The sequence below is a fragment of the Trachinotus anak genome, unplaced genomic scaffold (assembly GCF_046630095.1).
Source record: "Trachinotus anak isolate AG129_WGS33_773 ecotype Australia unplaced genomic scaffold, CSIRO_AGI_Tana_v1 ptg000009l, whole genome shotgun sequence".
Taxonomy (NCBI): Eukaryota; Metazoa; Chordata; class Actinopteri; order Carangiformes; family Carangidae; genus Trachinotus; species Trachinotus anak.
The window spans coordinates 13,697,426-13,769,514 of record NW_027273860.1 but is presented as its reverse complement, the minus strand read 5'-3'; the positions used below and the strand labels follow the sequence as shown (position 1 = coordinate 13,769,514).

General features: G+C 40.7%; 1 protein-coding gene and 1 long non-coding RNA gene across 3 annotated transcripts; one reads left to right on the top strand and one right to left on the bottom strand.

The window, feature by feature from the left end:
- Positions 1–1,864: 1,864 nt before the first annotated feature.
- Positions 1,865–5,194, bottom strand: LOC139625463 (beta-1,4-galactosyltransferase 1-like). Of its 2 annotated transcripts, XM_071485465.1 has the most exons (3): positions 5,083–5,194; positions 3,899–5,004; positions 1,865–3,299 (listed from the first exon to the last, which is right to left on the bottom strand). In XM_071485465.1, exons 2-3 carry the CDS (start codon positions 4,292–4,294, stop codon positions 2,631–2,633), a joined length of 1,065 nt encoding a protein of 354 aa, XP_071341566.1. In that variant the 5' UTR covers positions 4,295–5,004; positions 5,083–5,194; the 3' UTR covers positions 1,865–2,630. The 2 variants fall into 2 exon arrangements, with proteins under 2 accessions (XP_071341566.1, XP_071341565.1); XM_071485464.1 differs by having other exon boundaries at positions 3,899–5,191.
- An 8,070-nt stretch (positions 5,195–13,264) lies between these two features.
- LOC139625719 (uncharacterized) lies at positions 13,265–63,953 on the top strand. Its single transcript, XR_011691990.1, has 3 exons — positions 13,265–13,665; positions 61,459–61,540; positions 63,329–63,953. It is a non-coding gene; the product is annotated as an uncharacterized lncRNA (long non-coding RNA).
- Positions 63,954–72,089: the final 8,136 nt, after the last annotated feature.

Here is a 72,089-nt window from a genome sequence, read left to right as displayed (position 1 = left end):
TCAAACTGGCACAGAGGTCTGCTTGGCTTGGGAGTTATAGGTTATCAATACATTTTATTGATTGCTGAGATGAAAGCCAGACGGATGTGTCATTGTTTGGTGTTGGTCTCTTGTGGGAAAATACGCTTAGAGAGGGGGACAGACAGCCAACATGATAACAAAGAGAGCCAGCTGAGGTACAGCTGATTCATGTGAATATGGAACCTTTGTGTGTGTGTGTGTGTGTGTGTGTGTGTGTGTGTGTTTGTGTGTGTTCAGAATATAGATCAAAGGGAGGGTCTCATTGTTTCGAGGAAGACACATGTTGCTGGAAAAAGATCATATGTTGTTGTGTTGTGGGTGCGCATGCATGTGTAGTGGGAGGAGGATTTGGTGCAGTGCGAATCCCCTTTGTAATGGTGCAGCTATAGCCCCCCCCCCCTTCTCTATTCAGCTCCCTCTCTCTGTTTCTGCAAGCTGAGGTCTGTGTAAAAGCCTTATGTAAGACCTTAACACTCACTTTTGCCAGCCTACCAGATGAAAGCTAGTGATGCTGGTGTGCGCATGTGTGTGCTGATCTCATCATTAATCTGCTGCTGCTGCTTCGATGCTGGATATGGACACTCATTCTCACTGTTAGCCATGTTCGCCACTGTGTGAGTGTGTGTATGTGTTTCTTTTGGTGCATAAAACTGGTATAAGTCCATGATGGGGAGCATTTAGTGTTTACTGAAACCACTGAACTACTGGAGAGGAGAAAAAAGGAGAAAATGAGGGCGAAATGCAAAGACAAAAGTGAACAAACAGGTTTAATCAGGTGTGACGACTTAAATGATGCTTTTAGCTGGAACTTTTGATGACCAGCATTATTGAGGAAATTGTATAATTAAACATAGAGTGACAGAAGCACAAGAAGAGAAGAGTCATTAAGTCAGCACATTGACTTGCTAACTTCAGTTAGACATTAACCACCATAAGATACTGGTCATACCAGACCAACTAAAGCACAGACATTTCTTTTGAATGTTACAAAGCCTTTCTTTAATATAACAGAGTAGGAGCATGTGTCTGAGTGGTATTATTATCATCATTATTATTATTAGTGATAGTGAATAGTGAAAATATTGTTATTTTAACAAAGCTAGATGTGTTTCTATTCAACTACAGCTCCTTGAAACCTGGACATTCCAATGACCTAAACTGTCCTCTTTCTGTTCTTGGTTCAAATGATAAAATGAGGTCTAAAGTACAATTAGATTATCTTATAGAAGATAATATAGAAATAAGCCACAGGAACACATTTTATGTTTTCAGAAACCTCAGTTAAAGAAACCATCTATAGAAGAACCCACGTACAAAAGTGTACAGACAGATCATACACATATTTCAAAAAAAAATGATAATCTTAACGGCAGGTAGGGTTTCCTTGCCTTGATAAATGTGCATGTGTGTGTATGATGGAGCCTTAAGCACCATTCACTGGCTGTACCCCATATTCTGCATGGCAGCCTCTCTACAGTCGTTCCCATAGTAACTCCACTAGGTCAACCAATGAAAAAAGGGGGCTGGGCAGGAAGGAGGATGGGAGTGTTGGGTCTCTATGCTGACAGAGACGTGACTGGAGCTGAACTGGTGCAGTAAAACATTTATACAAATAAACATGCACACACACACACACACACACACACACACACACACTAACCTACATGTTGATACACACATGCAAGTGTCATGTGACTACAGAAAAATATGACTGTACACACACAGTCAAAGCTTTGCCCTTTACCTCTCTGGCCAGAGTGTAAACATACCTTAATAAAGCATCAACAGAATCATTTAGAAAAGAAGGCATACCATAGTTGAGATTTCAGATAAAGTTCCACCAGCACCACTACCACTGTTTTTCCACTCTGTGTGTCCCCCTCTCTCCGTTACTGTTTTTGTATTGCCCTCTACCCTCCCTCTCTTCTCTCACTCTCCCTCATGTGATGCTACAGCTCCTCTCTTGGCTATGTTGTGTAATCCTTCCTCTTGTCAATAATTCATCAACAGACAAGCTTTTGACTCTGTGACGGGGTATACAGTGTAAAGACAAGAGCATGTGGTGGTGCGGTGGTGGGTGAGGGCTGAATCCTGCACACAGTTTCATCCTGTACACAGTCATACAGGTACATTTTTCAAGCAACAGGTTTTTTGCAAAATATGACAAGCATGTGTGATGTATCCTGACTTTGAGATTATGAAATGTAATTCTAATGAAATTCGATTAGGTTCTGAATGGGAGCTCGTGAGCAGCGAAATAGAAAATGAATTGAATTATGAATCACATGATGAATAATTTTACAATGTGAGGGCGAAGCAAATAAGTTAATGGTTATTTGATGTTATTTGATGTATTTGTACTCAATAGTGAATTAACATTTTAACTGAACTGATTTTGTGCTCAAACATTTGTGGGATACACAACTGGTCTTGATTTTCAAAATGAATTACCCCGTTGAACATTTTAATCTAATTGCCAGGTAAAAATCCATTATCATCATGAACTCAATATCAGCAGCTGAGTACAACCCACTCTTTGTTTGAATCCCATGAGATGCAGGTGAATCAGTAGTAAACATCAGTTCAAGATCTACAGGCTCCATCCTCATTCAGCTTGGCGGAGCCTGAATATCCACGGTGATAAAAGTATACAGTATATCCTTCCTAATTTCCTTGACTGTGTATTTGAGGGAATTAAAGCCATCTCTATCCATCGTTTGCTTGGTAAGGTGCAGTTTGTCAGGATTCGCTGGATTAACCTCATTGTGCATGTCTCTTTCATGTCTGATCATTCTGTACCTTCCCATCACAAGGTTGGGCCGAGAAACGGACATTCCACGGTGGATAATTCGCCTGTAGATATCATCATCCTCCCCACCCCAGCCCCAGTATGTGTTTGGGAAGCCATTAATCTTTAAGTAATTGTCTTTGGACAATGAGGCAACCCCACCAAAAAAGTTGTTATAGGGTAACTTGAAGCCAAATTTGTCCATAGCCACAGCCAGGTGTCGGGGTTTGTCAAAACACCTATAAATGTTACGGTCATCCATGGGAATCAAGTCTACATCAGAGAAGACAAAGCACTCATAATCATATTCCTTCAGTGCTTCAGCATAGCCTACATTCATCAGTTTAGCCCGGTTGAATGTTCCCTCTCCATACTGGTTGATAACATATACTCCATAGTCCAACTGTTGACGCCTCAGTATAGGATGGAGGTAATACAGCCAGTGGGTCAGGTGCTCATGCCGATTTCGGAACGGGATGATGACCGCCACCTGAACAGATGAAAATTTCATGTAAGCATTTGGGAAAACGCATTTCATTATCCATAAAGTATTTTTCAACTCTCTCTCAACCCCTCTCAGTTTGTGTCTAGGTCACAATTGCTCATAACATAAATGTAGAGACACCCTGGCTTTGCTGCTTTTTTAAGAAACTTGTGTAAAATAGAAAAAATGCTTGTGATATCTGTTATAACTAATTATGTTAGCAGTGATTTGTAGAATGTGGCAGGGGTTATATTGGTCAAGATATCAAGTCCAAAATGTAAAACTTTTTCAGAGTGAGTTCAGAGTTTCAAATACACTAAAAACACCCACTCAAATTAACATAACTTATTTCAACACTGGGACTGTCCAATCATGATAACCAATATGCTGTGTTTGTGTTATATTAAAGGCTTAAATGTAAGTTTTTGTTGATTTAGTTATCATAGTTTTTGGACATTAAACAAATAGCACATATACTAAAATGTGAAATATGTTCACCTGAGTTTTGACACCTCTTTCTAAAATGGATTCCAAGTATTTAAAAAAATCATAGTAAATTCTTTCATTCTTATTCATTTCATTTGCCTCTACATTCATTCACTTACCTTATGTTGGGAGATACACTCTGGTGGCTTGAATCGTCCTCCCATCCGAAGAAAAGTGAATTCCTGTCTCACCTTATCCAAAGTCCGTTTGTGATTAAACTCCACCAGGAGAGGACCAACAAGTTTTGGAGGGTTTTTAGGGCACGGGTCTAAATTTTTGTTTGTAGGAGCTGGCAGCTGTGGCTTCTCTTCGCTGGCTTCAGCGGTTTCATTCTTCATTTCCCACAACTCCTGAACACGTTCTTTTACCAACTGGGAAAGTATCTCATTTGTATTTTCCCCTTTGTTGTTAACATAACGAAAAGAAATATCTTCCCTGTACAGCAAAAGCACAGCTAAACATACTAGACTGAGGAGAGCAAAAAGTGCTACAATCTTAAAGAGGTTTTTCAGCATCTTTGCTGCAGCTGAAGATGAGTGTCCTGTAGACTAAACAGCTCTGGTGTGGCTCTGCTGCCTACATTTGTCTTTGCAAGTCAAACGTATTTCAAACGCAAGAGCAACCAGACAAGTTTTTTTGAGCAGCTTCCTTGTTCCACTCAGTTGGCCAGATTGGGCCTCATACCTGTTGTTAATGATTAATTACACATTTATGCCGATCTGCACTCTTAAATTATCCAATATAAAATAACTGACATCATTAAAAGTATACTGTTGTATGTCTGAGTTTGTCTACAATACTATTATAGTAGTTACTTTAATTTGTACATTATCTCCAAGTACTTTGAGGCTGTTAATTTGTGTAAAACAAAAACAAAATACTAAAATCCTGTATTAAGAGGAAAATTACTTAATTATCGGCTAAATGGTCTCTGGAAAAAACCATATGACAGCTATGAATAGTAAAGCAACAGTACTCCCCGTTTTTTTACGTTGTTATATATGTTGTCGAACTGTGCCCTCTGCTGGCGTGTGAATGACGGTGCTGATTTTCCAGAAGAGTCCTGTCAAACTTGGTAGACCAGCAGGTTATTCACAACCACATAAAAAAAAAAAGTCCTCAAAGATGAGCAGAAGCTGTCAACTCAGGAAGCCGTTCACAGCCACATCCTTAAGAGCAAATCCTAGATATATCCCAGGTAATGAAACGTGTCCATACACGGCTCCTGAAAGGTGGAGACATTCCTTTGATTGCAGTTGTTGCCACTGTTCTCATAGAAACAGTCTGTTCTAGGAGGACTAACCTTTAAAATGCTGCAGGGTTGTCCCTTGTTAAGTGGAACGAATTTGAGGATATTTCTGCCGCCAGTAAATTTTCTCCTCTGGAATGTTACTGATAAGTATCCTGCACTGCTGTTGACTTCCTATTTACACAGGGTCAGTAAGGGGAGTGCCTTCAAAAATGAGGAAATAGAGTGCGGATGTATGAAGGGGCTTTCAGTTACACAGATCGCGCCCGAGTTTATGTTGTTTAACCAGCTTGACCAGCTGTTCCAATTTAACAGTGTATCATATAACCGTTGGCCTATAATTTAGCAGTGTCCAGTATTGTGATTGTCTAGTTCATCAGAATATTACAAACTTATGTTGAGGAGAAAAAAAAAACAAAAAAAAACAGACATACAAAAGTTTGTGTGAAGTGTTGATCAGACTAAACAAAGCTACACGCATTTGCCTGTGCAGTATACATGTTTTAAGCTGACATGATGTAACCTTTATACAGATAAGTGTGATATCATCTGTCTTCACATGCAGATTTGGTTTCACACATTCCTGCACCAGGGGAGGTTGTGGTGTGACATGTAGAGAGTATTTCAGCATGAATAAAAGGACCACCTTCCCTGCAGACAACTGGGACAGATGAGCTTGCTTTTGCTCACAGTATGAACTGAAAAGTATGATGTTTAGTTATTGTATCACAATAATCCCCATTACATTCTCTCATTCTTTGGTTGGTTCCTTTTACACTGGGGTACATTTGGACCCCTCATGGATTTTGATTTGCTGAGAAAAAATAGAGAAAAATAAGCAACAATTATGCTTTGTTTTAAAATCAAATGGTGTCATTTTGGATCATGTAAATTCAGTTTTAAAAAGGTAATTCATTACAGTGTCATTTTGCTAATTTTATCTCAATCCTGATTGCTGAAGTTAAGATTAAGTACAATTTCAAGTGATGAAAGATGTTTTACACAGTGCTAACTCGGTTTCTCACTATTGTGACTACCAACCAGTAACTACTGTAATAACTAAATAAGTCAAAATTAATAGTAATCTAGAAATCTGTAACTTTTCACTCTGTGCTGCATTTCACCACAGTGAGAGCCAGCAGACAGTTCAGAGTGTGCTTAGTTGACATTTTTAGTCAGGACAGAAGAAAGGAGCTTTAAACTGTTTACTTTACAAAGCTGTTTTCGAAGTGCATTTTATTGTCATAACAAGCACTGCTAATCTGGATACAACCTGCTACCTGAAGACCCACCCAGGAGCACTTGAGGCCACAAGGATCATACTGCTACACCCACACAACACCATACTCTTGGCCTCATTTCAAAACAAATGTGCAGCAGGTTGTCATTACACCTCACAAACAGTGACCTCTGGTGGTACAAGACGTGCCAACTGGGTTTACGTTCACAGTCTAAGTCACGTCCTCTGAGAACAGTGTAATCAGGTTTATGAGGACATCAAATTTAAACACACAGTGTGCCTTAAACAATAAACCACATCACTTCTAGTAACATAACAGAGCAAAGGCCTTTAAGTGTTGGAAATCTAGTGACCCATGGAGGGCCATGCTGCCTCATGGATTCCAAGAAACCGAGGTGGTTTGGGGTGCGGATGGGATTTTTCATCATCTTCTCATTCAATGCAAGTGTTGTCCCAGATGACATGAAAAATACTGGTGTTTAAACTGAAATTGCGGACTTGGTTGAGATTTGCTCAAAGAAGTTAAAAAGAGTAAAAAAGAGTTCTACATTCAATTCATTGAAGGTTGCTTGTGTGTTGGAGCGACAGCTCAAAGTATGGCAGTCTGGGGTCATCAATTCAAACTTACTTCCACTGTACCTATGGACTTTTTGAGACTGTATATCTGTCTGTTTTAGTAACTACAATGAAATTAAAAACAATTACAGCTTGTGTGCCATTCATTGAGACTGTACACCACCACCTATAATACATAGAGTAAACTAGTTCACCCTCATGCATTATTCCTTACTGGTCTTATTAGTTTTCACTGCGTCCTCTCCAAATGAGGGTTCGCTGAGGCCTACAGTGTGTTCTGATGCTATATATGGAATCTGTATTTACACAGGAATAGCATTAAGTATAGTGTTACTGACACTGTTGTGGGAGACAGGTTTAAAAACTAAGAAAATGTTCCCACATTTTCCCTGGACTTTGATGAAGATCATTAGGGCATTAGTCCCCTACTTGCTTGTTTAATGTTCACCAGGGGGATTGTTTTGTTCACTACTGCTACAGTTATGTGATATACATGGTTGCTATGTTAACATTAGCACTCAACTGAACTTGTGTTCTGAGGGATGAAATAGTCTAAAGTGCCAACCAAAATGTTACATGTTTGCTTCAATCAAAATTCTGTCTTAAAATGCTCTTATAGCAACCATAAAAGCTGACCTTTCTAACCCTTCAATAACAAGAATAAAACTAGAATGATAAATGGGTATTTTCCAGCCTCAGGAATTGTATTTGCCACTTGTGGTAGATGTTTGAGAGACATGCTAGTTCAGAGAAAGTATTTAATCATTATTCATCAGTTGTAGACATGAAGTGTAAAAACAGTTAATTACTTCATCTGTTTCAGTTCTGTGAAAACTTTGGTGCAAGCAGAGATGTATTTAGAATCAGAATGACCAAACCACTACACACCAGGGCCACACCTCGGGTCATTACTTGGGAGGACCCCTAACACAGCAGGCCCAAGTGAAACTGCTGCCAGACTTTCAATGGACAGCGTGTGCACCTACTCCAAAGTGCAGTCTTATAGATATGATAAGAGCAGTCTCATATATTACCACTAGAGGGTACTCATGTATCACCAATATACAATGGGTATAATATGAGCCACACTACACTGAAAGGGAAGTCTCTTTGATATTACTGAGACTTGACATGCCTATGTGTAGGTTCCTGAACAACACCCAACGTGCGCGCGCACACACACACACACACACACACACACACACATATTACACGCACACTCATATGCATTCATGTGAGTTTTTTTGCATGTTACTGTCTGTGTCTCTTTTTTAAGAGAATTTTGCTTTCTGTTTTTAACCACACACTTTGGGATAAATGGGCTGCCGTTTGCAGAGAAACCTGATCCCAAGGCCTCTATAGATGGAATCCAGCTTTGGTTTGAACCTTTTCATAGAATTTCTTTTTTTTTTTTATTTCTTTTTTTTTTTTTTTTTTACACCTCTTCCCAGTTTCTCTTCTGCTTATTTTTGTTGCTTCAACTGACTTGAGTTTGAAAACAAGAGCAATGCCTAGCGAGACACATTTGTATCCAGAGATGGAGGCTTGTTGGATGGACATCCAACACAAACTGAGCAAGAAAGAGGACCGGTATACCCCTGCTGATCTGGCCACACAAGACTTTTCTGGAACTGTGGCATCCCTTTGGAGGTTGGCGGGTCTGCTTTTTTTGGACACACATCTTAGCTACTTGGTATGAATGCTTGTGGTGTCAGAGCGACATTTATGCCTGTATAATTTCTTAATTAAGTAGATGAATATAATTTTGAAAACAAGCATATCCCCTTGCTCTTTTCTGAAAGTTTAAACAACTGATCTAAGAGTTGAATTCTGTGGTGGTCATAAAGAGTCATTAACAGTAGTTTAAGAGAGAGATTTAATGAATCCGTACAGGATAATGTGCACCACATACATGCAGATACTGTTCATTTCTGAAAATACCAGGACACTAAAACAATTGTATATATACATACATGTGGCATATCTTTGTAGATTTTTGTAACATTTGTGCCCTAGTGTAGACACTCAGAGAACAACACATGTAGGCAGAACAACACATGTATTCTCCCACTGTTGAAAATGTGAATACATTGCGTACATACAGTGCATTCTCTACAGTCATATGAACAGATGTGGACACACACACACGGAGACGCACCAACATGCACATTTATACTCAACCACAGCTCTTAAAACAGCCCTAGTTACAGCCTAGAGAGCTCAGCAGTTTAGTGAAACATGATGCCCAGACCATAAAAGTGAGTATGTATGTGTGTGTATATGTGTGTGTGTGTGTGTGTGTGTGTGTGTGTGTTTGTGTGTGTGTGTTTGTGTGTGCGTGTGCATGCTTGGTTTTGAGTGGTCTCAGCTGTGTGGGACACATTGCAATGACAGCCAATCAGAGCTAATTCAGAATCAGAGTGGTTTTGATGGCTCCATGGTCTATCCAGGGGAACAAAGCAGTTTGTGCACGTGTATGTATGTGGGTGTATGTGAGTGTGTATGTGTGCACACCTCTCAACCTTACTCTGCACTCCACCTGCTTCTCATTGCCCAAATGGTCTGACAAAATCAGCTTTTTGATATATTCAGCATTTGTATTCCACAGCTTTTATTTCGTAGGTACAAAATGACAGAAATAAAGTTATTTTAGTTTCAGTAGAAAATGATCCAATAAATGAATTAAAAAGTTCTCTATGTCTAATTTTGAGAGGACTGAACGCTTATTAATTCTCTTTCTCACGTTTACAACACATAGCATAGTTCACAGCTATCGGTTTAAGTTATATTGATAGTGATCAACTGATTTTAATGCTGTTTAAATCAACCCTGACTCCCAGCCACGTGCAAGCTAACATTTAACAAATTGAAAATAATGACACCCTTTTTTAATCTTCCATTTAGCCTTTTCTTTCCCTCCCTTTGTGTCACACTCCTTTGGTCAAAACCTAACAATAAAATTATATGTACATCATGCACTAAATATCATTCAATTCTGGTTCATATCAGACCAATGCAATACTAGGTTAACTGTGCCCATTAGTAGAAAACCACCCAAAACACAAGTTGTTTTTATTTGACTATTTGGTTATTTACATGCGCAAACACATTTGTGAACTATTACAATTTACTTTACTCTTTTTAAACATATATTTGTTACTGACTGTTAAATAACATGTATATTCTTTGCAGTTTAGAAAGTCATATGTTCATTGTTTTGTAGAACTTGCCACAGTTTGAAGGTAAAACTTGAGCATTTTGTGTGAGTGGGTGAAACTTTGAATAAAAATAATAATATTAAGTCTATGTAATGATCCAACAGTAATATGAAAAAAATAACAGTGGGTCAAAACAGCGTCTTGGTACTGGGTAAGCTCCTGGGTCTTTAGGTTCTGGAGGTTCTGTCTGAAGAACAAATAAACCAAGAGTTAGATGAACATCAAGTTATATCAGCTGAGAGGACTCTTTTGAAGACATGCCACCATGCATTGTTAGTGCTGCATGGACGGAAGTGGGAAAAACCAAAATAGAGTCTATTTTAGTGGAGTAAATGAGTCATGCTGTACTACTGGGCACCAAGACAGTATTCATCTTCAGTGGTGTTCTGACCAGTGAAAGACCTAACAAAGAAATATTTGTACATGAACATCAGCCCTCATTACTCATAATAACAAAAATGTCTGCTTGGGACAGAACAAGAAGATACAGCATATACCACAGCTGGGAAAATAGTAGCTGTTATTAGAATTCATTGAATTCACACAGGTCACACTCAAAATAATGAGTGTACTTCTTGGTTGGATTTAGGTAACAGTTTTTTTTTTAATTTTATTTACTCCTTAATGCACTCATTTAACTTCTGGTTTATGTTTGTCTTTTACAATCTCAGGTGAAGTACCTTGCTCAAGAGTAGTATCCCTCCACTGTCATTTCCCAGTGTGTCCAGGTATTTGTCTGCCACTCTAGCGCTTCAAGCTACGACCGTTTGCAAGTGCTGAGCTGGAAACTTAATTTTTTCAAGAGTTTGAGAAACATCAGCCCTGAGTTTGAAAACCCACGGCTGGAAAAATGACAAACACCGTCCTCTTCTCTCCTTACCATCCATTACTCTTGTTTTCTACGTGACGTGAAGCCGGTGTTCTCCCAATAGGCCCTGCGGCAACAATGTGTCAGCAGGATGTGGAGACTGAAGGAAAAACGCTCAATTAGGGCCCATTGACGTATGGCCCTTATGCCTAACTATCGTCTCCCATCCCTGATAGGTAGCTCTGTAGAAGCTTACACTCTCACTTGTTCACTCAGTTAAACACACTTGCTACCTCGAACACCCACACGCTAGCTGTCCTGGTCACTGATACACTCATTCACTCATTTCCCTCTTCATTTACGCAGGTCCTTTCTATCTCAGGTATACACACTTTCATCCTCATTTATTTGCCTGTCACCATTTCAAAATATGGTCCTGCCCATTCTTCACTGCGGAATGAGAACATCTGTTCAGCAACACTGTCATTCATCGTAAATTTGATGTGGCTGCTGTTGACATTATGACAATGTGTACAAATAACACTGCTGAGACGTTTCTTATCACAGGCAGATGAAAAGATTCATGGAAAGACAGAACTTGGAGGCAGTAATAGAATTGCTAAAATTGCATCTGAATGAAAATATAAAATCTGCTCAGGTGAGTTTTTTTTTCAAAAATCTCATTTCAGGTGTTGCTACAATGAAACTGTAAAAAAAAAAACACACTGCACTGGAAATCACAACGGCTCTCCCCATGAAAAGACTTGTACAGTATTTTAGACAGCAGACATACTCCAGAAATGCTGCAGATTTTAAGACCCTAGCCTTAGAACTCAGAGTTCCCCAGGAACTCCAGTGGTTGCCCATTGCTACTAAATAGTTAAAGGAGAAGCTTGAATATCCTTATTTGCTTTCTTGCTGAGAGTTATATGAATGCCACTCATGTCTGCACACTAGGCCTATGAACCATCAGCAGCCAGCTAACTTAGATTAGCATAATTGCTTGCCTGGGACCAGTAAAGTTTCTGCTGGTTATCTGGCAGCTGGTACATTATTCCCCATAAAGCAACAAATTGTCGACTTTCCACTTTGGATATTCCACCTGGTCGATTTTGTTACCTTTGTGTAACTGGTGTACAACATTTGGACCTCACAGTCAGTAAATGGAACGGGGGAACTGGATGCCCACCAGTAATGGCCTGTTGAGTCAAAGGACTCAAGCCCAGGTTGGTTGTATAGATCTGGGCCAGAACTTATAGAGGCTCTGTGCCAGATATGATCCATATGATTTTCACTATCATTATATGTATTTCACAAAATATAGAATTATTCCTTTAAATAGTTAAATTAGGGTGAATTTCCCTTTTGGCATCAACAGAAGTATAACTTGAATTATACTTACTATAATTGCTCATGTTTTAATCAACTAGCCCAAAGCTAGTTAATCAAAATGTATGAATAAAAATTCATAAATTCAACACAAATTACAAAATGCTCTAGGTCCTATTAGTTGCTCTGTTGAAATTAGCTTCAGCTTGTCTAGTTTTGGGCTACATCTGCCATGAGTGCTTTGTTTCACAGACCATTTTCAATGTATACATTTTCTGTGAAAAAGCACAGACATAAGTAATCTGTTAATTAATCTTCGGGAGCATGATTTACTGAGACATTTAATGCCACAGAGCCATTACACCTGCTCTTTCTCTGCTCCAGCAGTTCAAAACAACAAAGAAAGAAAAACAGGAAATGTTTAAAAGAGGCCTACTGATATTGTTTTGCAGAGAGGTTAGAGGTTATGCAGGGGTCAGTGTTAGGCCAGCCTTCAATGTTGCTAGCTACTGTCATCTTGGACCATTACAGCAGAGGTATTGGAGTAGAGAAAAAGAAAACATCAGAACAAAAAGGAGAAAAATACAGGGGACAAATTAGAAAATATGTAAAAACCGTAAAAAAAAAATAAAAAATAAAAGTAAAAATCATAATTTTTGCCTGCTTTATGATTTTTGACCTGAAAAGAATACCCAAAGAATAAAACTTCAAAAAGGTAAGGTAAAGGTAAACTCCTTGCACAAATCATTTTACAATAGAAACATTTTACATTTACTAGAAACATTGGACTAAGCAAGCTATGTCTTTAATACATAGACTGTATATAAAGATTAGATCAAAGCCTAATCCAAGGCTAATTAATTTGCTGGCTAGTTGATGGGCTTGGCCAAACATATCAGCATTTTGAATATTACATTCAATCACTCTCATTTAATAAATATTCTCAGGACTTCATAACCGGAACGGTGTTTTCTTAGAGTGGCAGGTGAATTAACCAATCACATTTTGGTTTATAGTGGGTGGGACCCAAACAATTACGGCCCTCTCGGCCTTTCCGAGCAGGAGCAAAGTCAGAGTCCCGGGGGAATGGTCATTGACTTTTTTGAACAGGTGTGCTGGCTGTTTCTACAAAGAATCCTGGGAATGGCATTTTTAATCATATTTTTATTTACCTAAATTGCACTGGACTCATAACAAGAATACAGTGACTCTATAATTCAGCAGTAGCTGGCGATAATGGTCCTTTTGGTTGCAACTGCCCATTAGAAATTATAAGAAGAAGAGGAAGTGAAGAAGAAGTTGCAGGACTGTCAGCAATGGACTTAAGATGACAATATTCACAATCTGGAATACTTTCTGAAAAAACCTTTTGATTTTTTTTTTTTTTTTTGATCGGTGGATCCCCCCCGGACTAAATGAAAATAAATGGGACAGACGGACAATCTGACCTCAGGACTGCTTCAAAGGTAGGCAGTGGCCTTTCGCCATCTTGCTGGTTTAGATGTCGATTAATCTGAATTGATATACTTTTGCACTCATGGCTCCTGTAAAATGACATTAGCAGTTGAATTGTGGAGAATCTGTCCGAGCTAACGCTGTGTGTCCTGCCAATACTGACAAATATTAAAGCATTACTATCTTTATGCTGGTTGTGTAGTGGTGGTTGCCAGTGACAACGTGGGTTTTGAGAGGAATCTGCCCCCTCCTCTGTGTCATTTTGCCCCCTCTGTTTAAGCTTCATGTCGAAAAATAGCAAAAACAACAGAAGTATTGAATTGGAAATGTGCCCGTTTGTTTTGTCTGTGTTTTGTTGACCCTGCTTACTGTTTCTCTGTCACCTAATTACATGAGGCTTTTTTTTTTTTTTTTTTTTTTTTTGAATGACATTTTTTAATCCAGTTTGTTGCTAGAATAATGAGACCACCCCCCCCCCCCCCCCTCCTAATTCGGAGTCATTAATACTAAGTATATATATGATTGTGTGACATGATTTTATTTTCCCACATGATACATCTGTGGGCCCTACTTTAAGTAAACCTATATTAAGATAAGAAAAAGCAGTAACTGTGGTTAAAGTTTGGCCTGCAACATAATGTTTCCTGCACTTTTGCATTTTGTTCTGTGTGGCTTTGTGTAACATCCATAAAGACATGGGCATAAGTGGGATCTGCTTCAGAAAGGTATAGACGGGATGTGGATGGCTTTTATTCATGATCAGTGTGAACACAGTGTAGAATTTTAAACACACTTTTTAAACAAGTCAGGCCCTCTGGGACGCCTGGTTCACCTGCAAAATGTAGCAGAGACGCTGCCAGTTGACATGGGCAACAATGGGATGCAGCTGCCACTACACAGCCAGTATGCATCTGTTCAGCATCTTACTCTCGGGCATAGTATAATACAACTGCTTGTCTCTGTGATGGCTTTCGTTGCAGTAGGGCTGCTTCTCCTGAGAAACATTCAGAGATAGTTTCATCAGACTGAATGAAGACCCGAAATGGTGCAAACTGCATCTGCTGCTGGGCCATTGTTGCATGTGTACTTAATTCTTACTGAATGTAAGCATTATTGTAAGATAAGATAAGAGCAACTTCATTGTCTGTCGCAAAGTATAGTAACAAAAAATACACATAAGCATTTTAAAGCACACAAATACAGACACACGGAATAGGACTAAAAATTGCACATACATACAGACATGTGCAATAGGACTTAAGACTGTCATAGTAACGTATTTTGAAATGCAAATGGGAGGTGTGTGCAAAATGAATGCCATACTTTGCTTAGGCCACAGTCATCAATGAATACAAAACCTGTCACAGATAACATTAGATGAATAGTAAATGAAAAAAAAAACAAAGGTTTATTCATTTACATGTGTCCTCTAAGTCATAATGTTGATGTCAGGGGCCTGGCTCATTCTTTGCTGCCTGTGATGTGTTTCAGTTACTCCACAGACTCTACAGGCACACTTATAATGCATTTCTGAGGACCTGCGTTGCTGTCTTCCTTTTGTATTTTACTGTGCTGAATTAATTTCTAATAATTAATAGGAACTGTTCTGCACAGTTAGAATCGCTGACAATCTTTGAATCATCTCAGAGCAGCAGAAGAAATACCTTTATTACTGCTCCTCTTCTTCCCCTGCTTGTTCTTCTTCTCCCTTTTTTCCCTTCTTCCTCTTGACATGTGTCACATTTTGGGCTTCTGCTCTCGAGGGATAAATGCCAGATTACATGGTGTTGTATTTTTATCCGTAGTACATTAACCGGCGGAGCTTACAGCATCAAAGCTTGGAGGAGATCAGCACACACACACACACACACACACATGCACACGTGCAGATACACACTCATATCTGAGCGGAAACAGAGTGTAAAGTGCCTCCTTTGATCTCTCCCTCCCTCCTATTCCTAATTTTCCTAATTACCCCAGTGACACACATACTACACACGCACACACACTCACAATGCACAGATGCCCAAGCAAAACATGATATCTAAAATCATAGGGGAAAAAAAAATGTGAATTAGATGTCAAATGTTCATCTGCAAAATCCTTGTAGGATGCGTGATTACACATTACTCATTTCTTAAATTATAGCAATAACACAATCACCCTCACTGTAAATTATGAGCTGATAGAGCTTAGAGATATCTATAACCTCCAGCCTCTTGAATCAGCATCTTTACATTTTTCTCATAAACCCAGTAAAGCCATGTATCCCTCTTTTGGCATCAGCTAGAAATGACATAGTTCTTTCCTTGGTAGATACTTGGTGTAACATTTCATGTCAGCAGCAGACGGCATTTAGGAAATGGCCTGAGGTTCCACTGACACAAACACCAAGAGTGATTCAAATACTATGTGGTGAATTAAAATGATCCACCATGTAATATAATCCATGATTAATGCTTGTAGGCTACACAATGATCGCCATCAGATATGTCTTCCCCTAGGTTGTATCAAATTTACATTCATTATAGTTTTATGTGTAAAACATAATTGATATGTGATAGAACACGCTGCTTTTTGTATTACTATAATGTGCAGCCTGAAAAGAAAACATATCTCCAAGCCAAATTATAAAATAGCAAAGCAGTGACTGTTTGCATGCAATCCAGCCAATCCGCCCTCACTCTGCCAATACCCAAACACATCATTAATGTGATATTCTAGAAAATTTCTAGCATCATTTGTACCCAAAACATGAGCCAAATGGTATTACTCACTTTGTGAACTCCTCTGCACTAATATTACTGTGTTTATGTGTCTTTGGTTTTGACTTTATATTGTAAGAAGATTGTAAACCTAAATCATAATTTGAGGTTAATACTCTGTGTTCTGTGTATATATATATATATATATAATCAATAATTGAATGAAACCAGTCCAAACACATTTAAAATGCATCAAATAAAAAATAAAAAATAAAAAAAAGTGGAGAAAACTGGAGTGTCTCACTAGCTCATCGGTTGCCAACAGGACTGTATATCATCCAGCCATTCAGCCTGCTGAGAGCGTGGCCTTGTTGACCTTTGGGTGCTGTCAACTGATCAATGAGGGGATATTTTGCTTTGTTTCCACTGCTGTTGCTAGACATGTGAAGAGCCTCACGCTACTTCATGAGGGCGTTTAGAGCTTGGAGTGGTGGGGAGAGGTTTTTGCGCGGGCCGTGTGCACATTGGTGCACTGAAGATTGAAACTGTGTGTGTGTGTGTGTGTGTTCATGGTAGGGGTTAGTTGCTTGTAGGGGAGATGCAGCATCAGTGAGTTGTTGAGAGGCTGGATTGGCCCTACAGTACATGCTGTTTAGGTGAAATCAATAAGGATCTATTCATTGAGTGCCTCACTCCAGGCTCGTGTGTCTCATCCAGTACCGGGTTGAAAAAGGTGTTATTGTGTATGAGTGTGTAGGTGTGTGTCACTCTTTACAAGTGCTGAAGTGTGTGCCTGATCAGCTTTTAACCCCTGGAAGGGAACTTTGATCTGCTAGTTTGACTTTCCACCAGTTGAGGTTAACTCTGGTGTTGCTCCAGGCCTCAGCTGCAGGATCCAATAAAACATCAGACCTTGTTTCTAAATGCTGAAGAGATGAATTATTATAAAGTTTATGCTGTTCGATGGAACAAAAGATTATCTGTTGTGCACCACAGTCAAGTAGTGCTAAAGTGGTAAATTGATAAATCAGTCAATCAACAGAAAAGTTTGATAAGTGATTATTTTTTCATTTATCAAGAATAACTGCCCAGTTTTCTCTGGTCACAGTGCAGATTTGCTATTTTATTTCCTGTTTTATATTATTTAAAATGAAATATCTTTGGGTTTGTACTGACAATAAGAAACCTGAGGATATCACTTTGGGCTCTGGGAACCTTCTGACAAAATTAAACAGTTACCATGATGAACAAAGTAATTGATAATGAAAATAATTGTTGCTGTACAGTTAAGTTGAATCTATTTTGCATCAGATATTTTGATCGGATCCACTTGCTATTGTAAGGTGTTATTTCCTCTATATGTCTTTGCTCTTTGGGTAAATGAGAGTCATTTGAGGTTGTGTGGAGTGTTAATGTCTGTCTCTGTTTCTCTGTGTGGGGTACATACTCCCACCAGGGGTGGCTGACAAGAGATGACTGTGGCTTACCACACACTGCGAGTGCTGCTCTTCTTTAATCTCCCTCCCTCTCTTTCTCTCTGTGTTTTTCTCCCCCCCCCCCATCTTCATTTCTCTCAACTCTGACACGTAAAAGCGTTCCCTCCCATCTTAACCACTGTGCTAATCCTTCAGCAGGTTCTTGGGGGTATCGTGCTGTTTTGGGGCTCTTCTTCTGACACAACGGTTTAGTATCATAATGGCTTGCAAACACCTGTCCAATTAGGCTGATTGTGATGCACCTCAAACTACTAGACAGGTCCCGTGGTGTGGGACAGAGATTTAGCAAAATGCACTAAGTACTTCTGCTCTGGAGGGATGTTTTTGCAGTTTTGTGACAAATGTCTTTCTGTAAATCCAGGTTTAGTGAAGGGTAATTGAGGGGACTTCAGGAGTCAGTTGTCAGAAAAGCACAAAAGTCTTTCCACTAAATTTAAGTCCCAACGTCAGTTTGCTCTCTGTCACTAAAGTGGAGAAAATTATTGGTTGTCCAAGGTTTATGGGAGTGTATTTTTTTTAAAGACCTTTTTTATAGAGTGGAATTCAAACATGTCTAAAGTTAAAAGTAGTGCACTGGCTTAACGGGTTTTGTGTTTTACTAAAAAGCAGCTGAAGAACAGGAGGCAAGATAAGAAGAGACATTTTAGACAGTGTATTTGGTGCCATATCATCACTCAATTAAAAAAAAAAAATCATAGATACATTATGTTTTTGGTAATTCACTGGCATCATTTTACATCCATACTGACATATTATAACATTGCTCTTTTAAACTACACATTAGAATTATAAAAACCATGCCATCTGTCACTATTTCAGTTCAATTCAGTTTTATTTATTTATTTTTTTGTATATCACCAAATCATACTAAACATTATCTCAAGGAACTTAGCAGGGAAAGGTCAAAACCTTATTTAATTAAAGAAGGGAAACAGTTCCCACATAGAGCAAGCACTTTGCGACAGGGGAGACGAAAATCAGGAAGAAACCTCCAGCAGAACCGGGCTCAGGGGCGGGCAGCCGTCTGCCTCGACCAGTAGGGTTTAGGAGGAGAAAGATGGGGTGGGGGGAGGAGAGAGAGGAAAAAGAGAGAGAGAGAGACCAGGAACAGCTGTATATACTATAGGTAATGGTGATATCAATAATAATAATGAATAACAGTGACAATAATAATAGTAACGAGTGTTGTAGTAGTTGATCTGGATCCTGCTGCTACAGAGAGAGAGAGATACCTGCTGACTATCACCTAATTCATATTTTCTTAACTCCTTCTCTACAGGAAGACTAACAAAGGGATTGTTATTGATCAACACCAAGTTCACAGGAATGGGGTGTTTGGGGGAAAGACATTGGGTTGGGTAGTATTTCATTTAAGTATAGAATATATGTTTGTTTTTTGTGTGTGTGTGCATTCACAAGCTCTGAAGGTTTTAATTGTCCCAGTGAGTGCACGTGTTTTAATAAGTGACGTAACTGTGTGATGTGTGTGCTTCAGTAAGTGTGAAGGTGGTGGTGGCGGCGGTCCGCAGGCTCTGGTACTGGTTTAGGAAGACATCACTCTCCAGGCCAGGCAGATAATGAAGCACAGTGTAGAGAGACAGATAAGATGACAGATTTATGAACATCCTCTCTCTCTCTCTCTCTCTCTCTCATTTACTCTCTTGGTCACTCTTCTCATCATGTATACACACACACACACACACACACACACACACACACATACACATAGAGGAAATACAGTCTGTTTCTTCCTTCCAGGCAAACACACTCTTGTTTTCTTCCTGAGAATGATTAGAAGGAAATAGTTGGCAGAGAGAGAGAGAGAGAGAGAGAGAGAGAGAGAGAGAGAGAGAGAGAGAGAGAGAGAGAGAGAGAGAGAGATGAATGGAGACATGAAGGGACATGTCATACCATTCACAGGGCACTAGGTCTGACAGGAACCCTCAGGACATGGCACTCGTTTCAAGTGGGGTCCAAATGGAGGTGGCACCAGGCTGTCATTGCTCTCTAGTTAATTAGAAGACATTGTCATTCTGGCTCAGAGAGGGCAGTTGGAAATCACAGTCAATTACATCCAGGTTATAACATGAGTTTGGCACCGTGAGTCAGCTTGTCGCAGCTTGTCACAGCTTATCTGATGCTGACCATAATGGCTTCATACTATACATGGACAGTCAGTGATAGCATGTCTGCACATATTGTACTGCACAGTGATGCAAAATAAAGTTTTTGGGTTGTCTTTTAGTCATTTAAACCATAATAAACTTGCTTGAGTCTTATAAGACCTGCATGATTTTTACATTTTTGGAAAAACCCACATCTGTTTTTTTTTTTTTTTTTCTGTCCTTCCAGTCCCATCTTACACACCTTTTATATGTAGCCTGCTGTTCAATATAAGGAAGAATATACTCCACAAACAAACAAAAACAAATATTGCACAAAAGCGAATATGAGAAGTATATCAGTTGCTTCTATTACCTTTGTTTGTACAGATGTGAAACTGTGCATGAAGTCTCATATTTGCCCTTTTCAGACAAGTTCAGGGAAAATGTTTCTACTCTGTATGCAGAATCTTTCAACAACACCATCAGCAGCAAACCACTCAGTGCCTGATCCACATCTCCAAACACAAAGGAAAATGCCTGTCAAATCTTGAAAGAAATCATGTACCTGCATTTGAAAATCCATTAGGCAAGGCAAGGAAGCTGGAGTAACCGAGAGCAGTGGAAGCAGATGAAAGGGTGGCTCAGTCGATGTGGTGCTGCCGTGTGTTTCGAAGATGGAACTCAAGCTCGGCCACATGGGTGGAAATAGAAAAGTTTATGCGCACATGGCCACGCTGACTGTGTGAGTTTGCACAGACGTGAGTGCACGCGTGTGCTCATGGGTGTAGATACGGACATGTGCGTACACAGAGGCGTGCACATTGCACTCTGTCGCTCAGACCCCCTGGTGTTGGGACCAAAAAGCTACAGGAATGCTCACAAATCACTTCTCATAGACAGAAGGAACAGCGGAGGAGGGCGTGAAGGGGTAATCAAACGAGAGAGCACTTAAGGAGAGAACGGTGGGCTGTTGTTCTAGTGCTCCTGTCCCCATCTTCTGAAAAATGAAGGCCTGCTCTTCTCTCTCCATCATCTTTCTTGTATTCTGCAATCTCCCCATCTTTTAGGCAAAACCAGTCCCCAGAAAAAAACCACTCTAACACTATCTCCGATTGAAAGGAAAGTGCTTATTGTTTTCATTTTGCTGCTCTCCCTGTCTCCATCTCCCTTTTTCCCCCACCTTTGTTTGTGTAAGAAACAGAATTGTAGACCCCGAGCTTTGTACCTTTTGTAACGGCTGAGGGGAGCCTCGCTTGTTTGATATCACTCCACTTAATATCCATAAGAAGGACAGGACATATTTGGTTTTTAAGTTGGCCTCATCTGGTGTTATTTTCCTCTTAAAACCACTCGAAGCCAAATGAAATCACTCGGGGAAAGATAAGTGAGGCTTGCAAATGACCAGAGAAAAGGGAAAGATCACAGACCTTGTATCCACTTGATTGCAGCTGGAATCGAGACAGAGGAATGAATAGGATGAGTCAATTAGTATCAACAACCCAGAGTTCATAGCTCCCCCCTTTTTTTGTTTAATATTTTATTTTTTTCATTGTATTTTCCACCTTTTTCTACTAGTGTGGTTGCTCAGTGTACCGTGCACTGCAGTCCCTATCACTGCTAACTTGACTGTTGGCTCTGGAAGGGTGTAGATAGCCATGTGTGAACTACGTGTTGTGCGTGTTGAAGTGTCGTACTGATACTGGGAACTAAAGCACAGGTCTCTGTGGCGTTGATTGGGGGAACTTTACCCCTGTGCCACCTGTGTACCCCACTGAAGCAGCATGATCCGATGTTCAAGTGTTGGAACCAAATGACTGAAGCGTGTCCTCTGGAAGGCGAATGTGGTTCATGACATTTACAGGCACCGGTTAAATCTGAAAGAATGTTCTGTGTTAGACTACGTTTCGCTTTAAAACGAACTCCGTCCATATCAGAAACGGTCTGCGTCCGCACACTGGGCACGTGCGAGCCAGTGTAAACGGGAAGAGGCGTACAACCACAAGGTGCTAATTCTAGTTAAAAGTTATCTTCTGTCTATCGCCCAGTTGAGTACAGAATATTTGGTTGGAAACAGAAAATAATGATACAATAATTTCCATAGATGAATGTTTGATCTCTATTAACACAGAGGCTTCTTGTTAGTTATAGTGCGTTATGCTGCTGCTGGTTGGATTTTGGAAAGGGTTTGACTAATTCAGAATGGGTCAGACTGTCTTGGTGTTCTCTCAGATCAGGTCTCTGTTTTCCTCAGGTCCATTTCAGACAACTGTGTCTCCTAAAAATTATGTTTCTATACAACTACACTGCATCAGCGAAGATGTCTTGTATGAAAGGTAATTTCATTATGTTTTCTCTTAACATAAAATGGATATGTTGTTAATTTACACATTTGGCAAGTTGCAAATAAGCTGATACTGAACATGCCAGTGAAATGTTCACCCAAAGGCAAAAGTAAGTAAAATGATCTGCATGCTGCACGGATAGCTCCCTGAAATTTTAATAAAGCAGCAATGTTCGGATCAGCAAGGATCTTTATCAGGGACTGTCAAATCCAACGAGGATCCTCACAGATCGAAACGATGCTGCTTTATTAAAATATCTTGGAGCAACAGTGCGCAGATCGTTTTCCTTACTTTAGCCTTTTGTTTAATCTTTTTGATCCAGCAGCCTGGGAAGGTACCTCTGGATGTGTGTGCTTTACACCCTGTTTGTCCTTGGTAAAATTTTCACTGACAACATGTTTGTTTTCTGCCAAAATATCTGATCTTGCATTGCAATTATCCACTGGTAGTGACGACAGCATTATTAAACTTAGAAACTTAGGAATTTATGGGGACCCTTGTATTAATTCACTTGATCTGTTTATGCTAATAACAATAATTTACAACACTAAAAACTTTGATTCTTCTTGTCAGCTTGTAGGGATTTAGTGTTTTGTCCAGAGACCACGCCGTGTTGTAGATACCAGCTGACATAGTGCACGTCATCCTTGTGATGAGCAGTTCTCACACACGACTCTATTACCGCATTCGTGAAGCATTAAGATTCGTTAATTCCCTTTGGCGGTCCATGAAAGATGCACTAAAAACACAGTTGCGATAATCTTCCTCTCATTTCATGGTATCATTTGGAACTTTCCTCTTTAGTGGTTGAATGGTCTACAGGATGGTCCGCTGGCAAAGTAAACACGCAAACGCAAATCCTATTGGCCCCGACTGTCTTGTCCTCATCTCAAAGATTCAACAGCATTTACATTTTGCCCCGACCACATCCACCACAGACCTAAAACATCAATTATTTCAGCCATGTTTTGAGTTCTGTTCTCATTGCACATGTCATGTGACTTGTTTTAAGTAATCTATACATCAGTGTAATGGAGCAAGACCTAAGAGACTAATGACAGCATGAGGAGAAATAGTAAACACACGATATATACAGTATGAAAGATACATGATAAGGCTTAAAATAACATTAAAAAGTAATATTTATGGACACATTTAGGCCACGCGAACTGTCTACACAGCACTCTCCAATGTAAATGCACATTAGCATATATTATGACTTGGTGAGCTATGCAAATAAGCTGCCTTAATTAGGGATAAAAAGTAATCTTTGCCTCTCAGGGAAGTTTTCTCGAGGCAAGTGGGGCACTTGGCTGTCAACAGGGAATTAACTAAACAAAAGCCTTCTGGAAAAGCACAACTTTTCCTCATCTGACTAATTCCCTGTGTTTTCTGAGTTAATGGTGTCATGATTAGTGCCTCACTCAGTGGTCTCAAAGCTCCTCAGCAGTGGACTCAGGCTTTGAGTGGCTTCAAACCCCAGCTGAAACAGTAAATGTGATTGGACATTTCTGGGTTGGCTAGATGGCGTGTTGGATTAGCTGCTATATTAATTATGCTCTTAGACAATCAACAGCTAAGACTATAAGGTTCCACTTTGATACTGAGCTTCGTTTCTGCATTGCAGAAGTGAAGTCCTGCTTGGATATGCGCTGAACCAGAAACATGAGTGTTTTTAAATATAGTACATGTTTTGCATACCAAAGGCGCACATAAAACTTGTCAAATTAGTAAGATTGGCTAATGTGACTTATTTCAGTTTGGTTTTCTCGAAGCTCTTCCCATCGCACACAATCTCTATAAGTACAGTACATTAACTCTCAGCGATGGTTTGTTTTTTAGGTCACGCTAGGTGGGGCAATGAAGAGGATTTTAATTTGTGATTCTATAACCTCTGGGATGTATTGTACACCTGCAAATGAACAGATTTATATTATAATCTTTTCTAAAATTTACACTTAAATAATGATAACATCTGGAGGAATTACATAACAATACTCTTTCAAGAAAAACACTTTTATGACCATTTTTTTTTGCTATTTCCTGTCCATATCATGTACAAACACAACAGGGCTATAAGGGCGGTTTAGTAAGTAGAACACTTCCTGTGTTCGGCATGATGATGTTTAACGCCCCCAGCAACCTCTGTAGTCTCATGTAGCCATTTCTTAGCATCTGCCCTTTTTAAGACACGTAAAAGCTTAAAAAAAAAGTCCCGACTCGGGTATTAGCTGACATGTTTTATGTCAAAGAATAAAATATGAAAATATCTTGAGCTTACGTTAACTGTATTTTTAGGCATTTAACCAAAAACCCATTCAAAACACCCACTGACCAAATGCTACTTATTTCCGGGCTTCAGGACCTGTTCCTGCAGCGCTCCATAAACTTGCCAGTGAGCGAACAGTCACACAAAATCCCAAAAGAAGAAAAAGCTTTCAAAGTTGAAATATTGTTACCTTGTGTAGTCCACATTAGTTCTCACTTCAGACCACAAATAACAGAAACCAATTACTGAGAGATTCTGACAACAGACTTCAATCTGCAGGAGTGAATTGAGGCAACAGGAAATCTCAGCTTGTCAGAAAAATCCTCATGGATTCCCTATATTTCTTCTACGGTCACTGCAAACATGACATTGAGCAGCAACACTAAAATAATGACAACTTTTGACAAAGTTGAAGTAATTTAATCCCTTGTAATGATCTTCAGATCGGAAATAAAAGTGTTTCCTTTAGCAGGTTTCCGTTTGGATTGTAGCAAGCTAAATCAACTGCAGTACAATATCCATGTTCAGCAGACTCCTCCGTAGTTGTGTGTGTTTCTATGAGCTTGTAGCGTCTGTTTGCTCTCCTACTTGGCCTTTGGTCCAAGCATTTTCTGCTTTGGTGACGTTGTCATTATTGATTTTTTTTTTTTTTTTTTTTTTTAATGCCACTGGCTACTGTGCATCACATGGGAATAAGGAGTTGTGTGTTTGATTTCATGGAGTTATTATAGAGACACAGGGGGCTTGGGGTAGTTTGAGGAGCCTATAGCATGCGCGCGCGCGCACACACACACACACACACACACACACACACACACACGTACGTACGTACACAACTCTCTGCTTGGTAGGGGCCGATTGTTTCAGATGATGGATGTCACACTCTCACCCGTCAACACAGTGCCCCTGCTGCTTTTAATTGCCCAATCAGAAGGCTGGAACATTTGTTATTGTGGGGCAGTTAGGGCCAGATGGCAAACATTGTGCTCGCACATGCACACATACAGACACACACACGCGAGCATCATCTACCTTCCTTTAATCAGTTACTTTGACTGCAGGGTGAGCGGTGCCTAAAAGAATACAAGGTGTCTGTACTTTCCGTATGCGCGGTGTTGACGACGGCGCCTCGCCGTTGTCACAACACATTAAAACACTGTGACACCTGTAAATACATGCTCTCTTTATAACAGTCCACTTTAATCTCGGGAACAACAAACACAATTTAGCAATGAAATGTAACAGCCGGGTTGTTGTGCTGACACCAATTCATGACAAAACATCACATTTTCCCGACAGATAAAAGGCAAAGAAGTATAGAGAGAAAATAAAATCTAATCAATTTTGCTTTGGCTTCACACATTTTTCGTCAGTGATGACTTCGTCTTTGCTGTTGAGCTCTCTGCCAAGATCTTTCCCTCGGAAAGTCGCGAAGCTCAACCCAATCTAGTTTATACTGTCAAACTCTGAACTCAAATCAAAGTTAGACGTGTCGTCTTGATGCAGTGTGGCTGTTGAGTTTGTGTGAGCGCTGCTCTTTGAAAGATGTGGGACAGAAGGTCTCATCATCATAAACACAGGCACAGCTGAGTGACAGCAGAAGCCATTCTGCGCACGGACAGAAGGGGGCAGTATAACACCAGATAAAAATAGATTCAGCACAATCCCTTGCTTCATATTTCTCTCTGTCTGTCTCTCATTTTATCCTCTCCCTCAGTCCTGTCTTGATATCACTTTTTTTTCTCCTCCATATTCTGCTCCATCTCTTTCTCTTTGTATGTATGTCTGTCTTTCTCTGACTTCTTTGTTTGCACACACACATACAGAACAGAAAATGCACACACACACACACACACACACACACATATATATATACACACACACATATACATACACACACAGAAAGCCACACGCGCAAAAGGATGAAGTAATCTCAAGTCTGATACACCCCGCTCAATTATGAGCTACAATGCGTGTAATTAGAAAAGAATAAAATGCATTTCAGTTTTCATTAATGAATTTCATTGATTGGCTCTGTCTCTTTGTTCCTTGTTTTGATGAAGTTAACTTTGAGGGGAATAGACACAACACTTCCAGTGCAATCAGGACCGGCTGCGGACGTGCATGTGCGCTCATGTGTGGGGCATCGTCTGTCTGCGTGTGTGTGTTGTCTTTGGCCGATTTCGATGGTGTGTCTTTTTAATCTGTCCAACAGGAGAAAATAGAAACGGGCCCTACCACAAAGCATGCAATCCTAACAGAGAGAAGGAGAATTAAAATCAGACGAAAGAAGTAATAAATCATGGGATGAGATGCGTATGGTGGGGGGGTGGGGGAGGGGGGGGGGTGTTAAAAAAAGGAACGAGTGGTAGAGAGCGGGCTCGAAGACACGAGGTGAGGGGAAAAGACATAATTGGTACTGTGTTTGGGGACATCTTGCTGAAACACAGTAAAGCAAACCACAGCTGGAATAAGAGAGATGGAACCAAATTGAGAGCACTCATGTATATTTGGGACCAATAGTGTGTGTGTGTGTGTGTGCGTGTGTGTGTGTGTGTGTGTGTGTGTGTGCGTGTGTGTGTGTGTGCGCGTGTGTGTGCGAGCATGTGTGTGCATCAGAGACTTACAAGTGTGTTTGACAGCAAGAGTGCATGCCAACTCTCTGCATATGCATGTGTGTTTTTATGCCAGTGACCGTGCCTGGATGGATGGATGGGTACACTTAATGCCCACACCTTTTGTTTCCATGCATTTGTGTGTATGTGTGCCACGGGCTTGTGTGTGTGTGTGTGTGTGTGTGTGTGTGTGTGTGTGTGTGTGTGTGTGTGTCTGCCTCCCAAGCTCTCCCTAGTGTGTGGGTGTATGTGCGCGGTGGAACAGAGGCTCTGTGTCAGCAGTGGTGTGCCCTCAGTGAGCCTGTCTCTAATTACAGTCTAGGGTTTCAGCGTTTCAGCCCGTCCATCTCCCTGTTTAAACCCGGCTAAGGCAGCCAGGCCCCACTGAGCCAAGGTAAACCATACAGCTAATTAGACAGACCAGCTTCCATCTCTGTACCAACGAGGGAGGTGGGTGGGAGGTGGTGGTGGTGGGGTGGGGGGAGGGGTGTTGGGGGGTGGTGGGGGGTGGAGAGAGGGAGACGTGGGGAGAGAAGGAGAAGGCTGAAAGAAATATAGGAAGGAAGGGAGCAAGGAACGTTGGGGAAGTGGAGGAGGAAGGAAAGAGGAAAGGGGAAGTGGATGTGGAGAGACAGGAAGAAGGAAGATAAGAGGGACGAGCAGAAAAAGCAAGATGAGTGTAAAGTCAGTGTCAGAAGTTAAGAGCAAAACCCTGTGATATCAATAAGTCCTCATCTCACAAAACACTGCATCAGTCACTTCATCAAGCAGCGTCTCCTGCCAAGTTGTTTCTGTTTCATTTGCACATGTTCACTCACGTGTGTGAATGTGGGGGGAGCTAGCAGGGGGTGAGGCGGTTTTTGTGGCATTACAGTGTTAGTCTAAAGGTGTTTTGACACCCACTAGCGCGTTTTTGAACCCAGAGGTAATTTGCATATTGTAAACAAAAGTAAAGGGGGGGGGGGGTAGAAGGTCATTGGTCAACCTGGGGCAAGCTAATCTGCATAATTGGCTCTGGTAGTTCAAATTATAGCCTGCTGCTGCTCTGCTGAGAGAGGGAAACAGAAGGGGAGAAAAAGGGAGGGGTGCAATTATGGTCATATGCAGCCAATGAAAAAAAAAAAAAATGTCGTTTTTCCTTTTTTTTTTTTTTTTCTCCTCTCCAGCCTTCTCCTCTCCTCCCTGGCTTCTTCTGACCAATGAGAGCGCTGTGTGCTACCCAACAGCAATCAGAAATTCATCTCGCTCCACGACAGCTAAACCCCACCCCCCTCACAGAGAGAGACAGAGAGAGAGTGAAAGTGAGGGAGACAGGAAACGAATGAATGAGAGAGTCAAAGAGAAAAGACGAAGGAAAGAGTGAAACAGAGAGAGCGAAAGTGGGAGATGGCATCTAGGCTCGCCAGTCTGGGCGGTACAAAATGCTGGAGTGGAAGGCGCAGGGAGGGCGAGGATGGGAGAGTGAGGGTGAGAGGCAGACACTGGCTCTGGAAAAGGAGCTAAAACGAGAAGAGGATGGAGAGCAGAGAAATGGAGGGGAAAATAAGATGCTACTGCAGTGTGAGATAGGGTGACAGATCTGTTCTCCTCGCCCCAAACACCATTTTCTCCTGCCTGTCCTGTCCCAAGTGAAAAAGCCACATTTGCAGATTCTACCTTATCACTGAAATACTGGAAATCATGTGTTTGTTCGTGTGTGTGCGCGCGTGTGTGTCTGTGCAGGGAGAGGTTGGATAAGGGCACAGTAAATAAATCATGGGGGGCTCATTGGAAGAAGGTCACCGGCTGGACCCTGCCTGTACACACACACACACACACACACACACACAGACACACACACATCTACACGTGCTGACAGGCCCCTGCCCCTCATTTCGGGGTGCTCTGGGTGATTCTCCCAGCGTAATGGCTTCTACCCCATTTCCAGTCTCCTGTCTGAAAGAAATCAGACACAGACCCTCCAACAGTAGCTCACACACACTGACATACACACACCTGGCCAGTTGGGCACTGGGGAAAGGGAACGGATGGAAACAGCCGGGTAAATACATTCTTTTGTAGATATTTGGTGTTTGTCTGTGTTGGCATGCTATGTGTACCGTGCAGCCTTATCTGTTATTATTTTTTCACACTGCATTGTCCACGGCATTGTATGTTTCCAGCCTTAGCTCTGTGGCTTTGTTAGTTTCTGACTGTAAACATGCTCTCATTCTTATGTATGCTTAAAGAGGCCACGGCGAGGTTTTTGGCCTTCCTCTTGAGCGCGGGTCTCGTCTCTTCACAGCGCGCTGCTTTGTCAGGGAAAGAGCCCGGCGAGCGCATGCACAGGTACGGTAGAGCTGCAGCCAGATTTATTGCGCTGAACACCGAGGTGAGTTCTGCTGTCAATCGGGATGTTGCAGAACCAGTTAGATGGATTTTTTTTCGGCAGTTACTTGTCACACGTTAAAGCTGGAGGTGGTGGAAAGTTGACACCGTGAGGGATTTAAAATGGCTGCAGTGACTTATTGAAAACTCTCATGGTCCATTGAGTTGATTTATTCATGTATTACTGCTCGTGTCCTGTGGTCTACGGAGTTGACGTTCAACTTCTCAGAAAACTACTTGTCAGAATATCTTTGTTCTCCCTGGCAGGTTCTGCCATAAATGAGGACAGGCAAAAAATATGATACTAATATTCTCATCATAGCAAAGATTGCAGGTGTATGGTCGTTTTTGAGGCTGGCTCAGGCCTACTGTGCATGAGAGCTAAACCGAGGCTGAGTTGTAATATTGGCCAAGTTATCCTGGCTCACAGTGTTGAATTCAAGCATTATTAATGGTTTTTAACAAAAGACTGTCTGACTGACTGTATTGGCAAGAGAGAGAGAGAGAGAAATGCAAGGAAGGAGAGAGAGAGATGCATATGTCTGGATTTCTGTCTGTCTGTGGAGGGCGGTGAGTGGGAGGGTCTATCAATCATTCCCAATCATTTATATTCAGCGGCTCATATCACTTGAGCACGATTGGGAGTGGGAGAGAGTCAGCTCATTTGCATAGGGAAGAGGAACTGTTGAAAAGCTGTCAGAGTAAACAAAATATATGGCTGTATTGATGTATACATTTGGTGTTTTTTGTTAAGTGTGAAGAGCTGAGGATGAAAGTGTGTGTGTGTGCGTGTGTGGCGTTTACGTGTTTTGACAGAAGCAATCTCACTGCCGTGCATGGGAAAAAAAGGCCTTTTTGACAACTTCGGCATGGCTTTTGCATTCTTCTTTACAACTGCTCGCCACATTCTGGCAGTAACGACAGTGATGGATCAACAGTTTCATAACAGGGTTCTGAAAATGAAAAATTTGAATAAGTAATTGCTCCGGGTCTTTTTAGGCTGTTGTGGTGTATTTTTAAGTCCAACAGGTAAGTTAACAAAATTGAATAAAAGCAGAAAAAGAGTATTTTGAGGAATGAGCAGGGATGCTTTTACTGGAAATCCCTTCTACTCTTAACTTGAGCTTTCCGCAAAAAAAAAAAAAAAGAAGAAGAAGAAAAAAGCTCGTCATGTTTTCTTGTTTTAATTGAAGGCTCTGACTTTTTTTTTTTTTTTTAACAAGGATCAACAATATGGATAAAATCTCACATCAGTTTGTACATAATTTTGTATATATATTGTTATTTAGTATATTCTGATAAATGAGCAGACGTGTCTATTTTTTTGTCTAATCCAATGAGTTAAAATATCAGGATTCTTCGTCACACTAAAACAAAAATCATAGCAGTATTTATTGTCATATTGCTCACTCTCAATAAAATGCCTGCAGATGTCTTGTTCAAGCAAAAGTCCAAAATCTAAAGGTATGAAGTTCACAGTGATAAATGATGGAAAAACGGCAAATCCTCTCGTTTTAGAGGCTGAAGCCGGAGATTGTTCAGAATTTTTTTCACTATTTTTGGATGAAAAATGACTAAAATGATTCAGTAATAATGAAAATAGTTAAATTTCCGATATTTTCCCTCTACTTTAAGTCTTACTTCTTCTCAGGGAAGCCTCATATTTCTGGAAGTTTAGGGTGTGTGCGCTTATGTGTGTCCAACACTCAGAAGAAAAGGAGGACATTTCTTGATCACTCCTCATCTTTGACACATCATGACTGACATGCGCTGCAAGCAGGTTGTCCATTACCTAGTTTGTGAAGAGGTTTTGACGCAGTCACAACTGCGTCTTTCGAGAAAGTGTAACAAAATATGGTCATGCTACACCTTCTCTTCGTCCCTCACTCTGTCCTCGCTGTCTGCCCATTTCTGACTCGCTCAGTATGTGACCTTGTGTTCCTTCTGTGTTAGTGTGTGGAAATTGGGCACACCTAACTACATGGGCTTAAGTATAATCATGTATTTAACTGCAGAAATGTACTGACGCACTGTTCCTCCCTGGAAAAAGAGAACTCCCAACATTAATTGAGGGATATTACTGTTGAGATCAATTTCCATGTTTCTGACAGTGATATTCATTCCCTCAGACCTGAGCAAATATTTATGTCTGGGTGCAAAAAAAGGGAAAATGACAGAACAAGAAAAAAAAAATCACTATATAAACTATTCCAACATTTCAGACAGATTTCAAAATTAAATAAATGTATAATTGTGATATTTATACTGTAAATTGAAAAATTTTAGTTAGATTTTTTTTGCCATTTATTTGGCATTTCTGTTCCTTTTTTTTAATTAAATTGAACTAAAAAAAACATGATCAAAATAATATCACAAGGTGTATCAGTACATTTCAAAATAACTAATTCAAATAAAAAAAAAGAAAGATATAAATTGAATTCTGACATTTGTATGCATCACTTTTTATTTGTCCAAGTGGTAAGACTGCCAATAGGGGCCAGTGTGTAACCAAGTATAGGGCCTCAGTGAGGCCGGCATTCATTGGTGGAAGAGCGAGACAGGCTGAGGGGAGTAGGTGGGGGAGGACAGAGAGGAGGGCTATTGTTGGAGGGGTTATTGTGAAATAGGAAACGGCAAACAAGGCGGTCTTTAACTCTGCTTATAGAATATGTTAAAGTGATGTCTGTGATGCGCTGTGTGAATTATTTGCCTTATCATAAAGTGCATTTATGACGCACGGTCATAAATATGCATCAGCACCAGTGTTTTCAAATTTGAACCTCTCCCCTCTCTTCTTCCCCTCCCTCCCCCGTTTTCCCCTTCACCCTCCCTCCTTCTTTTCGCTTCGTGCTAACAACACAAAAACAACATTTTTAAAATGCAACCCACCAGTGGATGTTTTGGAAACATTTCCTATTCCCTCCCCTCTCCTGTCTTGTAGCTGCTCTTCCTCTCTCGCTCTGTCTCTCCTCCTCTCCCTCTGCTAAATCTGCTTATTGTATTATAATGTGGGATGATTTGAAAAATATTTTGAAGTCACAAAGTAATTAGAAAATTCCAGGAATTGGTACGATTGTACTTATAATGGTGGTACTACAAGTACACACATTAACTGCTCTCTTCCTCTCGCTCCCCCTCCCTCTCTCCTCCTGTCTCAAATTTATCATCATCAAAATCCTGTTTCTAATTTCTATGGATTTCCTGCCAAGAGCAGCCATGGTGCTGACCCCCTTAACTCTGACATATAATGTTCTTAATATCCAGATTAAAATTTTTTCTTTAAGCTCTTTTCTACAACATGTGAAATTATTTCTGCAATCAACCACAAAGCCAACCCCGCCCGCAGCCTCTGTTCTTCCCTTTCCCCTCGACTGTGGCCTGGTCTGCACAAACATAACTTCTTAGGCAGATGCTCTGAATGCACCCACCACCCACCCAGCCTCTCTCTACAGCACACACACACACACACACACACTCACCTCCCCCTGCTCTTGTCTGTTTGCAATTAGAAAGTGAAAGACTGCAATAAAGGTGGCGCTGTACGCGGAGGGCAGTTAATGAAAGAAAGGATTATGGGTAAAGGCAGCATCAAGAGGAGATTAGGAAAGGACAAACAGGTTCGCTGAGACAAAAGTTCCTGCTGACAAGAGCTGCTTAAAGCATACAGCTCGCACAAACACATGCCATCGACACACTGCATTCACATGCATGTATCCACACGGCCCTATTTACAAACACATGCATGAAGACGCACTCCAAAACACAGCCGACCGTTTTACACCAGCCCAGACGTGCAGTCGGCAGCTGGGTCTCCGAATTTTCAGATTGCGCTCTTACGGAAAACTACAATTCCAGTGACACACAGTAACGTACCGATCCTACAGTAAAGGATTTAGCCAAGATGTTGTCACATAATCCTTGTGAGCTCAGAATTAGAGGATCCCCCCCTGAGTTCAGAAGAGTCTTGAGATACTAAGCATTAAAGTTTTCACATTCAGAGAGCAATAGTTGTAGGTGGGGCACTTATATCGATAGAGAAGAAGTTTAATCCACAAATCCCAAATCTCCTGACAAGACAAATGAGACAAAAGCAAGAGAGGACAGAAATCTTCCACATCCAGTGTCTGTTTGGTCCGATTTAGAAATTTTGATAGCAGATAATAATTTATAGAGCTGATATTGTTTGGATTTGATATTGTTATTGTTTGAGTGTGTTTTCCAAGCGTTCTAGTACACTGACTGAAACCCTTTCCTGTCCACCCGCACAACCCACCATGTGACAGGCGTACGGTCTCTTTAAGTAGAGTGATAAGCACTTCGGCCTCGATGCTGAACAGGGAGCAAATTGAAAGTGAAGATTGCCTTCCCATAGACTTTATCTTTTCCCACTAAAACAGGGAGCGGGCGGCTACGACTACACCTATTGATTTTGCAATTTCAGCAAATTAAGAAGGAGACAGCCGGGCCTATTAGAGAGCTGTCTGTGGCTAGGACTAGCATGGCCACTGTGGTCTGTGATGGTATGGATACTGAGAGAGAGAGAGAGAGAGAGAGAAAGATTGTGTATTCATCTTGGACTGTTGTCTAATTATGTTTTTAGCTCTAGTTAGCAGGAAGTATATAAATGAGTATATGCCACTCACCTCTTGATTTCATAGTATATAATATGTCACCAGCAGCTGCCACATATGCTGTAGCACTGAGGTATAAATATAACACAAGGCAATGAGAATGAATGAATTACCTACGCATGTGGCCAACCACAGGATTTCAGTAATAAAAGAAGCTAAAGGCCAATCTGTACCACTCTAATATCCACAGCAATATCACACTGCAATATGAAGAGTAATGAGAGGAATAAAAATTTCTATAAGGGCGAGGAAAAAGGCGCAATTTAATTATATACATCAAATAATGCGAGGTCCTATAAAAGTGCTGTTGGTTTGCACACACATATAGACAGAGAGCTTGGTGGTGCTTGAACGCAACAAGAGAAAGAACAAGGTTTGTTCACCTTCCATGAGGTCAACAGATACAATTTTTTTTTTTTTTTTTTTTTTTCAAGAGGAAGTAACCATCCAAGTGCACTAATCCGTGATATACATTTATCGGCAGGGGGTGAATTTTTCTCAATTTTCAATCTGATTGTGTTATCAGCCTATATGACTTCCATATTGGAGTTTTAATATGGGGAATTCAATAGGAGCAGTGATGGATGATTTCTCTGGTAAAGGGTGCACATTTTTCATACTGATAGCTTTTTGGGTCCCCTAAAAAATGATGAAATATGAGGGTTTTTTTTTTTTTTATTGATCATTAGTCTCAGGACTGCACCTGCTTCACCAATTTGTTTCCAATCAGAATTGGCATTAAGATTCATATTTGGCATCACACCAGCAAAATTTTCTCATTATTCATTTGATAACTACAGGGAATTACAAAGACAAAGAGCAATACAAGACACCCAATTTGTTCAATTTCCTCTATTGTGATTATTTTTTAACATTTCTTTCCTCAGCCTGTTTTACATTGAATTTTAAACTGCTGCCCTAAGGCATTAGGTGCGCGCATCGAGGAGGAGAAATGAATTTCTTGACCACTTTGCTTACAGAAGGTGCAAAACGTTTTTACATTCCACCTTGGGATATGAAATAAGCTAATTGGGCGAAGTGTGAATTAATTCCTGTTTTCTGTGACATGTAAGTTATGTTATGCTACATGTGAGGTGTACAGTGTGTGTGTGTGTGTGTGTGTGTATGTGTGTGGGTGCAGAAAAAGTGTCAAAGAATAAGTGGGAGAAGTGAGGAGAGCGTGAATGGGAGGGCTCGGCTGGCAACTCATTATGGGAATCACAAGCTAATTCATTGATTGCCCCTTGGAAGAGACGGCTGCTAATTGTTAGGTAATTAACATGGCAAGCTGTAATTATGTTCGCCTAAGGACCCGATTAGTGTCTCTGAATGTCTTATGGGCACTGAGGGGCTGTATCTGTGTGTGCGTGTGCCTAAGCCTATCTGTTGGCTCGAGGACAGATGGCACATTGTCAAAAGCTGACATGTTTTGTTTTCCCTGATGTGTGTGTGGAGAGAGAGAGAGAGAGAGAGAGAGAGAGAGAGAGCAACGCACAGAGAGACAGAAAGGGGAGACGAGCTGCGCCCAGGGACTTGTCCTTTTGTTTCAGCATCGTTAATTAAGTGCTAATTGAGTGTAATTATTTACATCATCACACACAGCGAATGGAGATGTCAAGTGGCAGAGGCACAAAGGCAGTTGATGGGAGGCTGGCAGCTGAGAGCCTACAATCTGTTGATGCCTGCATGGTTACAGCCCACTGGCAGCTGAAAAGGAACAATTAGCAACAAGCTGAAATCTCATCACAAAACAGCACTCACAAATATGTTTACACATATACAGTGGACACTTGAGATGCCCCCCTTTTGCATGATTCAAGTCCCTCACAACATTTGTTGAGCATGAACAAATTTTTTTTGGGGGGGGGATTTAAAAAAGAAAAAAACAAAAAAGAATAATGTCTCGAAGGATGAAATGCAAACTGGGGGGAGTGATGAAGAGAAAAAGGAAGCGAGACAGAGGAGTGACATTTATCAGTCAGGAGGAGAATGAGATGAGGCAGTATCTAATGTGTTAACACCTACAGCTAATCAACATGACAGAGTTTAGACCTGCCAACACATACACACATAGGGGCCCACATGTTCTCTCTCTCTCTCACACACACACACACACACACACACACACACACACACACACGTCTTCACATATAAAATCAGACTTGTTGTGTGGGAGTGTGTGCTCCTACACTATAAGTATAATGACTTGTCAGCGTCTTCCTGTGGGTAAATATACATAGGCCGATGTATATAAAGCCAGTTTGAATGTGAAAATTGACCTGACACCTCTCACGTTCTCTATATCTTCATCAGAAAAATCACTGAACCTGAGTCAGATTTGGCAGCAGCTGGACTTCCCTCCTCTGGGTTTGTGAAGACAAATGATCAGCAATGAATCTTGATTATTTGCTACTTCTGTCTGCACATAAGCACCCTAAAGACCCCAGAAAGGCCAGGAGCCTGTGTGGGTTCAATGATTGTGTGAAGCATGAAGAACACGGAAATTTGAATAGTTGCAACCCTTGGTAACAAAGACAAAGTGCGCCCTGTGACGGGAGGACGAATGTCACTTAAATATAAGTTAACAAAAGGTCACTTAACAACAAGCCAGAATAAAACAAAACCCAAGGGTCTTAACAGACGTACATCATGCAGTGTTTTTTTCTTTTTTAGAACGTAGTGTTTATTTGAAAAGAATCGCAGTCAAGTAGCTGTGACATATTGCTGTTTTTAGAGTTTAAATGTATTAAGAGGGAGCCAGCCTATATCGATGTTGTAAATCAATAAAGCTGGAGAGGGGAGCTAATGCTGTGGTGTCAAGTGCACCATTCAAAACCTACACATTTTAACAGGCTACGTGCTGAGCAGCAGCATACCTCCCCACTAAATCTTACTTGTCAGTGCTTTTTATACAGTTTATGTTATGCATAGAATATATTATATTCAAATGTGTACATTTTGGGGCAGTTAAAAGTTTCCACTGATGAAGTTAAGGCAAATGAAGGCCTGCGATGACGAACCTTTTTGTAACACTTTGGGGAATCTATTACATAATTTCAAGTGTTCACGTTACATAATTGTAGTGTTCAGATTAGAGAGCCAGATAAGAAAAAGAAAACGCTTTGCTAAAATGCACAGCTTAGTTTGGCCAAACGCTGAAGCTTGGTGTCTGCTGACAGGCTTGTGATCAAGACTGAATAGTGAGCAGCGAGAGCAAATAAGGACTACTCCATATTCAGTATGTGTGCCTGCGTGCATGCATCAGCCTTGCGTGAGCGTATGTCTGTGTGTGTGTGTGTAAGTGCTTAAGTGTGTGTGTGTTTGTGTGTGCATGCGTCTTTGTGTGTAAGAGCTTAAGTGTGTATTTGTGGGTGTGTGAGTGTGGAGAGGGGGTTAAGCAGTGGGGTATTCTCGCCTCTGGTCAGAGGTGGAATTAATTTTAGCTGGCAGTCCCATGCTGCGGTCATTTGGTTTAAAGGGAGGTGTTATTATCCTGATTTGGCCGTAACGGGATTGGCTACCCAACTGGCAGTTAGACACTCTCCTTTAAAGACAAAGGGACTGGAGACTGTGGGTTCTTTTATGAGGAATTAAAGTGTGGAAAAAAAGCTAGTCAGGAGAGTATCAGTCAGCATTAGACATATACTAAGAAGCTGGTCAAATTCTAGGACCACAGAAATCTAAAACACCTTCTTTTAATGTCCACGACCATTTTGTTTCATAATTTGGAAAAATATCAATATGAAAATGAAAATGTTGTGGTCTGGCAGAGGAGCTTCTGAAGGATATAACTTCTGTGCTGCAGTTAGCAGTTGTGTTACAATCAGTTTTACAGTAAACTGCAGGTGACACTGCAGGAGTAATTTAGGATTAATGAGTAACATCATTATTTACAATCAGATACTGAGCAATTACCAGTGAACGTGTGTGTGCATCATCAAGTGTTGACTAGAATGCAGCAGCAATGAGGTGTTCACACATACACACACATACATCATTACAGCCACGTGGATGCGCACATGCACATTGTTGTTCGTGTTTCCAGTGTTTCCCATTTGCCACTAAACCATTTACATTACTATGTCCTGTATGTTACTGCCCCCCACCCCCACCCCCCCCACCCCCCCCCCACCCCACAGCTATGATAATATCTGTCTATAATGGCTAGAAACTCCATGAATACACAGTAGCTTCACACCGTCGTCAGAAATTAATTCAGAAAAGTTTGAAATTGTGAAATGATACATGTGTGCTGAGCTAAGGAACTGAGATTACTATTTTGTCTAGACACACAAAACATAGTGACATCATGTAGTATACAACAAGCCAAGATATTAAAAGATGTAACTTGTAATTTCCCGAACCCAATGAACAACAGGCTGAATCGGTATCACACAGAGATACCACACACACACACACACACACACACACGTGTGCACACACAAACACAATAGACAATATACTCGCCATAATCAGAGATGGTGGTTATAAAGTAATTCTATTGTATATTCTTCTGAATGAACCTAAGCCCCTATTTCATTAAATCAAAGATCTATCTCATGACAGAAATACCCAAATGACCACATACCCCATTTTAAATACCAGCCATCTGCCAAGGAGGGCCTTTTCAGCAGCCCAATCATTTGCATAACCAAAAGATGATTATTTTTTCCCTATGAAAGTTGAAATGACTGAATAATTATAATGTAGTGGATTAGAATGAGGAAAAAACATGCCTTGATGTCAGAGAAGATTGCTGAGTAGTCACCATAATCGCTGCTTAGGTTTTTAATCAGAGTGAAATATGGGCCATAAATTATTGCCTTTCATGCAGACTTGTGTTTATGCACCGGCGCATCACAAATCTAATTTTTCAGCATTTTTAAGAGGCTTAAAAGATAGTTATTTTTGTGCAGGAACTCTGAATTAAAAATCGTTCGGGTATACTTTCTCTGATGGGAATTATGCTCCATACTGTACATTCTTTTCTCAGAATGACATTACATACTCAAAATAACCCGCCCTCGCTGCAGCACAACTGCCTGTGCTTCGTACATTCCAGCCAACTGAAATACAAACATAGACTACACGACATGGACCTTTAACTTCTAGCTCACATTGTGCAATACCTGGAAACACCGCTCTAAATATCCTAAAGGAGTGTTGCACCACTCTGGAATCTACAACTCGTAAAAGTATGTGCTGTTAAATCTTCCAGCTGATGTACAATTCTGTGCTGCGGTGTAGTGTGAGAGGAAGAACACATACATTTATTTAAAATACCTTTCAGCCAGAAAATGAAAGATAGTTTTAATATTACAAAACACCTCGGGACTCGCCCGCTAAGATAAGACGCTCTGAGCCTGGAAGAGAAAAACGGCACACATACGTACAATGGGTTTATCTATGAGCTCCATTCTCGCTGCACACACGCTAAACACAGCAAAGTCTATGATGCCTGCGTACCCCTTATCCTTAACAAAGCAGCAAAGCCAATCCATTGTGCCGGATCCGTCTGTAACAAATTCATACATCCATATTGACACACCAGGAAACAAGACACCCAAGGAGAGAGGGATAGAAGGATGAACACAGAGATGGAGGGATATATTTCTTCTTCTCTTTTTTGTTTTTTGTTGGGGGCATTAGTAATCACCCCCCCTTCACACCACCCCGTCCTTCTTAGTCTTTACAGCTGTAAATTGCTTTGCCACCTCTTCCCCCAGCAGTCTGTCCTGCCAAATCTGCCCATGATGTATCATTATCACAACTTTGGGTGGAAATCCATAGAATCAATAGGTTTGTCAGGGAAACTCACGCCTGGGATTGCTTACACGCTGTGAGGCTTGTTCATCCACTAGTCAGGCCTATTCTGCCACAGGCAACGGCAAAAGAATGCGCGCATGGATATGCCCAGGATGCATGTGAACGCTCTTGCACACATTCAGACAGACGTGCGAACACACACGCCTGCCTATATGCAAACCAACAGATGAATACACAGTTGAAGTGCCACAGGGACTCCGATACTATCAATCTATGTATCTATCCATCCCATTATCTGTTAGTCTGTTGCCCTGTAAAGTGCCTTGAGATAATGTATATTATGATTTGGCGCTATACAAATAAAATTGAATTGAATTAAATTGAATTGAATTATCTGTCTGTCTGTCTTTGTCTGTCCTGCCCTCCCGTCTGCCCGTCTGTTTGCCTATGTGTCTGTGTTTTAGTTCATTAGTCGAGCTGGTCAGCAGGAGCTGGACGGACGTCTCTTCCCATGTAATTACTGTCCGGTAAACAGGTCAGAAGGGGAGAGTCCAGCCACAGCTGCTGCAGCTTTCAGCAAGTCACACACATACGCACTCACACACACATGTGCATGCACAAGAGGCACGCACATACACACACACACACACAGGCTGTGGGTCCTGAGCTTTCAGAGTGGTATTGATTGGTTGGGCTGTGACATCTCCTAAGCCATGTCACCCCTCTGAAAGAAGCCTCCAAATTGACCAATAATAAAGTGGTGGAAGTTGTAGTGGCACTCTCCTGGGAGCAGTCCGTGTGAACTGTGTCACTGTGTGTGTGTGTGTGTGTGTGTGTGTGTATAGGTGGGTGAGTGCCGTGTCTATCTATGTATATAATTGTGTGTATAGTGGATATATGTGTGTGTCCTCTTTTTTTGCTGTCCACCATCCACACCACACTGACCACTCCTGTTGCAACACATTCACACATTTGAGATCTTTTGCAGCTGTTGTTATCCACAGCAACCTACATTAATGATGCTATGTTAGCACATACAACTGGGGAATCACCAAGATTGTGTGAAGTGTGGTCACTTTCATCTGCAGTACTATTAAAACTATTTTCAGTAAGAGAAAACTAGCTGTAACAGCATGTTATTTTGATATTAATCACAGTGTGGAAGCTTTATATCCTACAGCAGTCCATGTCTGTTTGGCACACATGCATTTACCCATACTTACCAATAGAATATAAGCAATTTGCTAAAATGTAAACTAACTAAACATAATGTGAGCTATTTCTTTTTTGCAATGTCAGTAATTTACCTGTGACTATTCGACGTTCCTGAATGTGATGACAGCAAGTCATAAATGAGCAGAGAATGGCAGTGGTTCCAATATTGATTTTACATTTTTATGAAAGACAGACCATCTATTTCAGTTCATCAGAGCGTCTGTGGAAGAAATGTGGTGATTTGATCATGGGCACAAATGCTACTCTTACCGGAGTTTTCATTTAATGTATGTATAGGGTGAGGGTCACACTTTGCCTTTTGATCTCTGATTCAGCCATTCATTCTAACCAACGTCTGGTTATTGCACTATTAAGTGTCCAGATAGCAGACACATTATGTAAATACACTTGACTGCACTTGGTCAAATTGAATATATGTTTATGACAGCCACACATGCACATGTGAAAACAATGCTAAACATTTCAACTTGATTGCACAGAACATGGTTGATATGATTGTAGCATGTTGTTCAGCTAGAAATAGCTGACTGGCTATTATGTGAAGAAATGTTTCCAGAGTTTCCCACCTGCCACTCAACCCTTTTACATTACTATTTCCTGTAGTTAGGTAAGTAGGTTTGATACTATTTATCTGTAATGGCTAGAAACCCATGAATATACAGTAGCTTCACACTGTCGTCAGAAATTAGTTCAGAAAAGTTTTGAAATTGCGAAATAATATATGTGTACTGAGTTAAGGAACTAAGATCAATGTTTTATTTTTTCCAGGAACAAATTGACATCATCTAGTATGCAATCAACTTAGATATTAGAAGACATAACTTGCAATTTCCTGAGCCCAGTGAAAAACAGGCTGAATAGGTATCACACAGAGATAGTACAAAATCACTGAACTTAAATTACAGTCTGCGAAAAGTACAACAATTTAGTTGCTTTCCAAAAACATTTTAACTATATAATATCATTTCCTTTTTTGCATATGCAGTGAATATTATCATTTTCCCATAGAAAAAAAGTTTCAAGGAAATTAAAATAATCCCTCTTGAAATGCAGTCAGAATATCTTCAAAAGTGGGGGTTTCAACTGCGGCACTCATTTTATTATGCAAATGACTTCTAGGTGTAAGTTGTAAGTGAAAAACTGGTGGAGATATTAATTTTTGAAAATGACAAGATTCTTCATTTGGGTAAAAGAAATATGTATTTTCATGAATGTGATTACTGTAAATCATTTAGCAACAAATTCACTTTACATGAATTCATGTTGCAGCTAATCCTTAGAGTTCCTTAGATGTTCAGTACAAATTTCAATTCCAATCCATTGGAAAAATACGCAATTGGTGAGGCTTCGAATACACATGCAAAGAATCGCAAAAATGATGAAACTTAGCTCCGAGGGCCGGACTTCAAAAATTCATAACTAAACAAGTATTTGGAATAGAGCTATAGGATTTTGTAAGGTCCCATGAATTTAACAGAAGTGATTTTATTTTTTTTTTGAGAAAATCCATCACACGAACTGGGAAAAGGTTTGAATTCTGGTTGAGCTGGCATGGAATGACCCCTATGTGAACATGTGTTCATATAGATGCTTCATTTACTGACTCATTAATCTTCACTTTGAGAGAGAGAGAGAGAGAGAGAGAGAGAGAGAGAGATCAACCTTTATACAAAAACAAGTGTTTGCATGTGTGTGGGTGTGCAAGTGTGTGCGCACACGCGTTCCAACACCAACCTCATTATAACGCCGCTTTATGCGCAAAAGACTGTGGGGTCACATTGATTTGACTCCCTGGAGTATTAGCATGGGATTACAGCGCCTTCATTGATGTGAGTGTGTATGTGTGTGTGCGAGTGAGTGAGTAAGAGAGATGAGAGAGATGAACCAAGGGTAATTAGTCCATAGAATGGTCCGACATGCTGCGTCTCTGCCATGGAGAGTGTGTTTGAGCGTGTGTTTGTCTGTGTGTGTGTGACAATGTGAGTGAGAGGGCGAGTGTATTTGTGCGCCCTCATTAATTCTTTGTACTAATACAACCACCACCCTGCTTGAAGTGTTAGACTCTTTGAGAGCTTCTCATCTTTATGATTTAACACTTTGATCTGAGAGTTTGATTGTGTGTGGGCGGAGGGATGTTAGTTAATGTTAGTGTGTGTGTGTGCGTGTCCCTTTGTATTAACTTGTGTGCATGCGTGTGTATGTGTGTGTGTGTGTGTTATTGGACTTGTATTCATTAACTGTGGATGAATGTATCTATGTGTGTGTTATACGTTCACCTGTGTGTCACTGTGAGTGTGCCCATCAGAAAGAAAGACATCCAACACTTCACAATCAGCTTGTCCACCGTGTGTGTGTGTGTGTGTGTGTGTAATGACAGCCATTTCAAACACTTGGTGGATTACTCATCATCACAATTTGCATAACTTTGAAGTATTCATAGCATTAGCGAGGCAATTACAGTAATTAACATGGGAATCCATGTCAATGGGGCACAGCCGCGAGGCAAGTGCAATTACAGCTATGCTAATTAGGGTTTGATTAAGCGTTTAAAGAACAATTGGCTTATTTAACTGAACATATTCAAGAGGCTTTAGAGACACTGAACAACCCCCCCCCCCCACCCACACACACACATACACACTTGCTTGGAGTACCCGCCTGTTAAGTTTGAAACATCCACATACACACAGAAACACACATGCGTACCTAACCATGTCGAAGCACCAGGTGTGCAAGTGGTGGATTGCACACACAACCCCCTGTCCCTGATCTGTCGACACATAGATACACACATACAAATCCATGCCTGCATGCACACACACGGCTGCACATTCACTGCCTCCCCCCTCCCTCCCGCTCTCCCTCCTTTTGTTTTGTCCGCCAGTCTTTCTGTCCAGACAAGAAGACAGGATGTTTTTTTTTTTTTTTTTCATTGAACAAGAACAATTTGCTGTCTGATGTTGGAAGCCTCATTGTAGTGACGGGGCCTAAATTAAAGTGTGGGCTTATTAAAGCCTGTGTATGTGTGTGCTCCTGACACTGATCCGCCCAATAAACTCACTGTCCGTGACTAAGAGTGCGCTCGCAGCAAGACAGACACAATTGCCTGTTAAGTCAGTGTTGCTTTTATTGGGCCTCCCTGAACTATGCCTTGATGTGTGTCACGGCTCAAACCAACATCAAGACACGCCAAGATTATTTTAATGAATTAAGGGCCCTCCTCTATGCTGTGAGGGCATTTTCTGATTGGTGATCTCTGCACACTTTTTGCACCTTACAAATCCCTTTCATTTTGCCAAGTCTTTCTGTATATCTCTATTTTTCCTCTGAGTTAGATTTTTTTTTAACAGCTGAGTGAAATACTGCCTTCAAAGCATTTTCAGGCCTGTTTTAACCTGAATGGTAAAAGGATCTGGATTCTTTCTCACTGGATAGTGCTCGAAGCTTTGGTATTTTTACAGTCCAGTTCTCCACGTAGGATAAAACAACGCTCTAAAACTCAATCCTGTTTGACCCAAGTCTGAGTAGGAGTCACTAATATGTTTTTTTTTTTTTTTTCAGAGCACAAATGAGTAATTTAATCTTTTATCATGGTGCTGGGGCTCATTAAAATATATTGCTTCTTTTGTCCAGTGAGCACCTGCCAGAAACAGACCAATGACCCAGTTTTTGCTCCAAACTCGTAGCTGAAGCCAACCGTTTTAAACGGGCTCTTAAAAAGCAGGAATTCATTTTTTTCTTTCTGTTTGGGAGATTCTATTGTCACAACTTCAATGGAAGTAAATCAAAGCGGGAAAAAAGTGACTGATGTAGTCAAATTGTTCGTCTTATGGTGTGAGTCAGTCTGGGTCAGCTTGTCGATGAATGTCACTCACTGCCATGTCGGGGTCACTATAGAGCAAATAAAGCACTGCCTTGAAAAGTCCATAATAGCCATTGACAAGAGGAGTGCTGTTTATTTGTTATGATACACACACACACACACACACATGAGCACACATACTATATCTGTGCACAGAGCATATACACTTACTCACACAGACAAACACACACACATTAAGTACCTTCATTCGACTTAAGTCCATCTCTGCTCCCCAGCTGCCATTTGAGATCAGTTTAGTAAGACTGTATATGTGTGTGTTTGTGTGAGCTAGTCTAAGGTATGTGTGTGCACATACTGTATTTCCATATGTGTGTGTCTTTACATTCATGCATGTGTGTATGTGTGTGTGTGTGGCTGTGTGGTTTGCAGCTATCATCATTACCCTAGTCAATACCCACATGTCCACGTATTGATCACTGTATCGATGAGCGATGAAAGATCTCAGGCTGCAGAGAGCCTGCTGGATCTGTTTAGACTTTTACTGAGACCACACAGTGAGAGCAGCTCAAGTTCAGCTAAAGATCACTCCGGGTCAAGATTATTGCCTCTTACATGGCTTTACAGGCAGCATTAAACGCACATCTGATTGTAGTATACCAAATCAAAATGCATATTATCACATGTGTATGTTTTTTTTTTCAAAAGAAACATGTTTTTAAAAAAAAAAACATATTTAGATATATCCTCTGGACATAGATATTTTAACACATTACTAATCAATACATGTAATGCTTGTCCCTCTGCAGGTATGCTGAGTGTGAATTATAAATGAGAGTTGTATGCATTCATTATAAAACAGCTTTTTTAGACTTTTGTTTTGCTGCTGGATCATTTTACAGATCATTTTACAGATTTACACATCATTAAAACTGTAGTTAGGAAGAATAAGGGAGACAAAGGGAGGCATATTTTTATTGCTAATTATTACCTCAAGAGATCAATAGATGAAATGAGTCACTGGTCTTTGTTGGGGACAAAGAGAAACAATATGGTAAAATGACTGAGTGTTAAATTATACCTTAACTCTGCTGGTTGAGCTAACAAACAGGGTGTATACTGTATAGCACTTTAACAAAGTCTACGTTTCTTCAGACGTGTGCTGCTCTGTAAATTTAATTTGAGGGACTCTCTGGATTGGAGAAGCCATACTTATTTTAAACCAGAGATTCTTCATCTCTTTCAGCCAAAATTAGAAGTTTAGTCTGTCACCCCGAGACGCAGGCTCATTAAAACATATTACCCCTCCTGACATGTGGAAACTCACCAGCAGCAGGAGCACGGCCCATTGAACTCCCGAGCCACAATCCATGGAACCGATGGACAGATTCCGTGCATAATTATCACACTGCGCACACTGTGTCTCTGTTTAAAGTCTGCTTTCTGCTAATCTTGATCATTTAAGATCTCTCTCTCTCTCTGTCTCTCTGTGTGTGTATGTGTGTGTGTGTCCACATATCTATGTGCACAGGTACCATAGTGGTCAAAACTTTCTTAGAACACCCCAATTTTCTGTTCAAGTCCAGTGAATAACTTCACTTGTAGAAAGTTAAGTGTTAAATGCCTAAGGTAATAAAAGGTCACCGAAAACTAAATCAGGTAAGTTTAATTTAAAAATGGCCTTTTACAGGGATCAGTGGCTTAACTTACAGCTTTTCTGCAGAGTTTCTAAAAAGAAAGAATCTTGAATTCTTTGTGACAAAGATCTTAATTATCTTAATTGCACTGAGTAGATCAGCACTTCAAATGGTGGTTGGCTGTAAAAGACCATGAATGTGTGAGTGCATTCATGGGACGCTTGGGCGGCAGAAAGCGGCACAGGTAATTCATGTATTACCAGCAAGTATCAAAGCGAAAGACTCCTGTGTGATAAACTGTACATTTGTATAAATTAAGACTTAATCCAATGTTAATCCAAACAAACGGTCATATTCTTACATATTTGTGATGACTTTTTGCTCACAATAAGATTTGTATTCGCTTGATTTTATTCAGTTAGCTGTGGCAAATGTAATATAGACAGCCATGCTAGCACCCTAGAGTTGTGCTTTTTCTGAACACTTTACACAGAATTAGGCGATGTGTGAATGTTAACAACACATCATGGAGTACATTTCCATGACAGCATTGTAGCATAATGTGTGTCAACATAGTCAGTTTGTCTGAACATTAAAAAAAAAAAAAAAAAAAAAAAAAAAAAAAGCCTGCAGGCCTCTTATATATTCTCCCTCTCCAGCTTTCAATTTCTGACCCTCCCATCCTCTCCACCATCACTTTCCCCTCTCCCTCCTCCATCCCTGCCCAGACCCCCCTTCCTCCATCCCCCCAGGGTGTCCTGAGACCCTTCATTACTGTCACCATGGTAACACCTCAACCATTTGACAGTGGTCCCGGACACACCTCCCCACCCACCCACCCACCCATCTTCTTTTCCTGACTCCTTCTTTCCCTCTGTCCTTGTCTTCCTCCCCTCTTTTCTCTTAAGCCCCCCCCTGCCCCCCCCATACCCCCCACTTGCCCCCTCTCCCCTTCCAAACTCCCTCCTGCTCCTCTCAAAACATGGCTTCCGGACAAAAATCACCAAATCACAGCGGCAAGTGGGGCATATGATGATGGGACGACCCCCTGAGGTTTTCCTCTCTCCCCAACCACTTCTTAAATGGCTAGAGCAATCATAACGACCTAACACTTTGAAGTCAAGTCCCAATTCCACTCTTTTTTACTTCATCCGCCTGTCTGTCCGTCTGCCCGTCCGCCTGTCTGCCCGTCTGCCTTTTTCTTACACGCTTTCCTCAAGAGTCAAATTGGCAGACATGTGGGCCCATATTGGCGTGACAGAGGGATGTCGTGCTGACTATTTCTGAACCAAATCAGTTGGCATCTAATTAAACATGGGAATATTGATCTCATGCCTCATTTCTGAGGATTAGTCTTCCCTTTGAAACATGCTCTGTTTGAAATGTGGCCATGATGAAAACACACATAGACACACACACACACACACATACATGCGCGCACACACAGGCAAACATACAGTGCATGCTGAGAGACATGAGTGCTGTTGGCTGTCTTGCCCTCCAGGTGTGACACGCTGATCGCCCGTCACTGCTGCTCGCCCTTCATGTCGGTGACAGTTGATGATGTCACCATGAAATTTAAGGCCACACACTCGCAGACTGTAGGTACATGTGCGTACGCAAAAACACACACACACACACACACACACACACATACATGCTGGATCAGATGAGTTCTCGCTGGCCACCTCTGTGCTCTGTAGCAATGTTTTAATCATGATCGGGCTTGTTTGTAATTATAAACACTCTGAGACGCCCATATCAAAGAACTTTATAGAATTCAGGCCTATGGGTATCCTTGGTTGCTTCTAAAAATGCGCACTGCTGCCCCCTTCCCTCCACCACCCCCATTAGCTATCCCCCGCCCCCAACACACAGACACACACACACACACACACACTTCACTTCAAAAGCAGACCCTTCTTTTTGAGCTGTCTGTGCAGCTTTTGCATACACCTTGAAGGCCTCTTGCCCAGAGCCCCAAGGTCAACACAAGTTGTTTGTGCGTGTCGTGTCGAACTGTCCCCTGGGCTCAGCTGCTTCAGAGGCCGGGCCCCCACTTTTTTACACTGCAAATGCTCCATCCTTCAAAGTCAGCCCCCGACATCTGAGAGAAACAAGACTCTGGGAGCTTGAGGAACAATCAGCGGAAATTAGTAGACTTTAATTTCAACAAAAACTGTGGTCTAGTATCTGTTTGGAAAGTTTGACACTTATAATTTCTATACTGAGCATTTCACAGGGACATCAGGAGGAGCATTACTACCTGAGATCATCTTTAATCCTGCCGTTTGGGTACTCTACCAAACTCATCAGCTGAATGCTGAGCTAAATTCGGCATCTTCATGTTAAGATGCAGAGATTTAATCTTCAATCGAAACAATAATTAAAAGTAAAAGTAGTAAATGACCTTTTTGCAGCCCCTTAATCCTTATGTTGTGTGATCCCCACAGCACATCAAGGAACTTCATCACTAAACACAGCCCACAACATGTATTTTGAGTACTTCTGCTGCATTTCAGTTATGTCAGAGTGTAGCTCATTAGACGTAGTTACATTCATTATCATAAAGGCTGTGAATTTCTTTAACCTAACCTTGGAATTGTGGTTGTTTTTGTGTACCTATAGCCTCAGGTAATTCTGAAAACAGACACACACTAGACAAGAATTTAGCTGAAAGTTTATTTTTCAAGAAAAAAAAAAATGTATGAAGTTGAATTCAGTGAGCGCTCATTCAGGTTTTCAAGGTGTTAATGTTATAAAACAGATAAATGAGAACCTTTTTGTGAAACCAGACAGCTGTCGGCCATTTTCTAAAAGTTTCAGAGAAGATGTTATTGACAGAAAATGGATGATGTGTGTGCGTGTGTGTGTGTGTGTGTTTTTTGTGTGTGGATTATACAGCATACCACTAATCACACATAGGTAATGATGAGTGTGGTGCAGTGTGTGGGCGTTCAATGGCAATAAAATTTTTCACCGTTGCATAACCTGAACAAAAGCTTTTTGTGTACTGAGGGAAGTTGTTTACTTATTTGATCATTAGTTTGATTATTGTGCTTCCATGAATAGAAAACAGGGGTTCCTGCTGAGGGGGGGTGGGGGCCCAAAATATGAACCGTTCGACCAGTGAATTTAAATAAAACATTTGGCGAGGCCCGTGGTTCAAGTTGAAGACCTGCATCTAACTTCAGCATGAATTATAAAACTGATGTCTTTGAAAGCGACCTTGTACTTTCACTTTACTTTTTTCCCACTCTCTGTAAAGACCATGAAATGAAAGAAATATGTGTTGTTGTAGGGGCAAAGGAGTGCATGGTGTCTCCAGAGTCATTTTCATTCACAGATAAACACACGGCAGCATCGGTAAACAAGATTCACGGGGAAAGAGTGAGACACATTTGATAGTCATAAAGGATTTTTTCCCCTCAACGAGCAGAGATCAAATAAACTCTGTGTGTCTGAGGTGCCGCATAGCCTCAAGCAGTGAAGCATAAATTTAGAACAAATCTTGTTTCTCTTACAAGGGTATTACTTTAATTTCGATGCTTGGGCAAAATAGAAAAAAAAAAGGAGGGAGGTGTGTGTGGGGGGGATGGAGGAGGGGATTATGAAAAAAGTGTAAAAAAAAAAAAAAAAAAAACACACACATGACTCTAATATGTCTTCCATCTAACCTCCCCATCAGAAAATATGCTATATCCTAGTCCAAGTTGTCACCTCATATACCACCTGACCCTGTAGCTCCCATCTAAAATCAGTTTTGTTTCAAAATGAAAAAGCAATTTTCCTTGGGTTTATAATCCTCAGTAATAGTCAACCATCATTTTTAATCTTTAGATGCATTTTAAATCCAAGCTGTAATGTCTTAACTCTCTGCCAAGGTCAAATATCTTAGCAAATAAGGCTTAAGCTTTGTTTTATATGAAAGAATTACATGATTAATACCAAAGAATTAATCACGTACTCTTCAGATCTCCCAGATTGGGTTTGTGCTAAAGGATTACGCTGTCCTACTTTTTCACATGGCATAAATTGACATGGACGTTTGTTTAGCAAAGTACTGCTAAATACATTCTTCTTAACTCTTGAGTTGCACAGGGAGCCTTGATTGCAGGCTGCAGCGTTAGGCCATATTGCATTTCCCCGCAACTTTCTGGAGGATCTTATTATCAGTGTTATCAACAGTCGGTGCTGCACAATTCAAGTCATGGGCTTCAATGAAGGGGTTTGAACAAATCCATAATTTAAAAGAAATAGAAGAGAGGAGATGAATTTGAATTAAATTAACCAAGATAAAAATATATTTTTACCTTTATTATGCGAATGGTTCAGTGTTTAAGGTGGAAATATGAGATGCAGGACACTTAAATTGACAAGAGAACAAATCCTGTCCCACTAATAGTAAACTGGGAGATTGTCAGTGTCACTTTTCAAGGGAAACGACGACTCTAGACAAGTCTTATTACTTTTGAGTTTATAACCCTCAGAATACAATGACATGAGTCCCCTAAGTTACCTTGTCATTCCCTCAGCTAAACAGCGAAAGAGCTGTTCCTGGTCACAAATTCTGATTTGGCATCCAAGACTATAATGTTTTAGATTTTCCTTTAAGTGATGAAACTTCAGCCTCCGTTCACTCTGCAGAATCTGTCATCATCTGAAAGTCCGAAACCCAACTCATCAGCTGCCACCTCATGTGTTTGTATTTATGGCCACCCAGGAGGGCATCTCTTATTAATGCACACTTTTATAAACTGGACAGCAGTTTCACTCCTCAGCCCCCTCTCCTGTACGTCCAAACAAACCATGATTTATAATTCAGATGATTTACGATCTATCAGAGTGCTGAAGCACCGCCGTCTACTCAGCCCTTCGTTTATACATGCACCCACTACAGATAAAGTAAAACTAGATGTAGATGCATTGGATGATTTCATTCAAAACCTGCTCATGTGTTTATTATGCACAATAAATCTAAAACCACTTGGAGTGTCACAGCAATCTGTTGCCACTGCTGCACTTTTATTGCTGGGTAAAATGATGAGTTGCTTTGTAAATTGCAGGGACGGCGACACACGCATATTAATGGGAGATTTTGGATGTCCCTGTATTTTGACCAATGCAAAATAAACAATTGCTGAATGTTTCGTGACAGAACTTATATCACAGTCGGTGCGATGGGTATTTAACTTAAGGGAGAGAAACAGACAGCTACATTTGAGCTAATGCGCAGCAGCTTGGTTTAGAATTGAAGTGTGGAGCATTCATGACATAGAGATTATTTATCAGGTGTTTTTGAAATGCTCACTTATGATAACAGTCCCATCATATTTGAAGCTGTGAGACGTCATTTAGTTTTTTTGAAACATAAAACTACTCACTTTTCAAAACGCTCTGATCCAGTGTCCTTTGTTATTTTCATTTTACATTTTTATGAAAAATCTGAAATGGGTTTTCTGCAGTTGGTGTGAATGTATCTGATTATCATATGAAAGGTTATATTTGACCCTTCAGAGTCAGTTGCATTTAGCATCCATTTTGAGACGCTCTCCCCTTTTGTTCTGGATTACCTTGGATATCACCTGGCTGTGACTGTGAGTTTAATGAATGCTGATGTCTCTATACGTGACGGGTATTGCACAATAAAAATGTTTCAGTAAAGCTCAGTATGTGGGGTAATTGGTGCTGTTTAAAAATGCATCAGGTTCGGCGTGGCAGCATAGACACATGCGCAGACATACAAGCATGCACACACACACACGCGCGCGCAGTTGCACGCCAGGCGCTTTCTGATCTGACCCGTCAAAACTCATTAAGGCTTAAAACATATTTCCAAATGACATCCGAAGTCTCCATTAGAAAACCGCCAATTACCGCTGAAAGATATCCCCCCACCTGCCTGCCACATTTGCATATGATTGGAGCGATCAGTTAAAATGAGAGCATTTTGGCGCTGCTCAAAAATTCACAGTACGCTGCCAGATCAAGGGTGGGAGGTGGGAGGGGGGTGGGGGCATAGTAATGTGAAGTCAGCGCTTTAACTGCAGGTTTAAAACTTGCTCGGACTGCGGGGGTGAGAGTGGGGTTACATCCTCAAAATCGTGGTTATAGATATAAGTTGGGCAGCGGTACCCCATCCCTGTACAGCTCTCAGCATTGGACTGTTTTGCCAGCGTGGAGTGGATCTAAACATCTCTCATTTAAATACATTTGAATACAAGGACGTGAAATAATAGGCGCTGAACATGTAGCTCTATTGTCGTGGGAGTAAAGAGTGCAAGCAGTGCAGTATTTGTGCAATTATGAATGTTTTAATGGAAAAGTTATGCCCATAGATTTTTTTTTTTTTAAACCATGGTTTAGGAACATGTGAGTGTTTTGAGTGTGTGTGTGCGTGTGTGTGTGAAAGAGAGAGAGAGAGAGAGAGAGAGAGAGAGATTTAGGGTCTTTGCATCACAGTTCTCAAGAAAAACAGCACTTACACCCATTACAATCAAGATCATTCATTTTCAGCCCATCCTGTCTGTGTCTCTGTCTGTCTCTCTCCTCTTTATTCTTTTGTCTCTGTCTGTCAGTCTGATTGTCCGACCATTACCGCCTTGATAAAGTTGTCTGAGGACGAGAAGTCAAGTCTTCAATCAGTGCAGAAGTAGGCCAATAGATGTGAATCCAAGCATATGTCAATCAGAGACATAATCACCAAGCCTCTGGCTGAGGTGGGAACTGTAACAGTGGACCCTATGGATGGACAAATACACACACACACAAACGCACACATATACACACAGGCACTCATTCATATATATGCACTATCATGCACAAAGGCATCCATGTGCACACAGTCAGACTCAGGGACAGAGAGCCTGATGTGTAATGGTAGATTTCTGATTATGTTTGTGTAATTATATAGTGCAAAGTGAATTTCTATACACTAGTTCTACACTAAGTATCCAATTGACAGTCTTTACCAGTAGAAAGTCTCATTGGAGAGCTAGAACATTTTAAATGGAATATAACATGTAGGCCTGTGAGTTCACAGTATGCAGCGGTGAATGAAAGGTACAGTCCAGAGAACACAGTGCACGTTTCCAAGAGCAGATGTTGTATTTTTAAAAGGGTCGATATGAATGGAGACCATTTCATAACATAACATATCAAAAAAAATAAAGCACCGCTGTGATTTCTGGCAGATTTCATGGGCAGCCGCCGTGTGTCGAGTCAAAATGTCCCTGAGCAGGAGTCTGAAATTTCAAATGTACCTGCTCACTCAGTGTGATTCACTCACACTGTCGCCTAAATGCCTGGTACACAATGTACTAATACGTGTATTATTTTTGGCCTGGAGTTGACTTTACTCAGGAAAAGATAACACTCGTGATTATGACATCAAGGCTAATTCAGGAGCTGCCTCTCTGGAAGATCCATATGAGCCTGTAGCTATATTAACTAAAAAAAAAAAAAAATCTATATGAGCTTAGATTGCATTGGATGAGGTTGTCAAATTTTGCTAAATGTAAGAAAATTAAAATGTAAATATAATAGGTAGAGATAATGTGAATTGGGTTATTACCCTCCTGTTGAAAAAAAAAAATGGTGATGACATTGATTGTGAGGTGTGACACATTTTCTTTATATGCAACAGACAATAATGACCGGGCTGATGGCAGGACGATCATTATCACCATAATCATCATTGGTATAATCAGTACTGTTTTCAGTAGGAGATTGCTTTGAGCCGCCTATTGGATGTTCAGAGTGTGATAGGGAGATGGAGGGACACACATGTGTGCGCACACATAAATACACACACACAGATAAACCCAGCGGCTCTAAACGAGGCTCTTCATTGTTTCCCATGTGATTAAAACCGAGTGCCGTTGAGTCTCTTATATTGTCATCAGCCTGCTTTGTGATGTGTGCTGTATATGTGTGTGCATGCTGTATAAATGTGTGTGTGTGTGTGTGTGTGTTGTGTCTCCCTGCAGTGGCCCTGCTCTAAATGAATGTCAGCTTGCCTTAGTCCAAGCATGGGCCCCAATGCGGCCGATCGATACTTCATTAGGCCTGGATTGTCTTGTGTCCATGCAACCTTGAAGCTGTTCCTTAATTACCCCAGCATTAAGGCCCTGGACAGCGCTACAGACCACGCTACACTGAGGATGGCCAGACCCAACAAAGCAATGACCCCCCCCCCCCCCCCCCCCCCCACCCCCCCCACCCCCACACCACCCTCCACCCACCCCTACTCCTCCCACACCCCCTGCTTCCCTTCATCAGATACAAAAATGCACACGGTTATACATACACACAAATACAGGAATATACACATGCCTGCGACCAAGTCTACATACATATGCACTTGTGTTCTCCCCTTATTTTATACACACACACAAACACACACACACACACGCACACACACAGATAGCACCTTGAGGCAACAGTGGAAGGAGGAGTTTGATGGGCCAAGAAAGGGGAAAGAGGAGGGGACCAGTGAGGGACAGAGGGTAGGAGACACTGAGGGAGAGAAAGGGTGAATTGAGGGCACTGATGGTGACACAGAGACAATGAGCAGGAGAAAGAAGAACAAATGAATTTTCAGAGTGTATTCCTAGTAATCACTGCAGAGACTGTTGCAGTACATTTTCTGATTTGCATGTTCTGATCAGTTCAAAAAGTGTTTAGGGATCAATTACACCATGTCACATGTTTTTTTTTAAATTTATTTAGTAGCTGCCTAAAAACAATAATAATAAAAAATCAAAATCAGAAATATTTGATATACCGTGTTTATAGTGCAACTTGCACTACTAACCTCTTCTTCAAGCTCAGAAGCAGACAGCACACAAGATAAAATGTTTAAATGTCACCAGGCTTGACATTTTGACCGCTCATGTGTGTGTATGTATGTATTTATATGAAGTGTGTGCATGTGAACTTCATGTCTATTTCTGTGCCTGTGTGTGTGTGTGTGTGTGTGTGTATGTGTGTGTGTGTGTGTAGTATAATCCTTTCCATTCACAGAGAACAGAGATTTCTGGGAGGAAGAGGAGGTGGGGGAAGGAGAAAAAGAAGAAGTAGTGGGAGGAGCGTGGAAAAGATGATGTGGGGATGAGGAGGAGAAAACAAAGCATTTATATATGTCTCATATCCTTTCTTCTTGTGCGCTGAGTCAGAAATGTGTGATTTTAATTTTTTTTTAACAAAGCTAGAAATACTGTCCTACTGTTAATGTAAGTGGGTGGAAAACTGAGGTAATATTGAAAAGAGAGGGACAGAGTGAGGGTGCATGATAAGAATGATGAAGAAAGATGAGAGACAGTAGAATGTGTTCAAATAGATCATTACAATGAAAAGAGAAAGGATGGAGAGACAGGCAGACAACGGAGGAGGTAGAGGAGGAGGAAGTTGAGGAGCAGAGGAAGGGGGTGCGAGAGAAAGGGTGAGATCTGGAAGAGGAGGCAGATAGGAAGGAGGGGGGAGGAGAAGGAGGGGGTGCAGTCAAATGGCACTCATGACAAATGACATCCCCTGTCTCCCAGTCCCCTCTCCTCAGCACCATGATTTGTCATCTCCACTTCTGACATTTTTCATCGCACTATCAAATCACCCTGACAGAATGATATTTTCTAATTCTCCCAGCCTTGGAGCACGCCAAAAATAATGGCCTCCACATGCTATGCACACTCTTTCTCTGTTTCCCTACCTCTCGCTTTATTTTTCATCCCGTGCCTCGCGCAAACATCCGGTGATTCTTTAATAATGAAAATGCAGCATTGCAAATATATTGTTGCAGGACTTGACTGGGAGCTATCTGCCTCTCAGAGTCATTTAAGCTGTCTCATTTAAGAGGTGGCACATGTAGCTGTCATTTTCAAAATGCATGCCGCTAAGTTTCTGGATTTGTTGTTTTGCACGTGATCTGGAAAAATAAATATAAAAAGGAGACTGTTTTTTTTTTTCTCCCTAGAAAAAGAAAAGTTAGTGTTTGATTCATGGGATGGAAGGCGCTTATACCAAGAATATGATTTACCGTACTCTGAGTGACTTATTTCTGCACCCAGTTTCCACTTTTACTGTCTATACTTTCATAAATATGTTGAATGGGTTGATTTGCTTTGTCTTTCTGTGGTGGACACAGTGATAATTACCTCAGTAATCCTTTATCTTTTTTCATTGCTAACAGAACTTTGATAAGCTCCCACCTGCTGAGCCTTTGATTCTCCAACATATCATCTTCCATTGTTTTATTGAATATTAATAAGGACATTGTCATATCTGCCATGACCCACCTTTTCCATAATCCGGGTCATGGCACTGCAAATGAGTTTATGGCTAATTCCATCTCAGTGGGAGATCACTATCACTGTAGCCCAAAGGCATACAAAGAAAAAGGGATTTCTTTAACTCCTAGTGTGACTGCTGGCTTTGGATCTTCTTTGATAAGCATTGTTCGCCATCCAGCAACATGCAAGTCCATAAACCTCAAATGCTGTTTTTGAGGAAGATGAAGGAAAAATTTTAAAAAAAGTTGAGAGCACAGAAACATATACTCTTTAAAGTTGCCAGCAGTTTTCTTCTAAAGCAGTGAAACAATAAAACGTCAACCACCTCAGTGTCTCAGCCTGGCACATTATCTTTGAAATCATTTACATTGTCCTTGGACAAGTTATAGAACTATGCTCTATACAATAAATACTAATGATTTTCCATTTGTGACAGAACAACACATTGGGCAAATTAACATCTATTCATACGTTTGTTGATAAATGTTCAAGGACATTATCAGAACTATACATTCATTCAAAAGCAATTTACTAAAATGTTTGAGCAAACATGTAATTAATGTCTCCTCAGAGATGTCTTTACATCTTTAACAATGTGTGTGTATAAACATGCTATTCATAAATACTCAAGCAGTATAACACATTAGTGCAATCAAGCAATCTCTGCCCTGCCTTTGTGTGTGTGTGTGCGTGTCTCACAATGTGGCTTATGCTCTGTTTAGAAATTATTATACAGTGTATTTAATTGTTAGTGTTAGTCATGGTTGTGTATGTGTCTGTCTGTGTGCCTTGTGTTAAGGTGACTCTTGCCATATGTGCGTGTGAGAGTGAGTGAATGTGTGTGTGTCTGTACCAGTTTTGCAACGTCTGGGGTAATTATGCATTATCCAACAAGGGATCAGTGTCTTGCTCTAAGCAGCACCCGGGTGTTGTTGTTTAATGTAATAAATGTCATGTATGCATGGCTTCACATGCGCTTCGTTAGCAGTTTAATGCTAACCGTTAAGTATCACCAGTGCCTCCCGGCTATGAGCCAGCGTCTGCTGATGACACCAGCATTTAGTTCAAATAATCACACAGAGAAGGATAAACAGTGTTCATGAGGCCTTACCATAGCTACTGTGAAACTTTAATTATTTCTAGCTATAAATGGCAACATGGAAACAGAATTGCACGCTGTTGTATCAAAACGCCTAATTATAAAGCGCAATAGATGTGCATTGGTTACCTTGGTGGCAAGAAACACCACTGACACTGTTCTACATGGTGAAAGTGTTGTTTGTCAATGGAATCATATTGTTATGAGCTGACTGTGTCATGCTATCAGTCAATGCATTTCTGTTGTCCAAGTTCATGAAGCAAGACTAAAGTTTTTGTTTCATGCAAAGAAGTTGGTTTTATATAATGCATAACAGTGGATCACCGTCCACTGCATTGCTCATTAATTTGATCTCTTTTCCAAATCATGATCTGTACTGATCAGAAAATATTTAGCGTCTCACTCTGATCACCCACTGACACTGTGCACGCTTTATGAACCTTGTACAGCATATTATAAAGTGGCTGGCAGAATACCAAAAACAGACAGAAAGCTGAATAAAAATAGCTTCCAACACATTTATTATAAGTAAACTTCAACCTTTTTCTCTTCAACTTGATCCTCTCTGCTAATTTTGCCAATTAGTGAGGAAGTCAGTTTGGTCAAACAGAGTAGTTCGTGTAACAAGAAGGATTAACTAAAAAACATTATTAGTCTTAACAGCTTGAGGGAGTAGCCGCAATTAAAGGTTAATCAAATGCACACACTCACACTTGGGAATGACATTAACACAGTTGTTTTGTTGGCTGTTGAGCAGCCCTGGACTTCAGTGTCTTGCCCATGAGTGCTGTGTTATGAGGGAGGGGGGGGGGGGGGGGGGGGGGGGGGGGTCACAGGGTCTACTTTACAAAGTTTAAAAAATTTAAAGTTAACTTGATTTTTCTTTTTTTCTTGTTAGTCAACCCCTATGACTGTGCTGTTGTAATACAAAGTACTATACTACGCAACATGCTCAAACTGAGAGAATATTAAAGCAATTTCAGCTCTGCCCGCGCTGAGATTGGGCCACAGTAAAAAGTAATACCGAAGCAGAAGAGATCAGTTTTCTATCATCTGAGAATTCTCTAAAGATGAAATAGGCCTCATAAATGAGTCTCAATGATAACTGATGTATAGTAAATGATAGAGAGAAGATAATATAGGAAATTGGGCGAATAGTGTCTGGAGACTGAATCAATTCATTTTGAAGTGTGGGTCTACTGTGGGTCCTACTGTTTTTTTTTTTTTTTTAAGGTACAATCTGTGCTTTGTCGTAGATTTCATATTAACTCTGAGATCATCATTTACACACTTGTAGCCTGCATGGTCAAGCACACGCACATATACACACACACACACACACACACACACACACACACACACATTTCTCGATAAGGAAATGGAAGAAAGGGAGCAGAGGAATTGGTTATAGTAAAGAGGCCTGGTGGTTATCAGCCGACACATCATAGGTTGAAGGTTTGCGCTCAAGAGCACATCAGCTGGGCACCTGGCTGCTGATGTGCTCTTGAGCAACCCGCCGCCTGCTTACCTCCTATCTTTGTAGGTTGCTCTTGATAAGACGATTTGACTGAAGCTGAGTGTAAAATGTTGGGGAGAGGGACGAGAGGGGAGCGGGAGTTAAGTGGAGGAGCGGGAAGGAGAGTAGAGTGGATAGATAGGAAGGAGGTAAAGGAGGAGAGGAGAGACCGGAGGAGAGGAGTTGAGGAGCAGAGATTGATTTGGCCAGCCAGGAGATGACTGCTGATGAAGGCCTCTCATAGACAGATGGATACAGCGTCGGGTCCCCGCTCCTATAAGCTCTCAGCCTAATCCGCCTCAAATTTCCCTCTGATTGCTTCTAAATTGCCTTCTCCCATAGTTTCCTGCTGATTTCTCACCGTGAACTCCTTCCCTCCCCGCCTGCCTCTCAGAACAGGGAATGATGTCTAGCCCGGTGAACTGCTTCCTTGGGTTTGACTGAAGAATGTGCTAAGAGAGTGATGGGATGGGTGTGAGGGGTGATGGCTCCTGTCCTCCTGTGTGTGTGTATGTGTGTGTGTTCGTCCCCTCATAAAACCAGTCTCTGGTCTTTCTGTCTGCTATCTCTCTGTCTCATTCTACTGTGATTTTCATATACTCACTGACTCCATCTCTTCAAGGGTGTGGAGAGGTGGTGATGATGGTGGAGAGGAGACCTTCTTTTTCCTCTTGTCCCTCTTTCTCTCTAATGTCTCATTTCTTCTTCACCTGCTTTAATTATACGGTTTCTTCCCCAATTTCTCATTGCATCTCACTCTCTGAACTTACTGTCCCTCTGTTTCCACTCATCTCTCACTCTATTGTCTCTCTTTGTCTTTTTCCATTTCTCTGTCTGCTCTCGCTTTAACCCACTGCACTGAGTTGGCAGAAATATAATACAGAATTATTCAGAACGGGGACACTGTTTTATTTTCGGTGGCGTGGGGTCCCCCACACAGCAGTGCAATAACACAGCTATAGTGTAACACACTTTGATTTGTTTCCCACTCATTTATCATGTGACCTTTCCCTGCTAGCATTAATACAGAAAGAGAGAGAGAGAGGGGGAGATGGACAGAGAGAGAGAGAGAGAGAGAGAGAGAGAGAGAGAGAGAGAGAGGGGACAGATATAAAGAGAGACAAAACCAAAACCAAAGAAGCATACATCCAGAGATGCAGAATGAAAGGTCAAGTGAAGAGACAAACAAGGTAGGAGGGAGCTTTAGAGAGAATAGAGGGAAGGTGAAGAGAGAGAGAGAGAGAATAAAATTGAGAGAGAGAGAGAGAGAGATAGCAGGCAAGGAGCAGAGAAGATTGCATTTTAGAATTACTGGCCAACACCTAACAATTTATGCCCTCATGCAGTGCTTGGCAGCAGCTGGAGCCTGCAAGGCCTGCAGTGAGCATAGAGGTAAGCTGCAATACTCTATAGCAGTGTAGCAGTGACGTGACATTATCAAGGAGCATTAACAGAAAGTTGTCTGGTATCACTGCCTCCGCACACCGATATGGTTTTATTCAGTAAAACAAGGTTCGCATCATGGCAACAGTGGTGTTCCTGCAGAAGCAGACGACAGGGCAACAAAAACATGGAGCTATGGAGCTATATCTTATCCAGTATCTCTTATCTTATCTGTGCTGATTCTGAGATGAACCCAAGAAGGCACATTTTCACAACATAATATAATGACACAAGCAAACAAACACATAAACTGCTATTGGATTAATGTCAGCAACATGTTTACTCCCTGATTTCAGAAATGTTCTTTTCGGTGATATTTTGCACTATGATGTAATTCTGGTTATTTCTAATGTGAGGAAGTCATCTGTAAAATTAGATATTTTTAATTCCTGAAAATCTGACATTTAAGAAAGAGCCCTGACTGATAAGCCTCATTATTGTGTGTGTGTGTGTGTGTTTTTCTATAAAAAGTGAGGTGAACACCAGACTGTGTGATCAACTCCACAAGGCCTGGCAGCCAAAGAACTCTGCTCAGCCAAATCTGCACAAGCCTGCAAGTATAGACACTAACACAAACCATTTGTAGTGCTGTTGTTTTTTTTGTTTTTTGTTTTTTTTTATAAACAGTTAATCCATTACAACATTAGATTGTAGTTAAGAAAACTTTGATCCAGTTGGGGGCAAAAAAGGACAGGAAAGGATTATTTTGTGAGTTTATTGATGGCAGAAAGGATTAAAATAAAGTGCAATTCTTGCTCTTAAGTGACCCCCACATAAAAAAAAAGGGTTTAGGAAAATGGGGAAACAATATCAGTCGTAATAATATCTTGTTATACAAATTTATGCACACACACTGTTACACGCATGCACACACACACAGGCATCATCATCTCATGCTAGCTGATGTCAGTCTAGTGTGAGTTTGTAGAGGAGAGACCGGAGCGAGGACGGTGGGCAGCGGAGGTGGTGGCAAGGGCCAAAAAAATTAAACCATCTACAGGGAGCTCCAGTCTGAGCATATGAACAGAAAAATGAAGGTGACATTTGAGAGAGAGAAAGAGAGAGAGAGGATGGGGGGGTGGTACTGGTGAGGCAGGGAGGGGGGATTTAATAGGTCCCTGAGACACGAAGGGTGTGAGATGAGATGATGAAACCAGAGGATAGAGGGGAGGGAGGGCGGGAAGAGAGAAGGAGATTGTGTGTCAAAATGTGGATGTTTGGAGATTGGGCTTCCAACCCTGCCAAATGATTAAAATGTTCCCTCTGACATTCATATTCCCCTATCTGGATCCCTGCCTATGTAGGATGGGCTGCGTTGAATATGAATTCAGAGATGGCCGTATAGAAAATGATCTGAGAAGTGTTTATGGCTGGAGATGCGATTTAGGCATTTTGTGTTTGGTGACAGTGATGCTTGAAAAAAACAAATGAGATTTTATTTTATTATATTTGTATTTTTATAAATTAGAGACCACTGGTTCATCGGCAGCAGTTTGGCTTAATTATGACAATATATATTATTCTGAAATTATAAAGCCTTGATTCTAGATGCTTCTGATTAATCTGTGCACTAAAATAATATACATAAAGTATTTATTATGTTTCAGTTTTACAGCTGAAACTAGATAATAATTGAAATTCAGCCTGGCCTCTCTAATCAAAATGAAACACGTGGTTTTAATAAATGAAGTTTTAAACAGGACTGACAGTAAATTGGGTGGTTTCATAATTAAATAAAATTAAATAAATGATGAATTAAATTGTTGCACTCTACATCTACAAACGCACACACATGGGCACACACACACACACACCACAAATGCACAACAAAAGAAATCAGGGGCACCTCAGACATCAGAATCTCCCTGAGTGTGAGTCGCCATCCCTTCCTTTCCAATGCTCTAGAGATGAGGGTTGTCATGGTTACAGGGGCAGAAAAATCACCCCATGGCCCACTCCACCCCCCCATGACACACACAAACACACACATATATATATGTGTGTGTGTCTGTGTGTGTACGTATATATATATATATATATATATATATATATATATACGCACACACAGTCCATTTTTCCTTCAGTTGTGCGGGCATTGCTGATGTCACTGGTGAAACTATGAATTTAACATACAGGTCAGGAGATGCATATCTGGGCTGTGGTGAGCCGTCAGGAGACGTAGAGAGAGAAAGGAACAAGAGCCTTGTTGCCTGACAGAAAGGCACGCTGTCCGAATGCCCTTGAAATTTAAAAGAGAAAGTAATAAGACGAGAGGAAATTCAGAATTCTCTATTTTCTATTGAGCATGTTCTCCTTTTTTGCTCCCCTTTCTCCTTTTCAGGTGCAATTAGACCCTCTTCTTTGAAAAGAAAAAAGGCAGGGAAAAGGCAAGAAAGGAGGGAGAACAGAGAGAGAGCCTGAGTGAAGAGAGAGATGGATGGTGACACAAAGCAGAGAGAGGAGGAACAGGGGGAGATGTTCTTTGAGAGTTGCTTTTGTTTTTGCTTTTTTCTGTCTGTGGCATTATGAAAGAACTTCACTAAGCACTTAGGGGATTACAATGCACTTGCCTCTGATAAATATCTTAATTTTGATGCGATTTTTAAGCCATCAACATAATTATTATTTTTCATTTTTCTTCCCCCTTCCAACTTGTTTTTAATGAAGACCCTTTTCAATAAACAAATGGATATGCATTAAAGGGGATGATAGAACTTTCAAGTATAAACCTCTCATGTCTATTAAGTGCTTCCATTACACCACATTTCTCCAGCAGACCCCCAGTTAATGTTTTTCTCTCTGTCTTGAAAGCAGATCTGGAAGGGCTCTAGTTTTTCCACATACATTGAGGCACTTCTCAATTTTTCATTTTTGCTTTTACATGATGTTTATTTAGATACAAGATGAAATACTGAAATGAATATTTTAGATGACTCCTTTGTATTTATTTGCAAGTTAAAATGAACTGTCACGCAACATGCATCTGTATTTTTGCTACTTCATCAATATTGAATTAATACAATGTTAAACGAGGAATTAATTTTGTGTATTACTCTTTTATCATTGAAAAATTAATGAAAACCTAATTAAATGAAATCCATAATTCCTCAAACAAAATTTGTATCAAAACACAAAATACACAGACTTGTAGCCATTAGTCTCATTCTGCTGAGAAATAACAAACACGGGACAATGAATCAGTCACTACATGTGGACATTGTCCTCATATAATTGGTGTTTGATAACTCTGATTGACTATTGATCGGCACTGAGTTTTGACCCCAGCAATAAATCCAGACCCCTGGTGGCCAGGACACTGCATTGTTGAATCTGAAATATTTTATCTGCAGCTTAAGAGGAATAGCCACTTATTCTCTCCTTACACACGTTTTTCTTTTTTTATGACAGCGGTGCTCTCATCTTTCCTCTTAAGTTTTACCCTTTTGTGACCTTTTGGAGGGACCAAACGTATCTGCGTTATATATGGGCTGTCCTGTGATGACGGGGCGGGTAGGGAGGTTATGGAGGGGGTGCATTAGCCAGTCCCCCCTCCTCTACCCCACCGCAACCCAACCCACCATGACAGAGTCCCCAACCCCAGCCCCTACTCCGCTTCACTTCATTCATTTTGTTCGTCCCCTGCGGTCGGCTGGCAAGGCCTCTAAATCCTCCCTTTATTGTACACGGCGCACACAAAGGCTTGGCCTGCTCTCTCATTTCCTTGATGTGCCTTTGGACAGCGGCGGTGGCTTTGGTAGGCATCGATGCAAACATTAGCATAAAGCAGCTCCTGGGGACCGCTGAACAATCAACTCGACTGTTTCTGGTCAATCCAGTAGACTTCCATAGGATGAACAACCACGTGAATTAAATACCTGCGTTTGTGTTTTCTGAGATTTCTGCCGTCGTATTGGAACCAGCGGCTCAAGATACATGATTAGACAAGGAGAGAGAGAGAGAGAGGTCACCCTCTTGATCTTTGGTGACGTGAATCTTTCGCTTGGCTTTGGCCTCAGCTCTTTCTCTCTCTCTCTCTCTCTCTCTCTCTTGCTCCTCACCTTCCTCTTCACAACCAACAAAAGTGGGATTACCCAGAGAGAGAGAGAGAGAGAGAGACAGAGACAGAGAGAGGGAGAACAAAAAAAAAAAAAAGAATTCAGTGTGTTTATGGCCAAGGTAAGCTTTTCGAGCCAGGGGGTTTCCGTCCTAAAATAGACTCACTTCAGGCTGCAAGGCTGGTAATTATTGACCAAGAGGGGAGAGTGGCAAACAACACACTCATTACACATGGAGATTGCTTGCTCACCACCGAACACCAGAATGGCAATGCAAATTGGTGGCTGGCCCCTTTTTGTGTGGTCAGAAATCTAGAGGGTCATTAGTATTTTGTTGGACCCGTTTAATGTTCCTGAGTTGCATGTGGGAGTCAAGCTGCCTTTGAGGATGTGGCAGCAGTTAAAGGGAGGGAGTCGGTGGCCCTGGCGTCTGCTTCAAAGGCTTCGCTCAATCTTTCATGTCTTTCTCATGTGAAGTGATGAGAATATGGAAGAACAGAAGCAAATGCAGGTTTCACGTGTGGTCGCTTCACCACCACCATGAATCCCATCTGTGGAAAATAAAGAAAAGTAAATTTTTTAAGATTTATGTCATGGTGTCATAATTGTGATTTTTACATGTGTTGTTTTTTTTTAATAATCATATTGAATTTGTTTTGTTTCTGCAGGCTGCAGCACTTGTTGAAAAAAATCACAGTGATAGAAAAATGCTACATTTAAGCAAGATATTTTCAGTGGTGGAATATTCATTATTAACACACCTACATATAAACAAGCTGTAAAAAAAACAAAAAACAAAAAACAAAAACGTGCATGTAAATATATATATGAAAAAGCATATTTTGGATTCATTATAGAAACTTGCTTCTACTTCTCGGGGCTACAAATTTATAATATAGTACAAATATTAATTTAGAATATAACACTTGTTTCAGGTCGAAATTTAGCACAATCAGTGAATGAGGGATGATTGATATTTTCCTATATTTAATTATCCCTGTATATTTTGTGTATAGCATGAATAATATAAAATCATATATTTTGTCAGATTCATCATAATTGTGATGAAAGAAATAATAAAATAATGTAAGTCATAGAGAGATGTGGCATTAATAATCAATTGGTTGGAGTGAAATAAAAAAAAAATCTGTACTTTACAGTGCATAAATATATTCATATACATATAGATACAGATGTTGAAGTCTGGACAAAAACTTGCTCCATCATTGTATTATATTCTTCTTAATTTACACCATGTTTTTCCTAATAAAGATATTTCCCACTAACATTAACAGCTTTGCTGTATTTAATATGAATTTTCACTCGCTGTCGTGCAGCCCTTTTCTTCCAGACTTTCCTTGTACCTGTGTGAGCTTTCCAGGGATACAAGAAAACACAAACCCAATTTTTCAACAACAATGCCCACCTCTCTTTCACCCCACTTCTCTTGGCATTGCATTCATTGCATTTTGGAAACGAGATTAACATCGCGTCTACATTTTTCAGTTCCCAAATGTTTATCACACAGATGAGAACCAGAACAGTTGTAATAGCAATGTGTCATTATTCATAGTCGATATTAGCTGTGTGACACTGTCGCTGTCTCAGCGGCAAGGCGGTTGGTTTATTTCTACCCATCAGGCACTGGGGCGTGACAGGGGGAAGTGTTGTTAGGACCGAGGTCCCTACGATGTCCCCTGATGTGGACAGACATTATAAATGACATTGCCCAATCAGATGCGAGATGGAGACTGGGGGTGGTGGTGTGTGTATGTATGTGTGTGTGTGTGTGTATGGGAGGAAAAAGAGAAAAGGGTTAGTGAGGGAGGAGAAGATGAGAAAACATGGGGAGCCTCATTTGATGCAGTTAATGTGCAGATTTATGTAGAGGGACAGTGGTCAACATTCATAAGATCTCCCTTCTTCCCTCCCAGCCTCCCTGCCCCCCGCCTTCTCCCATCCTATTTCTTCCTACCCCCAACCCCCCAGTCCCCCCCCACAGGCTTTCTCCTTTCTTCCTCTCCCCCTCATTCTCTCCCACTCTGTCACTCACCATCATTCCTCCCTCTCTCACCCCTGCTTTTCCTTGTCTCTTATCTGTCTTTCCTGACTCCCTCCCTTCCTTCCTGCGTCTCCTATGGAAGGACTGAGATTGGTGTGGACTGCAGCGATCAGACCAATAGGAGGCATAGGTAGACCACAGAAACGCACAGACCACAGCATCCAGGGAGAGATAATACATATCCAACAGTCAAGATTTTATTTCTGTGCTGCACAAAACTGCCAGCTTCTCTGTTCAACACACACACACACACACACACAGAAAAAAAACACAACACATTTGAGCATACAATCCCACTCTGTGTATTCCACCTATACAAAACGAATCCAGCTAATTGGAGTAGAAACGGTGTATAAAACAATATGCGGAGCTTTATAAGAGAACAGAAATTACCATGTAGCTGTAAATGAAACAGTTTCTACATCTCATAGTACAGCACTCAGGACCGTTGTGCTATTTTAAGACATAATGTGAGGTAGAATAGAAAAACAATCATAGTTATCAATAACCAAATTAATGTTTGATTTTTGAAAATCTTTCTGTAAATTCAAATATAATTACTGTCAAGAGAAGTATAAGAAAATATATCTCAATAACATTTTATATGATATTTGTCACAGCTACATAAGTATTGTAACCAAAATATAAAATATGAGGTTGTTAAAGATGTATTTTTCTCACTTCTTCATGTACAGTATCTTTTTTTTTTTTTTTTTCTTAGCCTCAGAAGATGTTTATGTATCAACTGAAGAAAACTTTACATGATATATACTCCATATGTCACCGATGCTGTTGTAAAGGAAAATTGAATATAGGCCCTTTCTCTAACATCCGTTTATGCTGACATAAACTATTTTGCAGCTCAAGATCTTAATACGTGTTGTTTATTCTTTCACTTTAGGGGACTGATATAATTGATTTTGGACCTTTTTCACTTCAATACTTACACTTGCTTACATGTAAGGTCAGTTTATTTATTTATGAATTATAAATTAGTTTAGTTTCAGTAACACCCAGTGTTGTATCTGACTAGTTTGTGGCATCATGAGTCACATACGTTGTGTGTTTGTGGGCAAAACTTTAATGCAACAAGAGAAACTTTTTGCCCTTGCTGTGATCTGTTCCGGGTGAAGTGAAAAAAAATCCCAAATTTTAAATGTCACTGTATCCCTTTAAGCCTTCTGCATTATTTTCATTATAGTAGTGTAAAACCCATGCATGGCTTCATTTACTGATTGAATCGATTTATTTCTGAATTAGCCCCCAATCCCAAACACACACCCATGCACACACACACACACACACACCCCCCAGCTTCCGTCACCTTCTCATCTTTTTGCCCTTCATACAGTACTTTCTCTCTCACTTTTATTCTCTTTACCTCTGTCTCTGACTCCCTCTCTCTCTTTCCCAGTCCACTGAGTTTTCTGGTAATCCCTCTCAATCATTACAGAGGCCCTTCACTCTTCGCAGGACTTTCTCACCCCTCGTTGCGCCCCAGACTTCCAGCCATTTTGCCTCTCTCCCTCTCCCTCCCTTAAACCAGCCCCAGCACATCCTCCCTCTCCGTGTCTAAGGTGGAAGACGAACGGAAATAACTTTTCAAACACGCTGCTTAACATTTAAAATTGTCACATATTAGTTTAGGTTTTGCTAAACACAGATTCAGAAGTATACAAATGTGTGAATTACGAAATAACCATCAAAGTGTTAAACAGCTGCAGTCGGTGAAAAAGCATTTTTCCATGTGGTCGGATCAGGTACATATGTGCAGGCAAAGAAAATTACGAAAAATTGCATTACATACTCCATAGGGGTGTACATGTTTGAAGATACTTTTCCGTAGGTAAACGGTTAAAGAAAGCTAATAACATCAATAACATTCAAATGTGACTTTCACTTTCATGCTAGCAATCATTTTGTCACACCTTTTCGAACAGGGGCATATCTCGTTTCGGAATAAAACTCTTCAAGCTCTGTGTTTCCACCTGCAGCAGCGACTGTCTGTAGTTTTCTCAGTCTGAGAGCCTAAAGCTGTAGCTTTACAAGTGAACCTGCCAGTGTGATCTCAGACTGGCTGCACCCTGGGGCAAGGCAGAGGAGACTATACGTGTGTATGAGTGAATACAGTATGTGTGTGTGTACAGTGTGTTAGAACTGGCACAACCACCCTTGTGCTCTGGAGACCCTTGATTCCATAGCTCAATATTATGATCTTTGAGATCTCTCTCATGCCAGGATGGAACTCATGGATTTTGGGTGTTAGCCTTGATGCTATTAGTTCGCTATTTCCATACATCGCCCTCTCCTATCCTGTCTGCATTTTAGTTACTTGTTTTATTGATAGCAGGCTTTAAAAGTACCCACTAGAAATGCTTTCCCTGAAGAACTTCACTATAAAAATTCAATAATAACTATGCTGATTTTATAATGACCTCACATGTTATGGTATTTTATGATTTCCTGTGGCATCACTGTCACATTCGCCTAACATCTCCACAGGGACTAATTGCTTTGGTGTGATTTCCTATTCACTCGATTATTTTGATTACTTCAGTTCAGTTCTACCTCATGTTCCTTGATGGCCTACACACATCTATCGAAGCCGTGTCCACTGAGGATAACTTCACACTATTGCAATCGGTTAAAAGTGGAATTACACAAGCGATGAAGTCAGTAAACACCCTCCGTCACTGTTTACGAGTTTACACGATGCAGATGTGTCCAGAATAATTGCGTAGGCGCAGGAAACACGAACAAACTCTTCACAGACCACAAACTCATTTTCATATTTCCTTTTTCTGCATAGCACATTAGAGTCTTTAGCACTATTTATGGAGTGCAACTTTAAGATGTCATCGTAAAGTAAGAAGCTGTGATTTTAAAGTTGACAAAGAGTTCCCTTTCATTCTAGTTAGGGGAAAGATGGCTTGATTGACAGAGAAACACTTGAAGGGCGATACAAAGATAGCTAGCTGGGACGGCTGGAGAGAGCGAGAGTGAGTTGTGCTTGCTAATTAAAAGAGAAGCAGCTGTCTTTCTTTCTGTTTCTGTTATTCCCTTGTTCCTGGGAGTATTAATGTTTTATTCAGGAGAAACATAACTACAGATGAAATTAATAAAATCAGGCCCTGACTTTCCCTTGCTATCTCTTGGGGGGGTGGGAAATTCAAACGCTCGTTTCTCCCGGCTTTGAAAGTGCAAACTCAAAGTGCTCCGTGTACTGTAGTTTTCATTTCTTCATTTCCTGCATATTAAGTTCTTTTCCCTTTTGTTTCAAAGTGTATTGCCCCGAAAATAAAGATCAATTTTTCAGTATGAGAGGCTTTGGAATTAGAGCAGTGTTTTCCACACCAGCAGAGTGATTTACTGTACTATTTACTGCATCATTTTCACAGGATGTGTTGTGTGTGTGCGTGTGGATATTTCTACTCAAATTTTGTATCACAAATTACAGTGTGGAGTTTTTAGTCCTGTTTATGCAAGTCTTCATGAGATAGAGAGGGAGGAAGTGTGATTATATTTTAGTATGCCGTGCCTGTGTGGCTGCATTAAGTGTGTGCTTTTGTTGTTTGTGTGAGTGTGTTTTCATTTGACTATACATCCAGGCCCTGGGAGTATTTGCCTGTCTGATCACCTCATGTGAGTCTAAGAAGGGAAGCCATGCGCGACTAACACGCACTTCAGAGTTGAACTAATTGTGTCATTTTTAACATGAATCTGTGCTTGCCCACATTTTATTCCGTCTCTTTCCTCTCCCTCTCCCCTGAGCCACGGAGTGAATGCAGAGTGTTAGCACGCCCCTGCATCCATCCAACTCTGGAGGAATTTTCAATGCTGCATGCAGGTGCATCATTTAATTCCCCCCCGAGTGCTGGTGTTTATATCCGTGCGTGCGTTCTCTTATGCTTCTACCTTTGGGAGGACCACATAGTCTCACAGTGATAATAAGATTGGGAGAAACCTCCAACACCTTAGTTGGTGCTTGTTGTGAGCAATTTAAGTCTGGCATATTTCTGAGGAAAATTTTAGAGCTGTGGTTGTTACTCAGGTTATGGTTAAATTTAGCATTGAGATTAGTTATGAAAATTTTGCACTGGTTAAGCTTTGTGTCATGGTTTTGGTTAGCCCTAACCACGGAGGACTACACTTGCTGTTTTGCATGTTTTAAGCCAGTAATACTGGCGTGCAGCTGATCATTTTCCAAAGTATACGTTAAGGTTTTAGATGAACGCAGGACGCCACTGGTTATAGTTAAAACCAGTATGAAGTGAAAATCAGAGACTTAAATCTTTCATAAGTGTAGAATTAGTCATCTTTGTTTATGCAGTTGATCAAATACTGTAGTGTCAAGGAGGGGCTGGATTCAAAGAAGTAAGGATTTGATACTAGATTTGAGTCATATTCATATTTCTTTAAATTGTCCACTCATATTTGCAAGCAGCTGTTTGTAGAATCCAAGCCAGCTGGTAGTCTGCGACAGCACCAGCAAAATTACTTACTCGGTCTTGTTACCAATGAATTAGGACATTTTAGAAAATAAAATGAAATACCAGACCATCTCAGCAACAGCAGGACCCTTTCGTGTCCCACTGACTTCCATCCTTTCATATTATGTTGTATTTACCAAGTTGAACAAAGACCCACTCTACCCATTGTTCCTCTCTTTTTTTTTGCCTCTTTGTGAAGGGATCTTGCAGCCGTCAGCATCAGTCACGATAAAGGTTGATGTCGTGTGTCTGCACAAGTGTACACCCCTAATTGCATATGTGCCTGGAAATAGTAGCAGTTATAGCAGTGATGTAGCCAGAAAGGCTTGATACTTTGGTTTCGATTATTTGATCATATTTTGGGAGTGGACAGCCCAGTCGTTATTTAAACTCTCTCTGATGGGATTTGATCACAGGCCTGTGGTGGGTACACGTGTTTCCAGACACGGAAGACATAACTGTCTAAGTCTTGCTTGGCGCTCACTGACACATTTC

Coding starts and splice junctions, on each gene's coding strand:
- LOC139625463 (XM_071485465.1), bottom strand. CDS start 4,294: ATGCTGAAAAACCTCTTTAAGATTGTAGCACTTTTTGCTCTCCTCAGT. Junction 3,300..3,898: donor AGTGTATCTCCCAACATAAG/GTAAGTGAATGA, acceptor TCATCTGTTCAG/GTGGCGGTCATCATCCCGTT.